At 29.8% G+C, this 72089-nt stretch overlaps 6 protein-coding genes across 6 annotated transcripts; all 6 read right to left on the bottom strand.

Moving 5' to 3' along the window:
- Nucleotides 1-257: 257 nt before the first annotated feature.
- On the bottom strand, nt 258-1217 carry LOC129959771 (uncharacterized). The gene has a single exon (XM_056072663.1). The coding sequence runs from the start codon at nt 1215-1217 to the stop codon at nt 258-260; it is 960 nt and encodes a 319-aa protein (XP_055928638.1).
- An 11063-nt stretch (nt 1218-12280) lies between these two features.
- Nucleotides 12281-13240, bottom strand: LOC129959770 (uncharacterized). Its single transcript, XM_056072662.1, has one exon. It carries the CDS (start codon nt 13238-13240, stop codon nt 12281-12283), a length of 960 nt encoding a protein of 319 aa, XP_055928637.1.
- An 11049-nt stretch (nt 13241-24289) lies between these two features.
- On the bottom strand, nt 24290-25249 carry LOC129959769 (uncharacterized). The gene has a single exon (XM_056072661.1). The coding sequence runs from the start codon at nt 25247-25249 to the stop codon at nt 24290-24292; it is 960 nt and encodes a 319-aa protein (XP_055928636.1).
- An 11062-nt stretch (nt 25250-36311) lies between these two features.
- LOC129959767 (uncharacterized) lies at nt 36312-37271 on the bottom strand. The gene has a single exon (XM_056072660.1). It carries the CDS (start codon nt 37269-37271, stop codon nt 36312-36314), a length of 960 nt encoding a protein of 319 aa, XP_055928635.1.
- Nucleotides 37272-48327: 11056 nt separating this feature from the next.
- Nucleotides 48328-49287, bottom strand: LOC129959766 (uncharacterized). The gene has a single exon (XM_056072659.1). The coding sequence runs from the start codon at nt 49285-49287 to the stop codon at nt 48328-48330; it is 960 nt and encodes a 319-aa protein (XP_055928634.1).
- An 11053-nt stretch (nt 49288-60340) lies between these two features.
- Nucleotides 60341-61300, bottom strand: LOC129959765 (uncharacterized). The gene has a single exon (XM_056072658.1). It carries the CDS (start codon nt 61298-61300, stop codon nt 60341-60343), a length of 960 nt encoding a protein of 319 aa, XP_055928633.1.
- Between the last annotated feature and the right edge of the window lie 10789 nt (nt 61301-72089).

Genomic DNA, 72089 nt, shown 5'->3' with positions numbered 1-72089 from the left:
AATATTTTTGGAATTAAAGTTATGGGGGCAGTAATTCCAATAGGGTCAAATATTTTGTGACATTTTGAGAGAATATATCTCTTTGTTACTTTCACAGATTCACTCTGCGTGTCACTTCTGACATCAATTTTTAACGTGTCCCTTTCAATGTTCCAAAGAAAACCAAGAACTGGAACGTCTTGTAAGGTAAGAGAAGCATCTTGAGATTCATTACAATTGTCTTTTAAGGACTCAAAAGAATTGTATTGCCAGCCACGTCAATCAAATTTTCCGAGAGCCATGACTTTTGTGGATTCATTTATAAACTTTGTCAAGTCAGCTTCGCTTTTAACACTAGCCACACAATTGTCAACATACATAGATTTCTGTAGGTGTTGAGCTGTCATCTTGTAGCAATCAGAAGCTCCATCTAATAGGTGATTCAATGTCGCCCCTAAAAGGAATGGACTTGATTTGATCCCAAACACTACGCGGCAATGTCTGTAGATTTTGACATTATTTGATTGGTGGCAAGAATTATTTTGCCACCAAAGAAATCGCAGATAATCCTTGTCACTGTCATTCAGCTGAATCTGTAGAAAAGCTTTGCGTATATCGGCGATCACACCATACTTTCCAATACGAAACCTATTTATTAGGGATGGAATAAGTTCCACAAGGTTTGAACCTGTTATTAGGCAGTCATTTAAGGATGGACTTAATTTCGATTTTGCAGAACCATCGAAGACAGGTCTCATCCTTGTTGTTGAATTATCTTTTATGACAGGTCGATGAGGAAGATAGTGACACTTAGAGTCCTTGAGATCTTCACTATTTAACTCTTCAACAATACCTTCTTTCTTCCAGTCTTCAAAAACATTTTCATAGTCCTGTAGAATACCAAGATTTTTGATTCTATCAACTGTATTTTTCAATCTTTTCTCAGCAAGAGTTTTGTTCGAAGGTAGAACAGGGTGATCTTCTAACCATGGTAGTGAAACAACATATCTACCATCTCCATCTTGTTTAACAGAATTCAAGAACAGGTTTTCGGTTTCTTTCTCAATTTCCATTTGACTTTGTTTATTTGCAGGATCCAATATTCCAAGAGTGTCCAAACTCCAAAGATCACTAATGCTTTTATTGTTCACGTGTAAAGACAGTACTGTCATGTAGCTGTCATTTTTCACTTCATTTTCTAATTTTCCCATAAGAGTCCATCCAAGTAGCGTTTCCATTGCTACTAATCCGCAACTTTTCCAGTAAAAAGTTGACCGGCTATATCAGCACCTATCAACAAATGCACTGAAGACATTGAATCATAGAGACAGACTTCTTTGTCACTAAGAAATATTCCTTTTTCTTCAATCTCTTTGTTCCAAGGTCCAGAAGTCGCTGTTGGTATATCAATACATATTGTCTCTTGATCATAAGCTTCGAAAGAACACTGATAGTCCTTTTAAAAACTGTTTGCATACACTTTGTATAAATGATGTTTCTGCTTACTCTCTATACCACCAAAAAGATTGTGGATCATCTTCAGCTCTAATTGGTTCATAACTCAATTTAGAAGCGGTTGCTTTAGTTATGGAAGATTTTTGGTTGACTGTGTCAATTAACGCTCTCACAGGAAAATTGCCGTCATTACCATAAAGATATACTACTAAAGTTTGCAGAAGAACATCAGCTGAACAAGTTGGATTCGCCAAGGTATTGTATTTTTCCTTTGAATTTGCCACAGCCTTGTTGACTATTTTATCGGAACCAGTGGATTCAAAATGCTTCATTTCAGGACACATAACATTATAATGTTTTCTTTGACACTGGGAACATTTAATTTCATTTGTACACTGCCTTACCATATGTCCAATCCTGAAACATCGATAACAGCATTTCTTCTTTGCCAGCAAAGTTGTTTTTTCCTGTAAATCTAAATTCAAAGCAAGTTTGCAATTTTCACTTTCATGATTCTTTTCGTTGCAAAAAACACAATTAGTAGAGCTTTGACTTCCAGCAAAAAGCCCGGCAGCAGTGTGCATTGGTTTTTTTCAATGAGTAAATCTTAGGAACAGAAAACCCTTTCATGGCCAGACTAATTCGTTCTTCTCCGTTTTTCAAAAACAGCATTAGTTTTTCCAATCGGGATTCTTCTTTTTTATCACTGTAACTATTATTCCTTTGCTAAGCTCTGAGAACTTCCTCGGATAAACAAGATTCAACTAAAGGAAAGTGCATAGCTGCATATTTTTCAGTGGTTACTCCAAAACTTTCTAAAGCTCTAAGCTGTGTCTCAATCCAATCGTACAAAATAGGACGTTTTAACCTTTGATCCCTAGAATTCATAGAAATTGTTAACTTCAAAAGTTCCCGAACATAGAATTCGACAAGTAAGTCATCTCGTCCAAATCGAGATTTTAACGAGTCTATTGCTTTGTGATAATTTTCCTTTGAAGGTGGAAAACTTTCAACTAACTCTCTAGCTCTAGTAGAAAGCAATGTAGCTTGTACCAAATATTGAAGTTTATCAGCCTCGTCAATATTTGGGTCACTATCAATTTTACTAAACTGACCCCAAATTGGCAACCAGTCTTTGATTTCACCACCAAACTTTAATTCCAGTAAAGGTAACTTAAATTTTCTTTTAGAAATACTCTGAACAGAACTAGAGTCATCACTTTCTTCATAGTTATTACTTTCCTTTTTAAAAATAATGTTGATTCGCTTAATTCATCTGCAGCTTATATTCATCTGCAGCAAAAGTTTCAGCATCCAAGTCATCTGGTTTCGTTTCTGTTTCAAGCAACATTAAATTCATAATTTCATCATTCAGTACACAAAGATCGTTATAATTTTCGCCAAGTAGCTCAAATTCGGCCAATAAATCAAAATCGTAAGTTAAATTGGCACCATCTTTAGAAATCACATCATTAATAGTTATATAAACGTGTAAATGCTGAACGTGCAACAGTTCTTTTCTTTTTAAAATTTTCCATTTTTATCTTAAACAAATTCAAAGTACAATAAATTACTTAAATTCAAAATTCACTTGCCCTTTTCTCACTTATTATCCACATCAAATTATACAAGTACTGTCGCGGACGCCATTAGTTACGTTGTACCAGCATTCAACAATACACAAACCGAAACTAACTTCAAATTACTAAAAAACGCTGGATCATCAGATTCTTTTGACATTAGCATGAATTATTATTGAAGTTAACAGTAAAGATTTATTCTAAAATGCTCTGTTTAGAAGAATGAAATTAAATATTTTGCGGATTCTTTGTCTGGATATGTTGCTGAATGCAACTCTCATAAGACATTTTTATACTAACCCTTTATTTATTGAGGGGGACTCTGAAAGCTCCTAATTTTTCTAAAGGCATATAGCATTGTGTTCTATATTTTGCGCAAAATTTAAGGTTTAATTTTTTATATCTTCCAAATTACGATTGAATTTTCAAATATTATTCTAATATTTGACATTTTAATGGTAAAAATAAAATATTTACATTATATCGGTCTTCATCGGGAATTCGTTTCAAATGTTGCAAGAGCAATTTATAATTAGTCAATGTTGATCTAATTTCTCATCAGAATGTTTGCTTCTATTTTACGCTGCTCTCTTACTGCTAACAGACGTATGTCTCTTTGCTCTAATTCTGCAATGGATCATGATGAATAACTTTAACAAAGGGAAAATGGTGATAAATAATTTAAGACAAAGAACAACAACAACAGCAAAAGAAAAACAAAAAATCAAGACGATTAAAAGTTCCAGACATTGCTTGTTTAAGTTAGAATTAACATTCACTTGAAGAAGCAGAGTCCGAATTTGTTAATTAACTTGTCTCTTTTTTTTTTCCCCTTCATTTTCTTAATTCATTATCAAATAATTTATTTGATTAAACACTTTGTGTAATATTGTTTATATATTTAAAGAAACATGTATAGTGGTACCTTACGTAATAAGCGAAATTCGTTCTAGAATCTTATTCGAAAAAATGCTACATCCTTGTTACGCACAAAAAAAAAAAAAAAAAAATCTATCCAGAGAAAACCATGTAAAACAGGACAGTCTGTCCCATTACACACACACACTGCATTTTAATGCATGCCTTTTTTTTACAAGAAAACTGTCTAAAGACATTTGTCTTTGGATACGCTTCGAAATTTAGCGAAAATGAAGAATAGCATTATTCGTAAATTAATTAGAATGTGTATAGCTACTACCTTATAAGGGTGATAAGACAGTAACTTTCAGTATCTCCCTTATTTCACTGGAAGGCTGCTGCTCTGTTGAAGTTGTGATTTTCTTTTTTCTAGATCAAATCTAATACTGCAACTTCTTGCTGCAGTACAGAACACACCTCCATAAAGTTTTCGGGAGTTCTTTCTATATTCTTCCGTCAGCTCAATGATGTCGTGCTATCCATCTTTGGCCACATAATCATGACTTCTATTTTTAGGAATTTTTTTTCACTATAATCCTGTTTCTTTGTTACATTTTGTCGATACCACAAAACAAAATTATGATATCACACATCATAACTAAATCTTTCAATTATTGTTCACTTGGTGTCAAATCGTGCTTGGTTTTTAATTTCGCTAAAATTCAACTTTATTTTACTGCAACATAAAGATATCTCTTTACAGAGATTATATATTCATTTGAACTTGAAATAAAAACTGATGTTCAATACACATTTTCATTTTTCAATTATTGAAAAAAATTACTACCTGCATTTTATTTACAAAAATGTTTAATAATTATGTGAAAATTTAAGAAATTATTTGCAAATTACTATCATTTCATTTTATTTATAGCATGATAATTCTAATTTTTATTATTTGGAGGCATTTTTTTTTCAATTGATAGGTGTTTACTTTTATTTGGTTTTGTTAAATGCTTAGAATGAACTGCTCTCTTTTTTTAATGGATTTGATTAATTGTCACATTTTATATGATACCAAGTATCCTAAATGATTTACATGAATATTAAATTGGACTTTATGCCACTGATAACTTAAACAATCTGATTGATTTTGCTCCTGGGTCAAAATATTGGCCTAATATTATAAAAATCTGTTTAATTTTGATTTACTAAGAATTTGGAATATTTAATTTTTTGCACAATAAGTTTCTTTTTTTGATACATTTCGACAGATACCCCATATCAAAGATAATTTACTTAATTATTATACAACACATTTTCAGTGAATGTCTCGTTAATTCTTCATTTAGTGTGAAATCACATTTTGTTTTTAATTTCACTAAAATTCAACTTCATTCCATTGCAATATAAAATTTCTCTCTATGCAGATTACATAATCATTTGATTTTAGAATAAAAAACTCATGCTGAACACACATTTTCATTTTCCAATTATTGATTTAAATTACATACTGCCATTTTATTCACAAAAGCAATTAATAATTGTATATTTAAGTAATCAGTTGCAAATGATTATCATTTCCTTTTGTTTATAGCACGAAAATTCTGGGTAGTTTCAAGTTGAGGAAAATGTTTTCCATAAAAGTTACGGTTTGTATATTTTTCTACTAAAAATATTCTCCATTTATAAATTTGATTATCTGTTATTTTTTGTAATTAGATACCAAGGATAAGATACAAGAATATTAAAATGGAATTCATACCATTAATAGCTTAATAATTTGATTTATTTTGCTCATAAGCCAACAAATTGAACTTATTATAAAAATATATTTAGTTTTGATTCAATAAATATTTGATTTTTTTTTTTTTTTTTTTTTTTTTGCTCAACAAGGGGTTTTTTTTATATATATATATATATACATATTGAATAATACAACATAACAAAACTAACTTGCATAGTTATTATTTCGCACATTCTTGATGACCTCATTTATTGTTCATATGGTGCCTAACCTTCATTCAGTTTTAAATTTCTGCTTTGAAAATGTAGCTTTATTCAATTGCAATATAAAGTGTTCTCACCATGTAGTTTACATATTCATTTGATCTTGGAATAAAAACTGATGTTCAACACACATTATCGTTTTCCAATTATTGATATAAATAGCATACTCCCACTGTATTCAAACAACAGTTTAGTAGTTGTATCAATATTGAAGAAATTATGTGCAAATTATTTTCATTTTATCTTATTTACAGCACATACGAGTCAACTTTTCAATTTTTAATTTGAATTTTCTCTTCAAATTCAACTCAAAATTTCTCTTCAAATTATTCACGTGTTTTATTTTATGTTGTTAAATATTTAGAAAAAAATTTCTTCTCTCTTTTAATGGATTTGACGACTTGTTATATTTTATTTTATACCAAGGATCATAAATGATTTACACCAATATTAAATTGGACTTTATATCATTGATATCTAAATAACTTGATTGACTTTGCATCTAGGTCAATAGATTGAACTAATATTTTAAAAATATATTTAGTTTTGATTTACTAAGTATTTAGAATATTGATTTTTTTGCACAATAAGCTTGTTTCTTTATTACATTTTGATTAATACAACAAAACAAAACTAACTTGCATAATTATAAAATAGAACATCCTTGATGACCTCATTTTTTGTTCATATGGTGTCAAAACTTCATTAATTTTTAATTTATGTTTTGAAAATTCAGTTTTATTTAATTACAAAATAAAGTTTTCTCTCTATGTAGATTACATATTCATTTGAAATTGTGTCACATGAAACGAGTTCCAGCAAAATTCACTTACTTGCTGGAATAAAAAACTCATATTCAAGACAGATTTCATATTTTTAATAATTGACGTTAATTACATTCTGCCTTTATATTTCAACATTTGTTTAAAAGTTCTATGAATATTTAAGAAATTATTATTATTTCCTTTTATTTTAGCATGATGAGTGATTTTAATAAGTGGAGACTTAGAAGTATTTTCTTTAATACAAACATTTCATGTGAACGGTAAAAGTAGAAGTAAAATATTAAAATGAGAATAATGAGATCTAATATTCTGTAGCAGAAGCAACAAGAATAAGGAATAACAATACATATAGAAAGTGATATGTAATTAGTAAATATTTATACATTTACAAAACAAAACATTTGTATGGGCTAAAGAAAAAGTATTTAAATGTTATTTTAATTGAATGATCTATAATTAATTATAATAGAAAATCTTTATAAAGCTGTGTTATGAAGTTTAATATCAATAGATAGATTCCTAAAAATTTATATTTTCATAAAAACCTCTTCTTTTTTAGCAGTTAGTGAATCACAAAATATTAGTTCTATCTTCCCTTTTCTGCTATAGTCTGTTTTGTTTGTTGCTTTTATTGATTGTTCTCCCATTTGTCTCACATGGGATGTATATAAAACTTTTTCTTTGAAAAACCTTGGTCATTGATCAAGGTAATTTTGTTTTAAAAATTAAATAAACATCTCAATATTTAAACCAATAAATATCATGGGAATGATAAAGGTTTCTATTTAAAAATAGTATAAAAATTTTTTGTTCAGTAGTTCCACCTTATGAAAATTTACTTAAATTTCACTTAATTTTTAAATGAAAATCTAATCCAAAAAAGCAGGTGGAGGCACTAATGCACAGATTCCTAACCTCCCAAATATATCTATTCTCAAATCTGGTCACTCTCAACAATTTGTTCTGTATATTGCTATTAGACACACAGATATTGAAACCTCCTTTCTCCTGGCTCATCTGTGGTAGACAATAAATCACTTTATTAATATTTTAATACATTAATTAAGATACTTTTAGATTTTAATATAAAAATTGACGTATAATATAAACTGAAATTTGTTATTTAATACACCATTTGTCCAAATATAATTAGAGACACACAATACTACTCTAAAATAATTTTCAACACTTTTCTGTTATATTGTGATATATTTAAAACCAATTACAATAAATAAATGGAAAAAGAAAGTAATAATGATATTTGTAATTCAAAGTAAGCGTAGGGACTCAGAAAGATGAAAAAAGCTAAGAGAAGTTATAATACAGTGACTCGCAATGATAAATTTAATCATTAAGAAGTATCCCTTAAATTAAGCAACAAGAAGAAAGGCCATTTTTTTTAAACTCAAGAGTTAAATGTTGAATGAAAAATCATCTATACTTTAATTACCCCTCAAGAGATTTAATGAGTGTTTTTCGAGATGATAATGCTAGACTCGTGTCTTCACTTATTTTGCATTTACATCACTTTATTTCTGCATTTACTTTGCGAGCATAAAATTAGTTACTCAGCTCATTTTCTTCAAATGCCTAGAATGTATCCGTTATTATATTAGAAATATTTTCCCACTATCAGCATTAAAATCTGATACTGTTTCATTGTATTTTGATGGCTATAACCCTTTTTGAAATGTTCAGAAGAGCCAGAACCTTTTCCACATAGGCTGGACTACGCTATCAGTAAAATTTTGCTCCCTATCCTAATGTGTTTCTTAGATAGAAATAAACAGGAATTCATTGTCAATATTTATGTTTCCAACTGTTCATCAAGAAACTAAAGACAAAAACCTGCAAGTAAACAGTATTTTCTTTAATACAAACATTTTAAGTGAAAGGTACAATCAGAAGAAATATTAAAATGAGAAAAATGAGATCGGACATTCTGTAGCAGCAACAGCAACAAGCACGAGAAATGAAAAATACATATAGAAAGTGGCAAGAAGAAAAAAAACATTGATTTTATACCGTAAGTTCATGATTTGTTGTATCATTTCTCGAATTCATGTACAAAGGTCCAAATTATAATTCATGTTACTTTTTTCTGATCCCTTTCATTAGAACACATTTAAATATTAAAGATAAGTGTTCATTAAATTTAAAAAAAACATTCAAAATATGAAAGAAAAACAAAAATATACACAACTGCTTCTTAATGTCTTAAGATTAGTTTCGCTCCTTCTTTGCATTTCAACCAAGTCCCTTTCATAACTTTTCATACTTATAAAAGGAAATGTGAAAAATGTTTATATTCAACTTGCAGTATTGCTAAAGAAATGCAAAACACATAAGGTCATAAAAAATTATTTTTAAAAATTCATACAATTAAATATTTACACACCAAATCCCAATCTCAGTTTTTTCGAAAGATAGATTAATTATTAAGTTCATCAGAGGGAAAGCAGATTTCATCCTGCATCGACATTAGTATGTAACACAGATATTAGATATAATTAAAATTCAAATCTAATAATAACTGAGTATACTTTTTGCGACATGCCAAAAAAAAAAAAAAAAAAAAAAAAAAAACCACTACATTTTAAAATACATTATATCTTAAAAAGCACTATTTTCAATTTTTAATCTTATAAAAAAGCTGAGAAAAGAATATACTGGAGTGAAAAACATAATCAGTCTTAATAACATACAGAAATGTTCGAATATTTCTAATGAAAAGAAAGTCTTAGATTTATTTTCTTTAATACAAACATTTTAAGTGAACAATACAATTAGAAGAAATATTAAAATGAGAATAATGAGATCGGACATTCTGTAGCAGCAGCAACAAGCACGAGAAATGAAAAATACATATAGAAAGTGGCAAGAAAAAAAACATTGATTTTATACCATAAGTTCATGATTTGTTGTATCATTTCTTGAATTCATGAACAAAGGTCCAATTTATAATTCATGTTACTTTTTTCGGATTCCTTACATTTGAACACATTTAATATGAACATAAAGTGTTGACTGAATAAAAAAAACTTGAAAATATGAAAGAAACACAAAAATATGCACACCTACCTCTGAATGTCCCAAGATTAGTTTAGCTCTGTAACGATTCGGTTATACCGAGGACTGAACAAGCATTGATTGGGTTTGTAGTCGAATAACATGACCACAAGACAGAAGTAATTACTTATGTCTCGTAGTTGTTAACTGGCTTATAAAACGTCACCACCCCTCGAGTGAGTCGGTGGTCAGACGAACGATATTTTGTCCTGTTTCTTGCTTTTGTTAGTGGGGTAATTGGCTGTTGCGTCTTACCCATTTTTATTGTCTGAATATTTATCAGCATTGTTTATTACCAGTTATATATTATTATTAATCATGATTTGGTGTATCATTTCTTGAATTCTGAACACAAAGTGGTAATGAAATAAAAAAAAAAAAACTTAAAAATATTACAGAAAAACAAAAATATACACACTTGCCTCTTTATGTCCTAAGATAAACTAAGCCCCTTTCATAACTTTTCATACCTATAAAAGGAAATGCAAAAAATGTTTATATTCAACATGCAGTATTGTTAAAGAAATGTAAAACACAAACACATTAGACCATAAATAATTATTTTTAAAAATTGATAAAATTAAATATTTACACAACAAATCCCAATCTCAGTCTATTCCAAGGCCCGCCAAGGTTAAAAAATTAAGTCCTAAGCGAACCGCACATGTATAAAGCGTCCACCCACACCTAAGAAACAGATATCCAAAACACCACCAAGAAAAAAACGAAGAACCAGGAAACCATCTAAAAAAGTTGCCAAAATCAAAAATACTGTAAAATTAATAAATCAAGCTGATAAATAATCAGCCAATAAATAAATCAAGCTGATAAATAATCAACCAAAAAATAAATAAATAAAGCTGATAAATATTCAGACAATAAAAATGAGTAAGGCGCAACAGCCAATATCACCATTAATACCAGCATTCAATAATACACAAACCAAAACTAACTTCAAATTACTAAAAAACGCTGGATAATCAGATTCTTTTGACTCGTAAAATAAGTTAGGATCTTTTATCACAAGTGGACACGTTTAAATTAAGGGTAAATAATATCTTAATTACTTCAAAGATACTTTTACTCTTTCAAATGAAAAACTCACATTTTGTATAACGAACACTCTATTCAAATTATTTACAAGAAGAAAGTAGAAGTTGTAGTTGTTCTCTTTTGACAAGAAACTCCGGGTTGAGTTGTATACAATTTCGCTCGCGTACGCAACACTCCTACCTTTTGAGTCTGAAATTTTAAAACTCAAAACTAAATTAAGATCAAAGATCAAGTCTCTTGACAGTTTTAATCCTGGAAATGTTAACCTGGTTTTCATTCTTAATAATCCATTTTGGTCAACAATATATTGGATATTTTTTAGACCTTCGTTCTTACCGGAAACGAATGATGTTTTTTTTACAATCAACACGATTTTTGTTTCTGCTTCCTTCAGTTTGTCAGGAGTCAGTATGTCTGTTACACGACAAGATTTTGCTAGTTTACTGTTTCTGCAAAACCTGATCATCCATGCATTAACTCGAACCAGCTTCTCAAATGACGAAAATCTTATTAAGAATTCTCTAATGTAAACTGACACAAACAGAGAAGTGACAACTGATTTTTTTTCTTTTCTGCATTGACGACATTCTTGTCAGGGGATAAATTAGACATGGGCCACAATTCTTCTTCCTCTGTTAACCAGGCTGGACCTTCCCACCATCTTCGAGCTATCAAAGTATTAACTGAACAGGCTCTCGAAGGTAAGTCAGCTGGGTTTATATTTCCTGGTACGTGATTCCATTAATGATATTCACTGACCGATTTAATTTCCTTTAATCGGTTCATTACAAACGTTGCCCATTGCTCATCATTTTTAATCCAATACAAACAGTTCATGGAATCTGACCAGTAATAAGCAGGTATGTCACCAAGTTCTTCTAAATCGGTGCAAATACTTTTAGCAAGCCTGAAGCCGATGCAACAACCCAATAGCTCTAATCTGGAAATGGAAATACTTTTTAGAGGTGCTATTCGTGATTTTGCTACTACTAAATGACAAGTAACTCCTTGTTGGTTCACAGATCTTAAAAAAATGCAAGTAGCATAGGCTTGTTGACTAGCGTCACAAAATACATGCAAACTATGTTTTGAGTTCTTATGCCCCTGAATCCATCTTGGTATTTCTAGTTTGTTTAACTGATGTAATTGTCTGTCCCATTTTTCAAATTTATGAACAATTTCTTCTGGAAGAATATAATCCCAATCAGCCTTAATTTTCCACGTTTCTTGGAGCAATATTTTTGGAATTAAAGTTATGGGGGCAGTAATTCCAATAGGGTCAAATATTTTGTGACATTTTGAGAGAATATATCTCTTTGTTACTTTCACAGATTCACTCTGCGTGTCACTTCTGACATCAATTTTTAACGTGTCCCTTTCAATGTTCCAAAGAAAACCAAGAACTGGAACGTCTTGTAAGGTAAGAGAAGCATCTTGAGATTCATTACAATTGTCTTTTAAGGACTCAAAAGAATTGTATTGCCAGCCACGTCAATCAAATTTTCCGAGAGCCATGACTTTTGTGGATTCATTTATAAACTTTGTCAAGTCAGCTTCGCTTTTAACACTAGCCACACAATTGTCAACATACATAGATTTCTGTAGGTGTTGAGCTGTCATCTTGTAGCAATCAGAAGCTCCATCTAATAGGTGATTCAATGTCGCCCCTAAAAGGAATGGACTTGATTTGATCCCAAACACTACGCGGCAATGTCTGTAGATTTTGACATTATTTGATTGGTGGCAAGAATTATTTTGCCACCAAAGAAATCGCAGATAATCCTTGTCACTGTCATTCAGCTGAATCTGTAGAAAAGCTTTGCGTATATCGGCGATCACACCATACTTTCCAATACGAAACCTATTTATTAGGGATGGAATAAGTTCCACAAGGTTTGAACCTGTTATTAGGCAGTCATTTAAGGATGGACTTAATTTCGATTTTGCAGAACCATCGAAGACAGGTCTCATCCTTGTTGTTGAATTATCTTTTATGACAGGTCGATGAGGAAGATAGTGACACTTAGAGTCCTTGAGATCTTCACTATTTAACTCTTCAACAATACCTTCTTTCTTCCAGTCTTCAAAAACATTTTCATAGTCCTGTAGAATACCAAGATTTTTGATTCTATCAACTGTATTTTTCAATCTTTTCTCAGCAAGAGTTTTGTTCGAAGGTAGAACAGGGTGATCTTCTAACCATGGTAGTGAAACAACATATCTACCATCTCCATCTTGTTTAACAGAATTCAAGAACAGGTTTTCGGTTTCTTTCTCAATTTCCATTTGACTTTGTTTATTTGCAGGATCCAATATTCCAAGAGTGTCCAAACTCCAAAGATCACTAATGCTTTTATTGTTCACGTGTAAAGACAGTACTGTCATGTAGCTGTCATTTTTCACTTCATTTTCTAATTTTCCCATAAGAGTCCATCCAAGTAGCGTTTCCATTGCTACTAATCCGCAACTTTTCCAGTAAAAAGTTGACCGGCTATATCAGCACCTATCAACAAATGCACTGAAGACATTGAATCATAGAGACAGACTTCTTTGTCACTAAGAAATATTCCTTTTTCTTCAATCTCTTTGTTCCAAGGTCCAGAAGTCGCTGTTGGTATATCAATACATATTGTCTCTTGATCATAAGCTTCGAAAGAACACTGATAGTCCTTTTAAAAACTGTTTGCATACACTTTGTATAAATGATGTTTCTGCTTACTCTCTATACCACCAAAAAGATTGTGGATCATCTTCAGCTCTAATTGGTTCATAACTCAATTTAGAAGCGGTTGCTTTAGTTATGGAAGATTTTTGGTTGACTGTGTCAATTAACGCTCTCACAGGAAAATTGCCGTCATTACCATAAAGATATACTACTAAAGTTTGCAGAAGAACATCAGCTGAACAAGTTGGATTCGCCAAGGTATTGTATTTTTCCTTTGAATTTGCCACAGCCTTGTTGACTATTTTATCGGAACCAGTGGATTCAAAATGCTTCATTTCAGGACACATAACATTATAATGTTTTCTTTGACACTGGGAACATTTAATTTCATTTGTACACTGCCTTACCATATGTCCAATCCTGAAACATCGATAACAGTATTTCTTCTTTGCCAGCAAAGTTGTTTTTTCCTGTAAATCTAAATTCAAAGCAAGTTTGCAATTTTCACTTTCATGATTCTTTTCGTTGCAAAAAACACAATTAGTAGAGCTTTGACTTCCAGCAAAAAGCCCGGCAGCAGTGTGCATTGGTTTTTTTCAATGAGTAAATCTTAGGAACAGAAAACCCTTTCATGGCCAGACTAATTCGTTCTTCTCCGTTTTTCAAAAACAGCATTAGTTTTTCCAGTCGGGATTCTTCTTTTTTATCACTGTAACTATTATTCCTTTGCTAAGCTCTGAGAACTTCCTCGGATAAACAAGATTCAACTAAAGGAAAGTGCATAGCTGCATATTTTTCAGTGGTTACTCCAAAACTTTCTAAAGCTCTAAGCTGTGTCTCAATCCAATCGTACAAAATAGGACGTTTTAACCTTTGATCCCTAGAATTCATAGAAATTGTTAACTTCAAAATTTCCCGAACATAGAATTCGACAAGTAAGTCATCTCGTCCAAATCGAGATTTTAACGAGTCTATTGCTTTGTGATAATTTTCCTTTGAAGGTGGAAAACTTTCAACTAACTCTCTAGCTCTAGTAGAAAGCAATGTAGCTTGTACCAAATATTGAAGTTTATCAGCCTCGTCAATATTTGGGTCACTATCAATTTTACTAAACTGACCCCAAATTGGCAACCAGTCTTTGATTTCACCACCAAACTTTAATTCCAGTAAAGGTAACTTAAATTTTCTTTTAGAAATACTCTGAACAGAACTAGAGTCATCACTTTCTTCATAGTTATTACTTTCGTTTTTAAAAATAATGTTGATTCGCTTAATTCATCTGCAGCTTATATTCATCTGCAGCAAAAGTTTCAGCATCCAATTCATCTGGTTTCGTTTCTGTTTCAAGCAACATTAAATTCATAATTTCATCATTCAGTACACAAAGATCGTTATAATTTTCGCCAAGTAGCTCAAATTCGGCCAATAAATCAAAATCGTCCGTTAAATTGGCACCATCTTTAGAAATCACATCATTAATAGTTATATAAACGTGTAAATGCTGAACGTGCAACAGTTCTTTTCTTTTTAAAATTTTCCATTTTTATCTTAAACAAATTCAAAGTACAATAAATTACTTAAATTCAAAATTCACTTGCCCTTTTCTCACTTATTATCCACATCAAATTATACAAGTACTGTCGCGGACGCCATTAGTTACGTTGTACCAGCATTCAATAATACACAAACCGAAACTAACTTCAAATTACTAAAAAACGCTGGATCATCAGATTCTTTTGACATTAGCATGAATTATTATTGAAGTTAACAGTAAAGATTTATTCTAAAATGCTCTGTTTAGAAGAATGAAATTAAATATTTTGCGGATTCTTTGTCTGGATATGTTGCTGAATGCAACTCTCATAAGACATTTTTATACTAACCCTTTATTTATTGAGGGGGACTCTGAAAGCTCCTAATTTTTCTAAAGGCATATAGCATTGTGTTCTATATTTTGCGCAAAATTTAAGGTTTAATTTTTTATATCTTCCAAATTACGATTGAATTTTCAAATATTATTCTAATATTTGACATTTTAATGGTAAAAATAAAATATTTACATTACATCGGTCTTCATCGGGAATTCGTTTCAAATGTTGCAAGAGCAATTTATAATTAGTCAATGTTGATCTAATTTCTCATCAGAATGTTTGCTTCTATTTTACGCTGCTCTCTTACTGCTAACAGACGTATGTCTCTTTGCTCTAATTCTGCAATGGATCATGATGAATAACTTTAACAAAGGGAAAATGGTGATAAATAATTTAAGACAAAGAACAACAACAACAGCAAAAGAAAAACAAAAAATCAAGACGATTAAAAGTTCCAGACATTGCTTGTTTAAGTTAGAATTAACATTCACTTGAAGAAGCAGAGTCCGAATTTGTTAATTAACTTGTCTCTTTTTTTTTTCCCCTTCATTTTCTTAATTCATTATCAAATAATTTATTTGATTAAACACTTTGTGTAATATTGTTTATATATTTAAAGAAACATGTATAGTGGTACCTTACGTAATAAGCGAAATTCGTTCTAGAATCTTATTCGAAAAAATGCTACATCCTTGTTACGCACAAAAAAAAAAAAAAAAAAAAATCTATCCAGAGAAAACCATGTAAAACAGGACAGTCTGTCCCATTACACACACACACTGCATTTTAATGCATGCCTTTTTTTTACAAGAAAACTGTCTAAAGACATTTGTCTTTGGATACGCTTCGAAATTTAGCGAAAATGAAGAATAGCATTATTCGTAAATTAATTAGAATGTGTATAGCTACTACCTTATAAGGGTGATAAGACAGTAACTTTCAGTATCTCCCTTATTTCACTGGAAGGCTGCTGCTCTGTTGAAGTTGTGATTTTCTTTTTTCTAGATCAAATCTAATACTGCAACTTCTTGCTGCAGTACAGAACACACCTCCATAAAGTTTTCGGGAGTTCTTTCTATATTCTTCCGTCAGCTCAATGATGTCGTGCTATCCATCTTTGGCCACATAATCATGACTTCTATTTTTAGGAATTTTTTTTCACTATAATCCTGTTTCTTTGTTACATTTTGTCGATACCACAAAACAAAATTATGATATCACACATCATAACTAAATCTTTCAATTATTGTTCACTTGGTGTCAAATCGTGCTTGGTTTTTAATTTCGCTAAAATTCAACTTTATTTTACTGCAACATAAAGATATCTCTTTACAGAGATTATATATTCATTTGAACTTGAAATAAAAACTGATGTTCAATACACATTTTCATTTTTCAATTATTGAAAAAAATTACTACCTGCATTTTATTTACAAAAATGTTTAATAATTATGTGAAAATTTAAGAAATTATTTGCAAATTACTATCATTTCATTTTATTTATAGCATGATAATTCTAATTTTTATTATTTGGAGGCATTTTTTTTTCAATTGATAGGTGTTTACTTTTATTTGGTTTTGTTAAATGCTTAGAATGAACTGCTCTCTTTTTTTAATGGATTTGATTAATTGTCACATTTTATATGATACCAAGTATCCTAAATGATTTACATGAATATTAAATTGGACTTTATGCCACTGATAACTTAAACAATCTGATTGATTTTGCTCCTGGGTCAAAATATTGGCCTAATATTATAAAAATCTGTTTAATTTTGATTTACTAAGAATTTGGAATATTTAATTTTTTGCACAATAAGTTTCTTTTTTTGATACATTTCGACAGATACCCCATATCAAAGATAATTTACTTAATTATTATACAACACATTTTCAGTGAATGTCTCGTTAATTCTTCATTTAGTGTGAAATCACATTTTGTTTTTAATTTCACTAAAATTCAACTTCATTCCATTGCAATATAAAATTTCTCTCTATGCAGATTACATAATCATTTGATTTTAGAATAAAAAACTCATGCTGAACACACATTTTCATTTTCCAATTATTGATTTAAATTACATACTGCCATTTTATTCACAAAAGCAATTAATAATTGTATATTTAAGTAATCAGTTGCAAATGATTATCATTTCCTTTTGTTTATAGCACGAAAATTCTGGGTAGTTTCAAGTTGAGGAAAATGTTTTCCATAAAAGTTACGGTTTGTATATTTTTCTACTAAAAATATTCTCCATTTATAAATTTGATTATCTGTTATTTTTTGTAATTAGATACCAAGGATAAGATACAAGAATATTAAAATGGAATTCATACCATTAATAGCTTAATAATTTGATTTATTTTGCTCATAAGCCAACAAATTGAACTTATTATAAAAATATATTTAGTTTTGATTCAATAAATATTTCTTTTTTTTTTTTTTTGCTCAACAAGGGTTTTTTTTTTATATATATATATATACATATTGAATAATACAACATAGCAAAACTAACTTGCATAGTTATTATTTCGCACATTCTTGATGACCTCATTTATTGTTCATATGGTGCCTAACCTTCATTCAGTTTTAAATTTCTGCTTTGAAAATGTAGCTTTATTCAATTGCAATATAAAGTGTTCTCACCATGTAGTTTACATATTCATTTGATCTTGGAATAAAAACTGATGTTCAACACACATTATCGTTTTCCAATTATTGATATAAATAGCATACTCCCACTGTATTCAAACAACAGTTTAGTAGTTGTATCAATATTGAAGAAATTATGTGCAAATTATTTTCATTTCATCTTATTTACAGCACATACGAGTCAACTTTTCAATTTTTAATTTGAATTTTCTCTTCAAATTCAACTCAAAATTTCTCTTCAAATTATTCACGTGTTTTATTTTATGTTGTTAAATATTTAGAAAAAAATTTCTTCTCTCTTTTAATGGATTTGACGACTTGTTATATTTTATTTTATACCAAGGATCATAAATGATTTACACCAATATTAAATTGGACTTTATATCATTGATATCTAAATAACTTGATTGACTTTGCATCTAGGTCAATAGATTGAACTAATATTTTAAAAATATATTTAGTTTTGATTTACTAAGTATTTAGAATATTGATTTTTTTGCACAATAAGCTTGTTTCTTTATTACATTTTGATTAATACAACAAAACAAAACTAACTTGCATAATTATAAAATAGAACATCCTTGATGACCTCATTTTTTGTTCATATGGTGTCAAAACTTCATTAATTTTTAATTTATGTTTTGAAAATTCAGTTTTATTTAATTACAAAATAAAGTTTTCTCTCTATGTAGATTACATATTCATTTGAAATTGTGTCACATGAAACGAGTTCCAGCAAAATTCACTTACTTGCTGGAATAAAAAACTCATATTCAAGACAGATTTCATATTTTTAATAATTGACGTTAATTACATTCTGCCTTTATATTTCAACATTTGTTTAAAAGTTCTATGAATATTTAAGAAATTATTATTATTTCCTTTTATTTTAGCATGATGAGTGATTTTAATAAGTGGAGACTTAGAAGTATTTTCTTTAATACAAACATTTCATGTGAACGGTAAAAGTAGAAGTAAAATATTAAAATGAGAATAATGAGATCTAATATTCTGTAGCAGAAGCAACAAGAATAAGGAATAACAATACATATAGAAAGTGATATGTAATTAGTAAATATTTATACATTTACAAAACAAAACATTTGTATGGGCTAAAGAAAAAGTATTTAAATGTTATTTTAATTGAATGATCTATAATTAATTATAATAGAAAATCTTTATAAAGCTGTGTTATGAAGTTTAATATCAATAGATAGATTCCTAAAAATTTATATTTTCATAAAAACCTCTTCTTTTTTAGCAGTTAGTGAATCACAAAATATTAGTTCTATCTTCCCTTTTCTGCTATAGTCTGTTTTGTTTGTTGCTTTTATTGATTGTTCTCCCATTTGTCTCACATGGGATGTATATAAAACTTTTTCTTTGAAAAACCTTGGTCATTGATCAAGGTAATTTTGTTTTAAAAATTAAATAAACATCTCAATATTTAAACCAATAAATATCATGGGAATGATAAAGGTTTCTATTTAAAAATAGTATAAAAATTTTTTGTTCAGTAGTTCCACCTTATGAAAATTTACTTAAATTTCACTTAATTTTTAAATGAAAATCTAATCCAAAAAAGCAGGTGGAGGCACTAATGCACAGATTCCTAACCTCCCAAATATATCTATTCTCAAATCTGGTCACTCTCAACAATTTGTTCTGTATATTGCTATTAGACACACAGATATTGAAACCTCCTTTCTCCTGGCTCATCTGTGGTAGACAATAAATCACTTTATTAATATTTTAATACATTAATTAAGATACTTTTAGATTTTAATATAAAAATTGACGTATAATATAAACTGAAATTTGTTATTTAATACACCATTTGTCCAAATATAATTAGAGACACACAATACTACTCTAAAATAATTTTCAACACTTTTCTGTTATATTGTGATATATTTAAAACCAATTACAATAAATAAATGGAAAAAGAAAGTAATAATGATATTTGTAATTCAAAGTAAGCGTAGGGACTCAGAAAGATGAAAAAAGCTAAGAGAAGTTATAATACAGTGACTCGCAATGATAAATTTAATCATTAAGAAGTATCCCTTAAATTAAGCAACAAGAAGAAAGGCCATTTTTTTTAAACTCAAGAGTTAAATGTTGAATGAAAAATCATCTATACTTTAATTACCCCTCAAGAGATTTAATGAGTGTTTTTCGAGATGATAATGCTAGACTCGTGTCTTCACTTATTTTGCATTTACATCACTTTATTTCTGCATTTACTTTGCGAGCATAAAATTAGTTACTCAGCTCATTTTCTTCAAATGCCTAGAATGTATCCGTTATTATATTAGAAATATTTTCCCACTATCAGCATTAAAATCTGATACTGTTTCATTGTATTTTGATGGCTATAACCCTTTTTGAAATGTTCAGAAGAGCCAGAACCTTTTCCACATAGGCTGGACTACGCTATCAGTAAAATTTTGCTCCCTATCCTAATGTGTTTCTTAGATAGAAATAAACAGGAATTCATTGTCAATATTTATGTTTCCAACTGTTCATCAAGAAACTAAAGACAAAAACCTGCAAGTAAACAGTATTTTCTTTAATACAAACATTTTAAGTGAAAGGTACAATCAGAAGAAATATTAAAATGAGAAAAATGAGATCGGACATTCTGTAGCAGCAACAGCAACAAGCACGAGAAATGAAAAATACATATAGAAAGTGGCAAGAAGAAAAAAAACATTGATTTTATACCGTAAGTTCATGATTTGTTGTATCATTTCTCGAATTCATGTACAAAGGTCCAAATTATAATTCATGTTACTTTTTTCTGATCCCTTTCATTAGAACACATTTAAATATTAAAGATAAGTGTTCATTAAATTTAAAAAAAACATTCAAAATATGAAAGAAAAACAAAAATATACACAACTGCTTCTTAATGTCTTAAGATTAGTTTCGCTCCTTCTTTGCATTTCAACCAAGTCCCTTTCATAACTTTTCATACTTATAAAAGGAAATGTGAAAAATGTTTATATTCAACTTGCAGTATTGCTAAAGAAATGCAAAACACATAAGGTCATAAAAAATTATTTTTAAAAATTCATACAATTAAATATTTACACACCAAATCCCAATCTCAGTTTTTTCGAAAGATAGATTAATTATTAAGTTCATCAGAGGGAAAGCAGATTTCATCCTGCATCGACATTAGTATGTAACACAGATATTAGATATAATTAAAATTCAAATCTAATAATAACTGAGTATACTTTTTGCGACATGCCAAAAAAAAAAAAAAAAAAAAAAACCACTACATTTTAAAATACATTATATCTTAAAAAGCACTATTTTCAATTTTTAATCTTATAAAAAAGCTGAGAAAAGAATATACTGGAGTGAAAAACATAATCAGTCTTAATAACATACAGAAATGTTCGAATATTTCTAATGAAAAGAAAGTCTTAGATTTATTTTCTTTAATACAAACATTTTAAGTGAACAATACAATTAGAAGAAATATTAAAATGAGAATAATGAGATCGGACATTCTGTAGCAGCAGCAACAAGCACGAGAAATGAAAAATACATATAGAAAGTGGCAAGAAAAAAAACATTGATTTTATACCATAAGTTCATGATTTGTTGTATCATTTCTTGAATTCATGAACAAAGGTCCAATTTATAATTCATGTTACTTTTTTCGGATTCCTTACATTTGAACACATTTAATATGAACATAAAGTGTTGACTGAATAAAAAAAACTTGAAAATATGAAAGAAACACAAAAATATGCACACCTACCTCTGAATGTCCCAAGATTAGTTTAGCTCTGTAACGATTCGGTTATACCGAGGACTGAACAAGCATTGATTGGGTTTGTAGTCGAATAACATGACCACAAGACAGAAGTAATTACTTATGTCTCGTAGTTGTTAACTGGCTTATAAAACGTCACCACCCCTCGAGTGAGTCGGTGGTCAGACGAACGATATTTTGTCCTGTTTCTTGCTTTTGTTAGTGGGGTAATTGGCTGTTGCGTCTTACCCATTTTTATTGTCTGAATATTTATCAGCATTGTTTATTACCAGTTATATATTATTATTAATCATGATTTGGTGTATCATTTCTTGAATTCTGAACACAAAGTGGTAATGAAATAATAAAAAAAAAAACTTAAAAATATTACAGAAAAACAAAAATATACACACTTGCCTCTTTATGTCCTAAGATAAACTAAGCCCCTTTCATAACTTTTCATACCTATAAAAGGAAATGCAAAAAATGTTTATATTCAACATGCAGTATTGTTAAAGAAATGTAAAACACAAACACATTAGACCATAAATAATTATTTTTAAAAATTGATAAAATTAAATATTTACACAACAAATCCCAATCTCAGTCTATTCCAAGGCCCGCCAAGGTTAAAAAATTAAGTCCTAAGCGAACCGCACATGTATAAAGCGTCCACCCACACCTAAGAAACAGATATCCAAAACACCACCAAGAAAAAAACGAAGAACCAGGAAACCATCTAAAAAAGTTGCCAAAATCAAAAATACTGTAAAATTAATAAATCAAGCTGATAAATAATCAGCCAATAAATAAATCAAGCTGATAAATAATCAACCAAAAAATAAATAAATAAAGCTGATAAATATTCAGACAATAAAAATGAGTAAGGCGCAACAGCCAATATCACCATTAATACCAGCATTCAATAATACACAAACCAAAACTAACTTCAAATTACTAAAAAACGCTGGATAATCAGATTCTTTTGACTCGTAAAATAAGTTAGGATCTTTTATCACAAGTGGACACGTTTAAATTAAGGGTAAATAATATCTTAATTACTTCAAAGATACTTTTACTCTTTCAAATGAAAAACTCACATTTTGTATAACGAACACTCTATTCAAATTATTTACAAGAAGAAAGTAGAAGTTGTAGTTGTTCTCTTTTGACAAGAAACTCCGGGTTGAGTTGTATACAATTTCGCTCGCGTACGCAACACTCCTACCTTTTGAGTCTGAAATTTTAAAACTCAAAACTAAATTAAGATCAAAGATCAAGTCTCTTGACAGTTTTAATCCTGGAAATGTTAACCTGGTTTTCATTCTTAATAATCCATTTTGGTCAACAATATATTGGATATTTTTTAGACCTTCGTTCTTACCGGAAACGAATGATGTTTTTTTTACAATCAACACGATTTTTGTTTCTGCTTCCTTCAGTTTGTCAGGAGTCAGTATGTCTGTTACACGACAAGATTTTGCTAGTTTACTGTTTCTGCAAAACCTGATCATCCATGCATTAACTCGAACCAGCTTCTCAAATGACGAAAATCTTATTAAGAATTCTCTAATGTAAACTGACACAAACAGAGAAGTGACAACTGATTTTTTTTCTTTTCTGCATTGACGACATTCTTGTCAGGGGATAAATTAGACATGGGCCACAATTCTTCTTCCTCTGTTAACCAGGCTGGACCTTCCCACCATCTTCGAGCTATCAAAGTATTAACTGAACAGGCTCTCGAAGGTAAGTCAGCTGGGTTTATATTTCCTGGTACGTGATTCCATTAATGATATTCACTGACCGATTTAATTTCCTTTAATCGGTTCATTACAAACGTTGCCCATTGCTCATCATTTTTAATCCAATACAAACAGTTCATGGAATCTGACCAGTAATAAGCAGGTATGTCACCAAGTTCTTCTAAATCGGTGCAAATACTTTTAGCAAGCCTGAAGCCGATGCAACAACCCAATAGCTCTAATCTGGAAATGGAAATACTTTTTAGAGGTGCTATTCGTGATTTTGCTACTACTAAATGACAAGTAACTCCTTGTTGGTTCACAGATCTTAAAAAAATGCAAGTAGCATAGGCTTGTTGACTAGCGTCACAAAATACATGCAAACTATGTTTTGAGTTCTTATGCCCCTGAATCCATCTTGGTATTTCTAGTTTGTTTAACTGATGTAATTGTCTGTCCCATTTTTCAAATTTATGAACAATTTCTTCTGGAAGAATATAATCCCAATCAGCCTTAATTTTCCACGTTTCTTGGAGCAATATTTTTGGAATTAAAGTTATGGGGGCAGTAATTCCAATAGGGTCAAATATTTTGTGACATTTTGAGAGAATATATCTCTTTGTTACTTTCACAGATTCACTCTGCGTGTCACTTCTGACATCAATTTTTAACGTGTCCCTTTCAATGTTCCAAAGAAAACCAAGAACTGGAACGTCTTGTAAGGTAAGAGAAGCATCTTGAGATTCATTACAATTGTCTTTTAAGGACTCAAAAGAATTGTATTGCCAGCCACGTCAATCAAATTTTCCGAGAGCCATGACTTTTGTGGATTCATTTATAAACTTTGTCAAGTCAGCTTCGCTTTTAACACTAGCCACACAATTGTCAACATACATAGATTTCTGTAGGTGTTGAGCTGTCATCTTGTAGCAATCAGAAGCTCCATCTAATAGGTGATTCAATGTCGCCCCTAAAAGGAATGGACTTGATTTGATCCCAAACACTACGCGGCAATGTCTGTAGATTTTGACATTATTTGATTGGTGGCAAGAATTATTTTGCCACCAAAGAAATCGCAGATAATCCTTGTCACTGTCATTCAGCTGAATCTGTAGAAAAGCTTTGCGTATATCGGCGATCACACCATACTTTCCAATACGAAACCTATTTATTAGGGATGGAATAAGTTCCACAAGGTTTGAACCTGTTATTAGGCAGTCATTTAAGGATGGACTTAATTTCGATTTTGCAGAACCATCGAAGACAGGTCTCATCCTTGTTGTTGAATTATCTTTTATGACAGGTCGATGAGGAAGATAGTGACACTTAGAGTCCTTGAGATCTTCACTATTTAACTCTTCAACAATACCTTCTTTCTTCCAGTCTTCAAAAACATTTTCATAGTCCTGTAGAATACCAAGATTTTTGATTCTATCAACTGTATTTTTCAATCTTTTCTCAGCAAGAGTTTTGTTCGAAGGTAGAACAGGGTGATCTTCTAACCATGGTAGTGAAACAACATATCTACCATCTCCATCTTGTTTAACAGAATTCAAGAACAGGTTTTCGGTTTCTTTCTCAATTTCCATTTGACTTTGTTTATTTGCAGGATCCAATATTCCAAGAGTGTCCAAACTCCAAAGATCACTAATGCTTTTATTGTTCACGTGTAAAGACAGTACTGTCATGTAGCTGTCATTTTTCACTTCATTTTCTAATTTTCCCATAAGAGTCCATCCAAGTAGCGTTTCCATTGCTACTAATCCGCAACTTTTCCAGTAAAAAGTTGACCGGCTATATCAGCACCTATCAACAAATGCACTGAAGACATTGAATCATAGAGACAGACTTCTTTGTCACTAAGAAATATTCCTTTTTCTTCAATCTCTTTGTTCCAAGGTCCAGAAGTCGCTGTTGGTATATCAATACATATTGTCTCTTGATCATAAGCTTCGAAAGAACACTGATAGTCCTTTTAAAAACTGTTTGCATACACTTTGTATAAATGATGTTTCTGCTTACTCTCTATACCACCAAAAAGATTGTGGATCATCTTCAGCTCTAATTGGTTCATAACTCAATTTAGAAGCGGTTGCTTTAGTTATGGAAGATTTTTGGTTGACTGTGTCAATTAACGCTCTCACAGGAAAATTGCCGTCATTACCATAAAGATATACTACTAAAGTTTGCAGAAGAACATCAGCTGAACAAGTTGGATTCGCCAAGGTATTGTATTTTTCCTTTGAATTTGCCACAGCCTTGTTGACTATTTTATCGGAACCAGTGGATTCAAAATGCTTCATTTCAGGACACATAACATTATAATGTTTTCTTTGACACTGGGAACATTTAATTTCATTTGTACACTGCCTTACCATATGTCCAATCCTGAAACATCGATAACAGCATTTCTTCTTTGCCAGCAAAGTTGTTTTTTCCTGTAAATCTAAATTCAAAGCAAGTTTGCAATTTTCACTTTCATGATTCTTTTCGTTGCAAAAAACACAATTAGTAGAGCTTTGACTTCCAGCAAAAAGCCCGGCAGCAGTGTGCATTGGTTTTTTTCAATGAGTAAATCTTAGGAACAGAAAACCCTTTCATGGCCAGACTAATTCGTTCTTCTCCGTTTTTCAAAAACAGCATTAGTTTTTCCAATCGGGATTCTTCTTTTTTATCACTGTAACTATTATTCCTTTGCTAAGCTCTGAGAACTTCCTCGGATAAACAAGATTCAACTAAAGGAAAGTGCATAGCTGCATATTTTTCAGTGGTTACTCCAAAACTTTCTAAAGCTCTAAGCTGTGTCTCAATCCAATCGTACAAAATAGGACGTTTTAACCTTTGATCCCTAGAATTCATAGAAATTGTTAACTTCAAAAGTTCCCGAACATAGAATTCGACAAGTAAGTCATCTCGTCCAAATCGAGATTTTAACGAGTCTATTGCTTTGTGATAATTTTCCTTTGAAGGTGGAAAACTTTCAACTAACTCTCTAGCTCTAGTAGAAAGCAATGTAGCTTGTACCAAATATTGAAGTTTATCAGCCTCGTCAATATTTGGGTCACTATCAATTTTACTAAACTGACCCCAAATTGGCAACCAGTCTTTGATTTCACCACCAAACTTTAATTCCAGTAAAGGTAACTTAAATTTTCTTTTAGAAATACTCTGAACAGAACTAGAGTCATCACTTTCTTCATAGTTATTACTTTCCTTTTTAAAAATAATGTTGATTCGCTTAATTCATCTGCAGCTTATATTCATCTGCAGCAAAAGTTTCAGCATCCAAGTCATCTGGTTTCGTTTCTGTTTCAAGCAACATTAAATTCATAATTTCATCATTCAGTACACAAAGATCGTTATAATTTTCGCCAAGTAGCTCAAATTCGGCCAATAAATCAAAATCGTAAGTTAAATTGGCACCATCTTTAGAAATCACATCATTAATAGTTATATAAACGTGTAAATGCTGAACGTGCAACAGTTCTTTTCTTTTTAAAATTTTCCATTTTTATCTTAAACAAATTCAAAGTACAATAAATTACTTAAATTCAAAATTCACTTGCCCTTTTCTCACTTATTATCCACATCAAATTATACAAGTACTGTCGCGGACGCCATTAGTTACGTTGTACCAGCATTCAACAATACACAAACCGAAACTAACTTCAAATTACTAAAAAACGCTGGATCATCAGATTCTTTTGACATTAGCATGAATTATTATTGAAGTTAACAGTAAAGATTTATTCTAAAATGCTCTGTTTAGAAGAATGAAATTAAATATTTTGCGGATTCTTTGTCTGGATATGTTGCTGAATGCAACTCTCATAAGACATTTTTATACTAACCCTTTATTTATTGAGGGGGACTCTGAAAGCTCCTAATTTTTCTAAAGGCATATAGCATTGTGTTCTATATTTTGCGCAAAATTTAAGGTTTAATTTTTTATATCTTCCAAATTACGATTGAATTTTCAAATATTATTCTAATATTTGACATTTTAATGGTAAAAATAAAATATTTACATTATATCGGTCTTCATCGGGAATTCGTTTCAAATGTTGCAAGAGCAATTTATAATTAGTCAATGTTGATCTAATTTCTCATCAGAATGTTTGCTTCTATTTTACGCTGCTCTCTTACTGCTAACAGACGTATGTCTCTTTGCTCTAATTCTGCAATGGATCATGATGAATAACTTTAACAAAGGGAAAATGGTGATAAATAATTTAAGACAAAGAACAACAACAACAGCAAAAGAAAAACAAAAAATCAAGACGATTAAAAGTTCCAGACATTGCTTGTTTAAGTTAGAATTAACATTCACTTGAAGAAGCAGAGTCCGAATTTGTTAATTAACTTGTCTCTTTTTTTTTTCCCCTTCATTTTCTTAATTCATTATCAAATAATTTATTTGATTAAACACTTTGTGTAATATTGTTTATATATTTAAAGAAACATGTATAGTGGTACCTTACGTAATAAGCGAAATTCGTTCTAGAATCTTATTCGAAAAAATGCTACATCCTTGTTACGCACAAAAAAAAAAAAAAAAAATCTATCCAGAGAAAACCATGTAAAACAGGACAGTCTGTCCCATTACACACACACACTGCATTTTAATGCATGCCTTTTTTTTACAAGAAAACTGTCTAAAGACATTTGTCTTTGGATACGCTTCGAAATTTAGCGAAAATGAAGAATAGCATTATTCGTAAATTAATTAGAATGTGTATAGCTACTACCTTATAAGGGTGATAAGACAGTAACTTTCAGTATCTCCCTTATTTCACTGGAAGGCTGCTGCTCTGTTGAAGTTGTGATTTTCTTTTTTCTAGATCAAATCTAATACTGCAACTTCTTGCTGCAGTACAGAACACACCTCCATAAAGTTTTCGGGAGTTCTTTCTATATTCTTCCGTCAGCTCAATGATGTCGTGCTATCCATCTTTGGCCACATAATCATGACTTCTATTTTTAGGAATTTTTTTTCACTATAATCCTGTTTCTTTGTTACATTTTGTCGATACCACAAAACAAAATTATGATATCACACATCATAACTAAATCTTTCAATTATTGTTCACTTGGTGTCAAATCGTGCTTGGTTTTTAATTTCGCTAAAATTCAACTTTATTTTACTGCAACATAAAGATATCTCTTTACAGAGATTATATATTCATTTGAACTTGAAATAAAAACTGATGTTCAATACACATTTTCATTTTTCAATTATTGAAAAAAATTACTACCTGCATTTTATTTACAAAAATGTTTAATAATTATGTGAAAATTTAAGAAATTATTTGCAAATTACTATCATTTCATTTTATTTATAGCATGATAATTCTAATTTTTATTATTTGGAGGCATTTTTTTTTCAATTGATAGGTGTTTACTTTTATTTGGTTTTGTTAAATGCTTAGAATGAACTGCTCTCTTTTTTTAATGGATTTGATTAATTGTCACATTTTATATGATACCAAGTATCCTAAATGATTTACATGAATATTAAATTGGACTTTATGCCACTGATAACTTAAACAATCTGATTGATTTTGCTCCTGGGTCAAAATATTGGCCTAATATTATAAAAATCTGTTTAATTTTGATTTACTAAGAATTTGGAATATTTAATTTTTTGCACAATAAGTTTCTTTTTTTGATACATTTCGACAGATACCCCATATCAAAGATAATTTACTTAATTATTATACAACACATTTTCAGTGAATGTCTCGTTAATTCTTCATTTAGTGTGAAATCACATTTTGTTTTTAATTTCACTAAAATTCAACTTCATTCCATTGCAATATAAAATTTCTCTCTATGCAGATTACATAATCATTTGATTTTAGAATAAAAAACTCATGCTGAACACACATTTTCATTTTCCAATTATTGATTTAAATTACATACTGCCATTTTATTCACAAAAGCAATTAATAATTGTATATTTAAGTAATCAGTTGCAAATGATTATCATTTCCTTTTGTTTATAGCACGAAAATTCTGGGTAGTTTCAAGTTGAGGAAAATGTTTTCCATAAAAGTTACGGTTTGTATATTTTTCTACTAAAAATATTCTCCATTTATAAATTTGATTATCTGTTATTTTTTGTAATTAGATACCAAGGATAAGATACAAGAATATTAAAATGGAATTCATACCATTAATAGCTTAATAATTTGATTTATTTTGCTCATAAGCCAACAAATTGAACTTATTATAAAAATATATTTAGTTTTGATTCAATAAATATTTGATTTTTTTTTTTTTTTTTTTTTTTTTGCTCAACAAGGGTTTTTTTTTATATATATATATATATACATATTGAATAATACAACATAACAAAACTAACTTGCATAGTTATTATTTCGCACATTCTTGATGACCTCATTTATTGTTCATATGGTGCCTAACCTTCATTCAGTTTTAAATTTCTGCTTTGAAAATGTAGCTTTATTCAATTGCAATATAAAGTGTTCTCACCATGTAGTTTACATATTCATTTGATCTTGGAATAAAAACTGATGTTCAACACACATTATCGTTTTCCAATTATTGATATAAATAGCATACTCCCACTGTATTCAAACAACAGTTTAGTAGTTGTATCAATATTGAAGAAATTATGTGCAAATTATTTTCATTTTATCTTATTTACAGCACATACGAGTCAACTTTTCAATTTTTAATTTGAATTTTCTCTTCAAATTCAACTCAAAATTTCTCTTCAAATTATTCACGTGTTTTATTTTATGTTGTTAAATATTTAGAAAAAAATTTCTTCTCTCTTTTAATGGATTTGACGACTTGTTATATTTTATTTTATACCAAGGATCATAAATGATTTACACCAATATTAAATTGGACTTTATATCATTGATATCTAAATAACTTGATTGACTTTGCATCTAGGTCAATAGATTGAACTAATATTTTAAAAATATATTTAGTTTTGATTTACTAAGTATTTAGAATATTGATTTTTTTGCACAATAAGCTTGTTTCTTTATTACATTTTGATTAATACAACAAAACAAAACTAACTTGCATAATTATAAAATAGAACATCCTTGATGACCTCATTTTTTGTTCATATGGTGTCAAAACTTCATTAATTTTTAATTTATGTTTTGAAAATTCAGTTTTATTTAATTACAAAATAAAGTTTTCTCTCTATGTAGATTACATATTCATTTGAAATTGTGTCACATGAAACGAGTTCCAGCAAAATTCACTTACTTGCTGGAATAAAAAACTCATATTCAAGACAGATTTCATATTTTTAATAATTGACGTTAATTACATTCTGCCTTTATATTTCAACATTTGTTTAAAAGTTCTATGAATATTTAAGAAATTATTATTATTTCCTTTTATTTTAGCATGATGAGTGATTTTAATAAGTGGAGACTTAGAAGTATTTTCTTTAATACAAACATTTCATGTGAACGGTAAAAGTAGAAGTAAAATATTAAAATGAGAATAATGAGATCTAATATTCTGTAGCAGAAGCAACAAGAATAAGGAATAACAATACATATAGAAAGTGATATGTAATTAGTAAATATTTATACATTTACAAAACAAAACATTTGTATGGGCTAAAGAAAAAGTATTTAAATGTTATTTTAATTGAATGATCTATAATTAATTATAATAGAAAATCTTTATAAAGCTGTGTTATGAAGTTTAATATCAATAGATAGATTCCTAAAAATTTATATTTTCATAAAAACCTCTTCTTTTTTAGCAGTTAGTGAATCACAAAATATTAGTTCTATCTTCCCTTTTCTGCTATAGTCTGTTTTGTTTGTTGCTTTTATTGATTGTTCTCCCATTTGTCTCACATGGGATGTATATAAAACTTTTTCTTTGAAAAACCTTGGTCATTGATCAAGGTAATTTTGTTTTAAAAATTAAATAAACATCTCAATATTTAAACCAATAAATATCATGGGAATGATAAAGGTTTCTATTTAAAAATAGTATAAAAATTTTTTGTTCAGTAGTTCCACCTTATGAAAATTTACTTAAATTTCACTTAATTTTTAAATGAAAATCTAATCCAAAAAAGCAGGTGGAGGCACTAATGCACAGATTCCTAACCTCCCAAATATATCTATTCTCAAATCTGGTCACTCTCAACAATTTGTTCTGTATATTGCTATTAGACACACAGATATTGAAACCTCCTTTCTCCTGGCTCATCTGTGGTAGACAATAAATCACTTTATTAATATTTTAATACATTAATTAAGATACTTTTAGATTTTAATATAAAAATTGACGTATAATATAAACTGAAATTTGTTATTTAATACACCATTTGTCCAAATATAATTAGAGACACACAATACTACTCTAAAATAATTTTCAACACTTTTCTGTTATATTGTGATATATTTAAAACCAATTACAATAAATAAATGGAAAAAGAAAGTAATAATGATATTTGTAATTCAAAGTAAGCGTAGGGACTCAGAAAGATGAAAAAAGCTAAGAGAAGTTATAATACAGTGACTCGCAATGATAAATTTAATCATTAAGAAGTATCCCTTAAATTAAGCAACAAGAAGAAAGGCCATTTTTTTTAAACTCAAGAGTTAAATGTTGAATGAAAAATCATCTATACTTTAATTACCCCTCAAGAGATTTAATGAGTGTTTTTCGAGATGATAATGCTAGACTCGTGTCTTCACTTATTTTGCATTTACATCACTTTATTTCTGCATTTACTTTGCGAGCATAAAATTAGTTACTCAGCTCATTTTCTTCAAATGCCTAGAATGTATCCGTTATTATATTAGAAATATTTTCCCACTATCAGCATTAAAATCTGATACTGTTTCATTGTATTTTGATGGCTATAACCCTTTTTGAAATGTTCAGAAGAGCCAGAACCTTTTCCACATAGGCTGGACTACGCTATCAGTAAAATTTTGCTCCCTATCCTAATGTGTTTCTTAGATAGAAATAAACAGGAATTCATTGTCAATATTTATGTTTCCAACTGTTCATCAAGAAACTAAAGACAAAAACCTGCAAGTAAACAGTATTTTCTTTAATACAAACATTTTAAGTGAAAGGTACAATCAGAAGAAATATTAAAATGAGAAAAATGAGATCGGACATTCTGTAGCAGCAACAGCAACAAGCACGAGAAATGAAAAATACATATAGAAAGTGGCAAGAAGAAAAAAAACATTGATTTTATACCGTAAGTTCATGATTTGTTGTATCATTTCTCGAATTCATGTACAAAGGTCCAAATTATAATTCATGTTACTTTTTTCTGATCCCTTTCATTAGAACACATTTAAATATTAAAGATAAGTGTTCATTAAATTTAAAAAAAACATTCAAAATATGAAAGAAAAACAAAAATATACACAACTGCTTCTTAATGTCTTAAGATTAGTTTCGCTCCTTCTTTGCATTTCAACCAAGTCCCTTTCATAACTTTTCATACTTATAAAAGGAAATGTGAAAAATGTTTATATTCAACTTGCAGTATTGCTAAAGAAATGCAAAACACATAAGGTCATAAAAAATTATTTTTAAAAATTCATACAATTAAATATTTACACACCAAATCCCAATCTCAGTTTTTTCGAAAGATAGATTAATTATTAAGTTCATCAGAGGGAAAGCAGATTTCATCCTGCATCGACATTAGTATGTAACACAGATATTAGATATAATTAAAATTCAAATCTAATAATAACTGAGTATACTTTTTGCGACATGCCAAAAAAAAAAAAAAAAAAAAAAAAAAAACCACTACATTTTAAAATACATTATATCTTAAAAAGCACTATTTTCAATTTTTAATCTTATAAAAAAGCTGAGAAAAGAATATACTGGAGTGAAAAACATAATCAGTCTTAATAACATACAGAAATGTTCGAATATTTCTAATGAAAAGAAAGTCTTAGATTTATTTTCTTTAATACAAACATTTTAAGTGAACAATACAATTAGAAGAAATATTAAAATGAGAATAATGAGATCGGACATTCTGTAGCAGCAGCAACAAGCACGAGAAATGAAAAATACATATAGAAAGTGGCAAGAAAAAAAACATTGATTTTATACCATAAGTTCATGATTTGTTGTATCATTTCTTGAATTCATGAACAAAGGTCCAATTTATAATTCATGTTACTTTTTTCGGATTCCTTACATTTGAACACATTTAATATGAACATAAAGTGTTGACTGAATAAAAAAAACTTGAAAATATGAAAGAAACACAAAAATATGCACACCTACCTCTGAATGTCCCAAGATTAGTTTAGCTCTGTAACGATTCGGTTATACCGAGGACTGAACAAGCATTGATTGGGTTTGTAGTCGAATAACATGACCACAAGACAGAAGTAATTACTTATGTCTCGTAGTTGTTAACTGGCTTATAAAACGTCACCACCCCTCGAGTGAGTCGGTGGTCAGACGAACGATATTTTGTCCTGTTTCTTGCTTTTGTTAGTGGGGTAATTGGCTGTTGCGTCTTACCCATTTTTATTGTCTGAATATTTATCAGCATTGTTTATTACCAGTTATATATTATTATTAATCATGATTTGGTGTATCATTTCTTGAATTCTGAACACAAAGTGGTAATGAAATAAAAAAAAAAAAACTTAAAAATATTACAGAAAAACAAAAATATACACACTTGCCTCTTTATGTCCTAAGATAAACTAAGCCCCTTTCATAACTTTTCATACCTATAAAAGGAAATGCAAAAAATGTTTATATTCAACATGCAGTATTGTTAAAGAAATGTAAAACACAAACACATTAGACCATAAATAATTATTTTTAAAAATTGATAAAATTAAATATTTACACAACAAATCCCAATCTCAGTCTATTCCAAGGCCCGCCAAGGTTAAAAAATTAAGTCCTAAGCGAACCGCACATGTATAAAGCGTCCACCCACACCTAAGAAACAGATATCCAAAACACCACCAAGAAAAAAACGAAGAACCAGGAAACCATCTAAAAAAGTTGCCAAAATCAAAAATACTGTAAAATTAATAAATCAAGCTGATAAATAATCAGCCAATAAATAAATCAAGCTGATAAATAATCAACCAAAAAATAAATAAATAAAGCTGATAAATATTCAGACAATAAAAATGAGTAAGGCGCAACAGCCAATATCACCATTAATACCAGCATTCAATAATACACAAACCAAAACTAACTTCAAATTACTAAAAAACGCTGGATAATCAGATTCTTTTGACTCGTAAAATAAGTTAGGATCTTTTATCACAAGTGGACACGTTTAAATTAAGGGTAAATAATATCTTAATTACTTCAAAGATACTTTTACTCTTTCAAATGAAAAACTCACATTTTGTATAACGAACACTCTATTCAAATTATTTACAAGAAGAAAGTAGAAGTTGTAGTTGTTCTCTTTTGACAAGAAACTCCGGGTTGAGTTGTATACAATTTCGCTCGCGTACGCAACACTCCTACCTTTTGAGTCTGAAATTTTAAAACTCAAAACTAAATTAAGATCAAAGATCAAGTCTCTTGACAGTTTTAATCCTGGAAATGTTAACCTGGTTTTCATTCTTAATAATCCATTTTGGTCAACAATATATTGGATATTTTTTAGACCTTCGTTCTTACCGGAAACGAATGATGTTTTTTTTACAATCAACACGATTTTTGTTTCTGCTTCCTTCAGTTTGTCAGGAGTCAGTATGTCTGTTACACGACAAGATTTTGCTAGTTTACTGTTTCTGCAAAACCTGATCATCCATGCATTAACTCGAACCAGCTTCTCAAATGACGAAAATCTTATTAAGAATTCTCTAATGTAAACTGACACAAACAGAGAAGTGACAACTGATTTTTTTTCTTTTCTGCATTGACGACATTCTTGTCAGGGGATAAATTAGACATGGGCCACAATTCTTCTTCCTCTGTTAACCAGGCTGGACCTTCCCACCATCTTCGAGCTATCAAAGTATTAACTGAACAGGCTCTCGAAGGTAAGTCAGCTGGGTTTATATTTCCTGGTACGTGATTCCATTAATGATATTCACTGACCGATTTAATTTCCTTTAATCGGTTCATTACAAACGTTGCCCATTGCTCATCATTTTTAATCCAATACAAACAGTTCATGGAATCTGACCAGTAATAAGCAGGTATGTCACCAAGTTCTTCTAAATCGGTGCAAATACTTTTAGCAAGCCTGAAGCCGATGCAACAACCCAATAGCTCTAATCTGGAAATGGAAATACTTTTTAGAGGTGCTATTCGTGATTTTGCTACTACTAAATGACAAGTAACTCCTTATTGGTTCACAGATCTTAAAAAAATGCAAGTAGCATAGGCTTGTTGACTAGCGTCACAAAATACATGCAAACTATGTTTTGAGTTCTTATGCCCCTGAATCCATCTTGGTATTTCTAGTTTGTTTAACTGATGTAATTGTCTGTCCCATTTTTCAAATTTATGAACAATTTCTTCTGGAAGAATATAATCCCAATCAGCCTTAATTTTCCACGTTTCTTGGAGCAATATTTTTGGAATTAAAGTTATGGGGGCAGTAATTCCAATAGGGTCAAATATTTTGTGACATTTTGAGAGAATATATCTCTTTGTTACTTTCACAGATTCACTCTGCGTGTCACTTCTGACATCAATTTTTAACGTGTCCCTTTCAATGTTCCAAAGAAAACCAAGAACTGGAACGTCTTGTAAGGTAAGAGAAGCATCTTGAGATTCATTACAATTGTCTTTTAAGGACTCAAAAGAATTGTATTGCCAGCCACGTCAATCAAATTTTCCGAGAGCCATGACTTTTGTGGATTCATTTATAAACTTTGTCAAGTCAGCTTCGCTTTTAACACTAGCCACACAATTGTCAACATACATAGATTTCTGTAGGTGTTGAGCTGTCATCTTGTAGCAATCAGAAGCTCCATCTAATAGGTGATTCAATGTCGCCCCTAAAAGGAATGGACTTGATTTGATCCCAAACACTACGCGGCAATGTCTGTAGATTTTGACATTATTTGATTGGTGGCAAGAATTATTTTGCCACCAAAGAAATCGCAGATAATCCTTGTCACTGTCATTCAGCTGAATCTGTAGAAAAGCTTTGCGTATATCGGCGATCACACCATACTTTCCAATACGAAACCTATTTATTAGGGATGGAATAAGTTCCACAAGGTTTGAACCTGTTATTAGGCAGTCATTTAAGGATGGACTTAATTTCGATTTTGCAGAACCATCGAAGACAGGTCTCATCCTTGTTGTTGAATTATCTTTTATGACAGGTCGATGAGGAAGATAGTGACACTTAGAGTCCTTGAGATCTTCACTATTTAACTCTTCAACAATACCTTCTTTCTTCCAGTCTTCAAAAACATTTTCATAGTCCTGTAGAATACCAAGATTTTTGATTCTATCAACTGTATTTTTCAATCTTTTCTCAGCAAGAGTTTTGTTCGAAGGTAGAACAGGGTGATCTTCTAACCATGGTAGTGAAACAACATATCTACCATCTCCATCTTGTTTAACAGAATTCAAGAACAGGTTTTCGGTTTCTTTCTCAATTTCCATTTGACTTTGTTTATTTGCAGGATCCAATATTCCAAGAGTGTCCAAACTCCAAAGATCACTAATGCTTTTATTGTTCACGTGTAAAGACAGTACTGTCATGTAGCTGTCATTTTTCACTTCATTTTCTAATTTTCCCATAAGAGTCCATCCAAGTAGCGTTTCCATTGCTACTAATCCGCAACTTTTCCAGTAAAAAGTTGACCGGCTATATCAGCACCTATCAACAAATGCACTGAAGACATTGAATCATAGAGACAGACTTCTTTGTCACTAAGAAATATTCCTTTTTCTTCAATCTCTTTGTTCCAAGGTCCAGAAGTCGCTGTTGGTATATCAATACATATTGTCTCTTGATCATAAGCTTCGAAAGAACACTGATAGTCCTTTTAAAAACTGTTTGCATACACTTTGTATAAATGATGTTTCTGCTTACTCTCTATACCACCAAAAAGATTGTGGATCATCTTCAGCTCTAATTGGTTCATAACTCAATTTAGAAGCGGTTGCTTTAGTTATGGAAGATTTTTGGTTGACTGTGTCAATTAACGCTCTCACAGGAAAATTGCCGTCATTACCATAAAGATATACTACTAAAGTTTGCAGAAGAACATCAGCTGAACAAGTTGGATTCGCCAAGGTATTGTATTTTTCCTTTGAATTTGCCACAGCCTTGTTGACTATTTTATCGGAACCAGTGGATTCAAAATGCTTCATTTCAGGACACATAACATTATAATGTTTTCTTTGACACTGGGAACATTTAATTTCATTTGTACACTGCCTTACCATATGTCCAATCCTGAAACATCGATAACAGCATTTCTTCTTTGCCAGCAAAGTTGTTTTTTCCTGTAAATCTAAATTCAAAGCAAGTTTGCAATTTTCACTTTCATGATTCTTTTCGTTGCAAAAAACACAATTAGTAGAGCTTTGACTTCCAGCAAAAAGCCCGGCAGCAGTGTGCATTGGTTTTTTTCAATGAGTAAATCTTAGGAACAGAAAACCCTTTCATGGCCAGACTAATTCGTTCTTCTCCGTTTTTCAAAAACAGCATTAGTTTTTCCAATCGGGATTCTTCTTTTTTATCACTGTAACTATTATTCCTTTGCTAAGCTCTGAGAACTTCCTCGGATAAACAAGATTCAACTAAAGGAAAGTGCATAGCTGCATATTTTTCAGTGGTTACTCCAAAACTTTCTAAAGCTCTAAGCTGTGTCTCAATCCAATCGTACAAAATAGGACGTTTTAACCTTTGATCCCTAGAATTCATAGAAATTGTTAACTTCAAAAGTTCCCGAACATAGAATTCGACAAGTAAGTCATCTCGTCCAAATCGAGATTTTAACGAGTCTATTGCTTTGTGATAATTTTCCTTTGAAGGTGGAAAACTTTCAACTAACTCTCTAGCTCTAGTAGAAAGCAATGTAGCTTGTACCAAATATTGAAGTTTATCAGCCTCGTCAATATTTGGGTCACTATCAATTTTACTAAACTGACCCCAAATTGGCAACCAGTCTTTGATTTCACCACCAAACTTTAATTCCAGTAAAGGTAACTTAAATTTTCTTTTAGAAATACTCTGAACAGAACTAGAGTCATCACTTTCTTCATAGTTATTACTTTCCTTTTTAAAAATAATGTTGATTCGCTTAATTCATCTGCAGCTTATATTCATCTGCAGCAAAAGTTTCAGCATCCAAGTCATCTGGTTTCGTTTCTGTTTCAAGCAACATTAAATTCATAATTTCATCATTCAGTACACAAAGATCGTTATAATTTTCGCCAAGTAGCTCAAATTCGGCCAATAAATCAAAATCGTCCGTTAAATTGGCACCATCTTTAGAAATCACATCATTAATAGTTATATAAACGTGTAAATGCTGAACGTGCAACAGTTCTTTTCTTTTTAAAATTTTCCATTTTTATCTTAAACAAATTCAAAGTACAATAAATTACTTAAATTCAAAATTCACTTGCCCTTTTCTCACTTATTATCCACATCAAATTATACAAGTACTGTCGCGGACGCCATTAGTTACGTTGTACCAGCATTCAACAATACACAAACCGAAACTAACTTCAAATTACTAAAAAACGCTGGATCATCAGATTCTTTTGACATTAGCATGAATTATTATTGAAGTTAACAGTAAAGATTTATTCTAAAATGCTCTGTTTAGAAGAATGAAATTAAATATTTTGCGGATTCATTGTCTGGATATGTTGCTGAATGCAACTCTCATAAGACATTTTTATACTAACCCTTTATTTATTGAGGGGGACTCTGAAAGCTCCTAATTTTTCTAAAGGCATATAGCATTGTGTTCTATATTTTGCGCAAAATTTAAGGTTTAATTTTTTATATCTTCCAAATTACGATTGAATTTTCAAATATTATTCTAATATTTGACATTTTAATGGTAAAAATAAAATATTTACATTACATCGGTCTTCATCGGGAATTCGTTTCAAATGTTGCAAGAGCAATTTATAATTAGTCAATGTTGATCTAATTTCTCATCAGAATGTTTGCTTCTATTTTACGCTGCTCTCTTACTGCTAACAGACGTATGTCTCTTTGCTCTAATTCTGCAATGGATCATGATGAATAACTTTAACAAAGGGAAAATGGTGATAAATAATTTAAGACAAAGAACAACAACAACAGCAAAAGAAAAACAAAAAATCAAGACGATTAAAAGTTCCAGACATTGCTTGTTTAAGTTAGAATTAACATTCACTTGAAGAAGCAGAGTCCGAATTTGTTAATTAACTTGTCTCTTTTTTTTTTCCCCTTCATTTTCTTAATTCATTATCAAATAATTTATTTGATTAAACACTTTGTGTAATATTGTTTATATATTTAAAGAAACATGTATAGTGGTACCTTACGTAATAAGCGAAATTCGTTCTAGAATCTTATTCGAAAAAATGCTACATCCTTGTTACGCACAAAAAAAAAAAAAAAAAAAAAATCTATCCAGAGAAAACCATGTAAAACAGGACAGTCTGTCCCATTACACACACACACTGCATTTTAATGCATGCCTTTTTTTTACAAGAAAACTGTCTAAAGACATTTGTCTTTGGATACGCTTCGAAATTTAGCGAAAATGAAGAATAGCATTATTCGTAAATTAATTAGAATGTGTATAGCTACTACCTTATAAGGGTGATAAGACAGTAACTTTCAGTATCTCCCTTATTTCACTGGAAGGCTGCTGCTCTGTTGAAGTTGTGATTTTCTTTTTTCTAGATCAAATCTAATACTGCAACTTCTTGCTGCAGTACAGAACACACCTCCATAAAGTTTTCGGGAGTTCTTTCTATATTCTTCCGTCAGCTCAATGATGTCGTGCTATCCATCTTTGGCCACATAATCATGACTTCTATTTTTAGGAATTTTTTTTCACTATAATCCTGTTTCTTTGTTACATTTTGTCGATACCACAAAACAAAATTATGATATCACACATCATAACTAAATCTTTCAATTATTGTTCACTTGGTGTCAAATCGTGCTTGGTTTTTAATTTCGCTAAAATTCAACTTTATTTTACTGCAACATAAAGATATCTCTTTACAGAGATTATATATTCATTTGAACTTGAAATAAAAACTGATGTTCAATACACATTTTCATTTTTCAATTATTGAAAAAAATTACTACCTGCATTTTATTTACAAAAATGTTTAATAATTATGTGAAAATTTAAGAAATTATTTGCAAATTACTATCATTTCATTTTATTTATAGCATGATAATTCTAATTTTTATTATTTGGAGGCATTTTTTTTTCAATTGATAGGTGTTTACTTTTATTTGGTTTTGTTAAATGCTTAGAATGAACTGCTCTCTTTTTTTAATGGATTTGATTAATTGTCACATTTTATATGATACCAAGTATCCTAAATGATTTACATGAATATTAAATTGGACTTTATGCCACTGATAACTTAAACAATCTGATTGATTTTGCTCCTGGGTCAAAATATTGGCCTAATATTATAAAAATCTGTTTAATTTTGATTTACTAAGAATTTGGAATATTTAATTTTTTGCACAATAAGTTTCTTTTTTTGATACATTTCGACAGATACCCCATATCAAAGATAATTTACTTAATTATTATACAACACATTTTCAGTGAATGTCTCGTTAATTCTTCATTTAGTGTGAAATCACATTTTGTTTTTAATTTCACTAAAATTCAACTTCATTCCATTGCAATATAAAATTTCTCTCTATGCAGATTACATAATCATTTGATTTTAGAATAAAAAACTCATGCTGAACACACATTTTCATTTTCCAATTATTGATTTAAATTACATACTGCCATTTTATTCACAAAAGCAATTAATAATTGTATATTTAAGTAATCAGTTGCAAATGATTATCATTTCCTTTTGTTTATAGCACGAAAATTCTGGGTAGTTTCAAGTTGAGGAAAATGTTTTCCATAAAAGTTACGGTTTGTATATTTTTCTACTAAAAATATTCTCCATTTATAAATTTGATTATCTGTTATTTTTTGTAATTAGATACCAAGGATAAGATACAAGAATATTAAAATGGAATTCATACCATTAATAGCTTAATAATTTGATTTATTTTGCTCATAAGCCAACAAATTGAACTTATTATAAAAATATATTTAGTTTTGATTCAATAAATATTTGATTTTTTTTTTTTTTTTTTTTTTTTTGCTCAACAAGGGTTTTTTTTTATATATATATATATATACATATTGAATAATACAACATAACAAAACTAACTTGCATAGTTATTATTTCGCACATTCTTGATGACCTCATTTATTGTTCATATGGTGCCTAACCTTCATTCAGTTTTAAATTTCTGCTTTGAAAATGTAGCTTTATTCAATTGCAATATAAAGTGTTCTCACCATGTAGTTTACATATTCATTTGATCTTGGAATAAAAACTGATGTTCAACACACATTATCGTTTTCCAATTATTGATATAAATAGCATACTCCCACTGTATTCAAACAACAGTTTAGTAGTTGTATCAATATTGAAGAAATTATGTGCAAATTATTTTCATTTTATCTTATTTACAGCACATACGAGTCAACTTTTCAATTTTTAATTTGAATTTTCTCTTCAAATTCAACTCAAAATTTCTCTTCAAATTATTCACGTGTTTTATTTTATGTTGTTAAATATTTAGAAAAAAATTTCTTCTCTCTTTTAATGGATTTGACGACTTGTTATATTTTATTTTATACCAAGGATCATAAATGATTTACACCAATATTAAATTGGACTTTATATCATTGATATCTAAATAACTTGATTGACTTTGCATCTAGGTCAATAGATTGAACTAATATTTTAAAAATATATTTAGTTTTGATTTACTAAGTATTTAGAATATTGATTTTTTTGCACAATAAGCTTGTTTCTTTATTACATTTTGATTAATACAACAAAACAAAACTAACTTGCATAATTATAAAATAGAACATCCTTGATGACCTCATTTTTTGTTCATATGGTGTCAAAACTTCATTAATTTTTAATTTATGTTTTGAAAATTCAGTTTTATTTAATTACAAAATAAAGTTTTCTCTCTATGTAGATTACATATTCATTTGAAATTGTGTCACATGAAACGAGTTCCAGCAAAATTCACTTACTTGCTGGAATAAAAAACTCATATTCAAGACAGATTTCATATTTTTAATAATTGACGTTAATTACATTCTGCCTTTATATTTCAACATTTGTTTAAAAGTTCTATGAATATTTAAGAAATTATTATTATTTCCTTTTATTTTAGCATGATGAGTGATTTTAATAAGTGGAGACTTAGAAGTATTTTCTTTAATACAAACATTTCATGTGAACGGTAAAAGTAGAAGTAAAATATTAAAATGAGAATAATGAGATCTAATATTCTGTAGCAGAAGCAACAAGAATAAGGAATAACAATACATATAGAAAGTGATATGTAATTAGTAAATATTTATACATTTACAAAACAAAACATTTGTATGGGCTAAAGAAAAAGTATTTAAATGTTATTTTAATTGAATGATCTATAATTAATTATAATAGAAAATCTTTATAAAGCTGTGTTATGAAGTTTAATATCAATAGATAGATTCCTAAAAATTTATATTTTCATAAAAACCTCTTCTTTTTTAGCAGTTAGTGAATCACAAAATATTAGTTCTATCTTCCCTTTTCTGCTATAGTCTGTTTTGTTTGTTGCTTTTATTGATTGTTCTCCCATTTGTCTCACATGGGATGTATATAAAACTTTTTCTTTGAAAAACCTTGGTCATTGATCAAGGTAATTTTGTTTTAAAAATTAAATAAACATCTCAATATTTAAACCAATAAATATCATGGGAATGATAAAGGTTTCTATTTAAAAATAGTATAAAAATTTTTTGTTCAGTAGTTCCACCTTATGAAAATTTACTTAAATTTCACTTAATTTTTAAATGAAAATCTAATCCAAAAAAGCAGGTGGAGGCACTAATGCACAGATTCCTAACCTCCCAAATATATCTATTCTCAAATCTGGTCACTCTCAACAATTTGTTCTGTATATTGCTATTAGACACACAGATATTGAAACCTCCTTTCTCCTGGCTCATCTGTGGTAGACAATAAATCACTTTATTAATATTTTAATACATTAATTAAGATACTTTTAGATTTTAATATAAAAATTGACGTATAATATAAACTGAAATTTGTTATTTAATACACCATTTGTCCAAATATAATTAGAGACACACAATACTACTCTAAAATAATTTTCAACACTTTTCTGTTATATTGTGATATATTTAAAACCAATTACAATAAATAAATGGAAAAAGAAAGTAATAATGATATTTGTAATTCAAAGTAAGCGTAGGGACTCAGAAGGATGAAAAAAGCTAAGAGAAGTTATAATACAGTGACTCGCAATGATAAATTTAATCATTAAGAAGTATCCCTTAAATTAAGCAACAAGAAGAAAGGCCATTTTTTTTAAACTCAAGAGTTAAATGTTGAATGAAAAATCATCTATACTTTAATTACCCCTCAAGAGATTTAATGAGTGTTTTTCGAGATGATAATGCTAGACTCGTGTCTTCACTTATTTTGCATTTACATCACTTTATTTCTGCATTTACTTTGCGAGCATAAAATTAGTTACTCAGCTCATTTTCTTCAAATGCCTAGAATGTATCCGTTATTATATTAGAAATATTTTCCCACTATCAGCATTAAAATCTGATACTGTTTCATTGTATTTTGATGGCTATAACCCTTTTTGAAATGTTCAGAAGAGCCAGAACCTTTTCCACATAGGCTGGACTACGCTATCAGTAAAATTTTGCTCCCTATCCTAATGTGTTTCTTAGATAGAAATAAACAGGAATTCATTGTCAATATTTATGTTTCCAACTGTTCATCAAGAAACTAAAGACAAAAACCTGCAAGTAAACAGTATTTTCTTTAATACAAACATTTTAAGTGAAAGGTACAATCAGAAGAAATATTAAAATGAGAAAAATGAGATCGGACATTCTGTAGCAGCAACAGCAACAAGCACGAGAAATGAAAAATACATATAGAAAGTGGCAAGAAGAAAAAAAACATTGATTTTATACCGTAAGTTCATGATTTGTTGTATCATTTCTCGAATTCATGTACAAAGGTCCAAATTATAATTCATGTTACTTTTTTCTGATCCCTTTCATTAGAACACATTTAAATATTAAAGATAAGTGTTCATTAAATTTAAAAAAAACATTCAAAATATGAAAGAAAAACAAAAATATACACAACTGCTTCTTAATGTCTTAAGATTAGTTTCGCTCCTTCTTTGCATTTCAACCAAGTCCCTTTCATAACTTTTCATACTTATAAAAGGAAATGTGAAAAATGTTTATATTCAACTTGCAGTATTGCTAAAGAAATGCAAAACACATAAGGTCATAAAAAATTATTTTTAAAAATTCATACAATTAAATATTTACACACCAAATCCCAATCTCAGTTTTTTCGAAAGATAGATTAATTATTAAGTTCATCAGAGGGAAAGCAGATTTCATCCTGCATCGACATTAGTATGTAACACAGATATTAGATATAATTAAAATTCAAATCTAATAATAACTGAGTATACTTTTTGCGACATGCCAAAAAAAAAAAAAAAACCACTACATTTTAAAATACATTATATCTTAAAAAGCACTATTTTCAATCTTTAATCTTATAAAAAAGCTGAGAAAAGAATATACTGGAGTGAAAAACATAATCAGTCTTAATAACATACAGAAATGTTCGAATATTTCTAATGAAAAGAAAGTCTTAGATTTATTTTCTTTAATACAAACATTTTAAGTGAACAATACAATTAGAAGAAATATTAAAATGAGAATAATGAGATCGGACATTCTGTAGCAGCAGCAACAAGCACGAGAAATGAAAAATACATATAGAAAGTGGCAAGAAAAAAAACATTGATTTTATACCATAAGTTCATGATTTGTTGTATCATTTCTTGAATTCATGAACAAAGGTCCAATTTATAATTCATGTTACTTTTTTCGGATTCCTTACATTTGAACACATTTAATATGAACATAAAGTGTTGACTGAATAAAAAAAACTTGAAAATATGAAAGAAACACAAAAATATGCACACCTACCTCTGAATGTCCCAAGATTAGTTTAGCTCTGTAACGATTCGGTTATACCGAGGACTGAACAAGCATTGATTGGGTTTGTAGTCGAATAACATGACCACAAGACAGAAGTAATTACTTATGTCTCGTAGTTGTTAACTGGCTTATAAAACGTCACCACCCCTCGAGTGAGTCGGTGGTCAGACGAACGATATTTTGTCCTGTTTCTTGCTTTTGTTAGTGGGGTAATTGGCTGTTGCGTCTTACCCATTTTTATTGTCTGAATATTTATCAGCATTGTTTATTACCAGTTATATATTATTATTAATCATGATTTGGTGTATCATTTCTTGAATTCTGAACACAAAGTGGTAATGAAATAAAAAAAAAAAAAAACTTAAAAATATTACAGAAAAACAAAAATATACACACTTGCCTCTTTATGTCCTAAGATAAACTAAGCCCCTTTCATAACTTTTCATACCTATAAAAGGAAATGCAAAAAATGTTTATATTCAACATGCAGTATTGTTAAAGAAATGTAAAACACAAACACATTAGACCATAAATAATTATTTTTAAAAATTGATAAAATTAAATATTTACACAACAAATCCCAATCTCAGTCTATTCCAAGGCCCGCCAAGGTTAAAAAATTAAGTCCTAAGCGAACCGCACATGTATAAAGCGTCCACCCACACCTAAGAAACAGATATCCAAAACACCACCAAGAAAAAAACGAAGAACCAGGAAACCATCTAAAAAAGTTGCCAAAATCAAAAATACTGTAAAATTAATAAATCAAGCTGATAAATAATCAGCCAATAAATAAATCAAGCTGATAAATAATCAACCAAAAAATAAATAAATAAAGCTGATAAATATTCAGACAATAAAAATGAGTAAGGCGCAACAGCCAATATCACCATTAATACCAGCATTCAATAATACACAAACCAAAACTAACTTCAAATTACTAAAAAACGCTGGATAATCAGATTCTTTTGACTCGTAAAATAAGTTAGGATCTTTTATCACAAGTGGACACGTTTAAATTAAGGGTAAATAATATCTTAATTACTTCAAAGATACTTTTACTCTTTCAAATGAAAAACTCACATTTTGTATAACGAACACTCTATTCAAATTATTTACAAGAAGAAAGTAGAAGTTGTAGTTGTTCTCTTTTGACAAGAAACTCCGGGTTGAGTTGTATACAATTTCGCTCGCGTACGCAACACTCCTACCTTTTGAGTCTGAAATTTTAAAACTCAAAACTAAATTAAGATCAAAGATCAAGTCTCTTGACAGTTTTAATCCTGGAAATGTTAACCTGGTTTTCATTCTTAATAATCCATTTTGGTCAACAATATATTGGATATTTTTTAGACCTTCGTTCTTACCGGAAACGAATGATGTTTTTTTTACAATCAACACGATTTTTGTTTCTGCTTCCTTCAGTTTGTCAGGAGTCAGTATGTCTGTTACACGACAAGATTTTGCTAGTTTACTGTTTCTGCAAAACCTGATCATCCATGCATTAACTCGAACCAGCTTCTCAAATGACGAAAATCTTATTAAGAATTCTCTAATGTAAACTGACACAAACAGAGAAGTGACAACTGATTTTTTTTCTTTTCTGCATTGACGACATTCTTGTCAGGGGATAAATTAGACATGGGCCACAATTCTTCTTCCTCTGTTAACCAGGCTGGACCTTCCCACCATCTTCGAGCTATCAAAGTATTAACTGAACAGGCTCTCGAAGGTAAGTCAGCTGGGTTTATATTTCCTGGTACGTGATTCCATTAATGATATTCACTGACCGATTTAATTTCCTTTAATCGGTTCATTACAAACGTTGCCCATTGCTCATCATTTTTAATCCAATACAAACAGTTCATGGAATCTGACCAGTAATAAGCAGGTATGTCACCAAGTTCTTCTAAATCGGTGCAAATACTTTTAGCAAGCCTGAAGCCGATGCAACAACCCAATAGCTCTAATCTGGAAATGGAAATACTTTTTAGAGGTGCTATTCGTGATTTTGCTACTACTAAATGACAAGTAACTCCTTATTGGTTCACAGATCTTAAAAAAATGCAAGTAGCATAGGCTTGTTGACTAGCGTCACAAAATACATGCAAACTATGTTTTGAGTTCTTATGCCCCTGAATCCATCTTGGTATTTCTAGTTTGTTTAACTGATGTAATTGTCTGTCCCATTTTTCAAATTTATGAACAATTTCTTCTGGAAGAATATAATCCCAATCAGCCTTAATTTTCCACGTTTCTTGGAGCAATATTTTTGGAATTAAAGTTATGGGGGCAGTAATTCCAATAGGGTCAAATATTTTGTGACATTTTGAGAGAATATATCTCTTTGTTACTTTCACAGATTCACTCTGCGTGTCACTTCTGACATCAATTTTTAACGTGTCCCTTTCAATGTTCCAAAGAAAACCAAGAACTGGAACGTCTTGTAAGGTAAGAGAAGCATCTTGAGATTCATTACAATTGTCTTTTAAGGACTCAAAAGAATTGTATTGCCAGCCACGTCAATCAAATTTTCCGAGAGCCATGACTTTTGTGGATTCATTTATAAACTTTGTCAAGTCAGCTTCGCTTTTAACACTAGCCACACAATTGTCAACATACATAGATTTCTGTAGGTGTTGAGCTGTCATCTTGTAGCAATCAGAAGCTCCATCTAATAGGTGATTCAATGTCGCCCCTAAAAGGAATGGACTTGATTTGATCCCAAACACTACGCGGCAATGTCTGTAGATTTTGACATTATTTGATTGGTGGCAAGAATTATTTTGCCACCAAAGAAATCGCAGATAATCCTTGTCACTGTCATTCAGCTGAATCTGTAGAAAAGCTTTGCGTATATCGGCGATCACACCATACTTTCCAATACGAAACCTATTTATTAGGGATGGAATAAGTTCCACAAGGTTTGAACCTGTTATTAGGCAGTCATTTAAGGATGGACTTAATTTCGATTTTGCAGAACCATCGAAGACAGGTCTCATCCTTGTTGTTGAATTATCTTTTATGACAGGTCGATGAGGAAGATAGTGACACTTAGAGTCCTTGAGATCTTCACTATTTAACTCTTCAACAATACCTTCTTTCTTCCAGTCTTCAAAAACATTTTCATAGTCCTGTAGAATACCAAGATTTTTGATTCTATCAACTGTATTTTTCAATCTTTTCTCAGCAAGAGTTTTGTTCGAAGGTAGAACAGGGTGATCTTCTAACCATGGTAGTGAAACAACATATCTACCATCTCCATCTTGTTTAACAGAATTCAAGAACAGGTTTTCGGTTTCTTTCTCAATTTCCATTTGACTTTGTTTATTTGCAGGATCCAATATTCCAAGAGTGTCCAAACTCCAAAGATCACTAATGCTTTTATTGTTCACGTGTAAAGACAGTACTGTCATGTAGCTGTCATTTTTCACTTCATTTTCTAATTTTCCCATAAGAGTCCATCCAAGTAGCGTTTCCATTGCTACTAATCCGCAACTTTTCCAGTAAAAAGTTGACCGGCTATATCAGCACCTATCAACAAATGCACTGAAGACATTGAATCATAGAGACAGACTTCTTTGTCACTAAGAAATATTCCTTTTTCTTCAATCTCTTTGTTCCAAGGTCCAGAAGTCGCTGTTGGTATATCAATACATATTGTCTCTTGATCATAAGCTTCGAAAGAACACTGATAGTCCTTTTAAAAACTGTTTGCATACACTTTGTATAAATGATGTTTCTGCTTACTCTCTATACCACCAAAAAGATTGTGGATCATCTTCAGCTCTAATTGGTTCATAACTCAATTTAGAAGCGGTTGCTTTAGTTATGGAAGATTTTTGGTTGACTGTGTCAATTAACGCTCTCACAGGAAAATTGCCGTCATTACCATAAAGATATACTACTAAAGTTTGCAGAAGAACATCAGCTGAACAAGTTGGATTCGCCAAGGTATTGTATTTTTCCTTTGAATTTGCCACAGCCTTGTTGACTATTTTATCGGAACCAGTGGATTCAAAATGCTTCATTTCAGGACACATAACATTATAATGTTTTCTTTGACACTGGGAACATTTAATTTCATTTGTACACTGCCTTACCATATGTCCAATCCTGAAACATCGATAACAGCATTTCTTCTTTGCCAGCAAAGTTGTTTTTTCCTGTAAATCTAAATTCAAAGCAAGTTTGCAATTTTCACTTTCATGATTCTTTTCGTTGCAAAAAACACAATTAGTAGAGCTTTGACTTCCAGCAAAAAGCCCGGCAGCAGTGTGCATTGGTTTTTTTCAATGAGTAAATCTTAGGAACAGAAAACCCTTTCATGGCCAGACTAATTCGTTCTTCTCCGTTTTTCAAAAACAGCATTAGTTTTTCCAATCGGGATTCTTCTTTTTTATCACTGTAACTATTATTCCTTTGCTAAGCTCTGAGAACTTCCTCGGATAAACAAGATTCAACTAAAGGAAAGTGCATAGCTGCATATTTTTCAGTGGTTACTCCAAAACTTTCTAAAGCTCTAAGCTGTGTCTCAATCCAATCGTACAAAATAGGACGTTTTAACCTTTGATCCCTAGAATTCATAGAAATTGTTAACTTCAAAAGTTCCCGAACATAGAATTCGACAAGTAAGTCATCTCGTCCAAATCGAGATTTTAACGAGTCTATTGCTTTGTGATAATTTTCCTTTGAAGGTGGAAAACTTTCAACTAACTCTCTAGCTCTAGTAGAAAGCAATGTAGCTTGTACCAAATATTGAAGTTTATCAGCCTCGTCAATATTTGGGTCACTATCAATTTTACTAAACTGACCCCAAATTGGCAACCAGTCTTTGATTTCACCACCAAACTTTAATTCCAGTAAAGGTAACTTAAATTTTCTTTTAGAAATACTCTGAACAGAACTAGAGTCATCACTTTCTTCATAGTTATTACTTTCCTTTTTAAAAATAATGTTGATTCGCTTAATTCATCTGCAGCTTATATTCATCTGCAGCAAAAGTTTCAGCATCCAAGTCATCTGGTTTCGTTTCTGTTTCAAGCAACATTAAATTCATAATTTCATCATTCAGTACACAAAGATCGTTATAATTTTCGCCAAGTAGCTCAAATTCGGCCAATAAATCAAAATCGTCCGTTAAATTGGCACCATCTTTAGAAATCACATCATTAATAGTTATATAAACGTGTAAATGCTGAACGTGCAACAGTTCTTTTCTTTTTAAAATTTTCCATTTTTATCTTAAACAAATTCAAAGTACAATAAATTACTTAAATTCAAAATTCACTTGCCCTTTTCTCACTTATTATCCACATCAAATTATACAAGTACTGTCGCGGACGCCATTAGTTACGTTGTACCAGCATTCAACAATACACAAACCGAAACTAACTTCAAATTACTAAAAAACGCTGGATCATCAGATTCTTTTGACATTAGCATGAATTATTATTGAAGTTAACAGTAAAGATTTATTCTAAAATGCTCTGTTTAGAAGAATGAAATTAAATATTTTGCGGATTCATTGTCTGGATATGTTGCTGAATGCAACTCTCATAAGACATTTTTATACTAACCCTTTATTTATTGAGGGGGACTCTGAAAGCTCCTAATTTTTCTAAAGGCATATAGCATTGTGTTCTATATTTTGCGCAAAATTTAAGGTTTAATTTTTTATATCTTCCAAATTACGATTGAATTTTCAAATATTATTCTAATATTTGACATTTTAATGGTAAAAATAAAATATTTACATTACATCGGTCTTCATCGGGAATTCGTTTCAAATGTTGCAAGAGCAATTTATAATTAGTCAATGTTGATCTAATTTCTCATCAGAATGTTTGCTTCTATTTTACGCTGCTCTCTTACTGCTAACAGACGTATGTCTCTTTGCTCTAATTCTGCAATGGATCATGATGAATAACTTTAACAAAGGGAAAATGGTGATAAATAATTTAAGACAAAGAACAACAACAACAGCAAAAGAAAAACAAAAAATCAAGACGATTAAAAGTTCCAGACATTGCTTGTTTAAGTTAGAATTAACATTCACTTGAAGAAGCAGAGTCCGAATTTGTTAATTAACTTGTCTCTTTTTTTTTTCCCCTTCATTTTCTTAATTCATTATCAAATAATTTATTTGATTAAACACTTTGTGTAATATTGTTTATATATTTAAAGAAACATGTATAGTGGTACCTTACGTAATAAGCGAAATTCGTTCTAGAATCTTATTCGAAAAAATGCTACATCCTTGTTACGCACAAAAAAAAAAAAAAAATCTATCCAGAGAAAACCATGTAAAACAGGACAGTCTGTCCCATTACACACACACACTGCATTTTAATGCATGCCTTTTTTTTACAAGAAAACTGTCTAAAGACATTTGTCTTTGGATACGCTTCGAAATTTAGCGAAAATGAAGAATAGCATTATTCGTAAATTAATTAGAATGTGTATAGCTACTACCTTATAAGGGTGATAAGACAGTAACTTTCAGTATCTCCCTTATTTCACTGGAAGGCTGCTGCTCTGTTGAAGTTGTGATTTTCTTTTTTCTAGATCAAATCTAATACTGCAACTTCTTGCTGCAGTACAGAACACACCTCCATAAAGTTTTCGGGAGTTCTTTCTATATTCTTCCGTCAGCTCAATGATGTCGTGCTATCCATCTTTGGCCACATAATCATGACTTCTATTTTTAGGAATTTTTTTTCACTATAATCCTGTTTCTTTGTTACATTTTGTCGATACCACAAAACAAAATTATGATATCACACATCATAACTAAATCTTTCAATTATTGTTCACTTGGTGTCAAATCGTGCTTGGTTTTTAATTTCGCTAAAATTCAACTTTATTTTACTGCAACATAAAGATATCTCTTTACAGAGATTATATATTCATTTGAACTTGAAATAAAAACTGATGTTCAATACACATTTTCATTTTTCAATTATTGAAAAAAATTACTACCTGCATTTTATTTACAAAAATGTTTAATAATTATGTGAAAATTTAAGAAATTATTTGCAAATTACTATCATTTCATTTTATTTATAGCATGATAATTCTAATTTTTATTATTTGGAGGCATTTTTTTTTCAATTGATAGGTGTTTACTTTTATTTGGTTTTGTTAAATGCTTAGAATGAACTGCTCTCTTTTTTTAATGGATTTGATTAATTGTCACATTTTATATGATACCAAGTATCCTAAATGATTTACATGAATATTAAATTGGACTTTATGCCACTGATAACTTAAACAATCTGATTGATTTTGCTCCTGGGTCAAAATATTGGCCTAATATTATAAAAATCTGTTTAATTTTGATTTACTAAGAATTTGGAATATTTAATTTTTTGCACAATAAGGTTCTTTTTTTGATACATTTCGACAGATACCCCATATCAAAGATAATTTACTTAATTATTATACAACACATTTTCAGTGAATGTCTCGTTAATTCTTCATTTAGTGTGAAATCACATTTTGTTTTTAATTTCACTAAAATTCAACTTCATTCCATTGCAATATAAAATTTCTCTCTATGCAGATTACATAATCATTTGATTTTAGAATAAAAAACTCATGCTGAACACACATTTTCATTTTCCAATTATTGATTTAAATTACATACTGCCATTTTATTCACAAAAGCAATTAATAATTGTATATTTAAGTAATCAGTTGCAAATGATTATCATTTCCTTTTGTTTATAGCACGAAAATTCTGGGTAGTTTCAAGTTGAGGAAAATGTTTTCCATAAAAGTTACGGTTTGTATATTTTTCTACTAAAAATATTCTCCATTTATAAATTTGATTATCTGTTATTTTTTGTAATTAGATACCAAGGATAAGATACAAGAATATTAAAATGGAATTCATACCATTAATAGCTTAATAATTTGATTTATTTTGCTCATAAGCCAACAAATTGAACTTATTATAAAAATATATTTAGTTTTGATTCAATAAATATTTGATTTTTTTTTTTTTTTTTTTTTTTTTGCTCAACAAGGGGTTTTTTTTATATATATATATATATATATACATATTGAATAATACAACATAACAAAACTAACTTGCATAGTTATTATTTCGCACATTCTTGATGACCTCATTTATTGTTCATATGGTGCCTAACCTTCATTCAGTTTTAAATTTCTGCTTTGAAAATGTAGCTTTATTCAATTGCAATATAAAGTGTTCTCACCATGTAGTTTACATATTCATTTGATCTTGGAATAAAAACTGATGTTCAACACACATTATCGTTTTCCAATTATTGATATAAATAGCATACTCCCACTGTATTCAAACAACAGTTTAGTAGTTGTATCAATATTGAAGAAATTATGTGCAAATTATTTTCATTTCATCTTATTTACAGCACATACGAGTCAACTTTTCAATTTTTAATTTGAATTTTCTCTTCAAATTCAACTCAAAATTTCTCTTCAAATTATTCACGTGTTTTATTTTATGTTGTTAAATATTTAGAAAAAAATTTCTTCTCTCTTTTAATGGATTTGACGACTTGTTATATTTTATTTTATACCAAGGATCATAAATGATTTACACCAATATTAAATTGGACTTTATATCATTGATATCTAAATAACTTGATTGACTTTGCATCTAGGTCAATAGATTGAACTAATATTTTAAAAATATATTTAGTTTTGATTTACTAAGTATTTAGAATATTGATTTTTTTGCACAATAAGCTTGTTTCTTTATTACATTTTGATTAATACAACAAAACAAAACTAACTTGCATAATTATAAAATAGAACATCCTTGATGACCTCATTTTTTGTTCATATGGTGTCAAAACTTCATTAATTTTTAATTTATGTTTTGAAAATTCAGTTTTATTTAATTACAAAATAAAGTTTTCTCTCTATGTAGATTACATATTCATTTGAAATTGTGTCACATGAAACGAGTTCCAGCAAAATTCACTTACTTGCTGGAATAAAAAACTCATATTCAAGACAGATTTCATATTTTTAATAATTGACGTTAATTACATTCTGCCTTTATATTTCAACATTTGTTTAAAAGTTCTATGAATATTTAAGAAATTATTATTATTTCCTTTTATTTTAGCATGATGAGTGATTTTAATAAGTGGAGACTTAGAAGTATTTTCTTTAATACAAACATTTCATGTGAACGGTAAAAGTAGAAGTAAAATATTAAAATGAGAATAATGAGATCTAATATTCTGTAGCAGAAGCAACAAGAATAAGGAATAACAATACATATAGAAAGTGATATGTAATTAGTAAATATTTATACATTTACAAAACAAAACATTTGTATGGGCTAAAGAAAAAGTATTTAAATGTTATTTTAATTGAATGATCTATAATTAATTATAATAGAAAATCTTTATAAAGCTGTGTTATGAAGTTTAATATCAATAGATAGATTCCTAAAAATTTATATTTTCATAAAAACCTCTTCTTTTTTAGCAGTTAGTGAATCACAAAATATTAGTTCTATCTTCCCTTTTCTGCTATAGTCTGTTTTGTTTGTTGCTTTTATTGATTGTTCTCCCATTTGTCTCACATGGGATGTATATAAAACTTTTTCTTTGAAAAACCTTGGTCATTGATCAAGGTAATTTTGTTTTAAAAATTAAATAAACATCTCAATATTTAAACCAATAAATATCATGGGAATGATAAAGGTTTCTATTTAAAAATAGTATAAAAATTTTTTGTTCAGTAGTTCCACCTTATGAAAATTTACTTAAATTTCACTTAATTTTTAAATGAAAATCTAATCCAAAAAAGCAGGTGGAGGCACTAATGCACAGATTCCTAACCTCCCAAATATATCTATTCTCAAATCTGGTCACTCTCAACAATTTGTTCTGTATATTGCTATTAGACACACAGATATTGAAACCTCCTTTCTCCTGGCTCATCTGTGGTAGACAATAAATCACTTTATTAATATTTTAATACATTAATTAAGATACTTTTAGATTTTAATATAAAAATTGACGTATAATATAAACTGAAATTTGTTATTTAATACACCATTTGTCCAAATATAATTAGAGACACACAATACTACTCTAAAATAATTTTCAACACTTTTCTGTTATATTGTGATATATTTAAAACCAATTACAATAAATAAATGGAAAAAGAAAGTAATAATGATATTTGTAATTCAAAGTAAGCGTAGGGACTCAGAAGGATGAAAAAAGCTAAGAGAAGTTATAATACAGTGACTCGCAATGATAAATTTAATCATTAAGAAGTATCCCTTAAATTAAGCAACAAGAAGAAAGGCCATTTTTTTTAAACTCAAGAGTTAAATGTTGAATGAAAAATCATCTATACTTTAATTACCCCTCAAGAGATTTAATGAGTGTTTTTCGAGATGATAATGCTAGACTCGTGTCTTCACTTATTTTGCATTTACATCACTTTATTTCTGCATTTACTTTGCGAGCATAAAATTAGTTACTCAGCTCATTTTCTTCAAATGCCTAGAATGTATCCGTTATTATATTAGAAATATTTTCCCACTATCAGCATTAAAATCTGATACTGTTTCATTGTATTTTGATGGCTATAACCCTTTTTGAAATGTTCAGAAGAGCCAGAACCTTTTCCACATAGGCTGGACTACGCTATCAGTAAAATTTTGCTCCCTATCCTAATGTGTTTCTTAGATAGAAATAAACAGGAATTCATTGTCAATATTTATGTTTCCAACTGTTCATCAAGAAACTAAAGACAAAAACCTGCAAGTAAACAGTATTTTCTTTAATACAAACATTTTAAGTGAAAGGTACAATCAGAAGAAATATTAAAATGAGAAAAATGAGATCGGACATTCTGTAGCAGCAACAGCAACAAGCACGAGAAATGAAAAATACATATAGAAAGTGGCAAGAAGAAAAAAAACATTGATTTTATACCGTAAGTTCATGATTTGTTGTATCATTTCTCGAATTCATGTACAAAGGTCCAAATTATAATTCATGTTACTTTTTTCTGATCCCTTTCATTAGAACACATTTAAATATTAAAGATAAGTGTTCATTAAATTTAAAAAAAACATTCAAAATATGAAAGAAAAACAAAAATATACACAACTGCTTCTTAATGTCTTAAGATTAGTTTCGCTCCTTCTTTGCATTTCAACCAAGTCCCTTTCATAACTTTTCATACTTATAAAAGGAAATGTGAAAAATGTTTATATTCAACTTGCAGTATTGCTAAAGAAATGCAAAACACATAAGGTCATAAAAAATTATTTTTAAAAATTCATACAATTAAATATTTACACACCAAATCCCAATCTCAGTTTTTTCGAAAGATAGATTAATTATTAAGTTCATCAGAGGGAAAGCAGATTTCATCCTGCATCGACATTAGTATGTAACACAGATATTAGATATAATTAAAATTCAAATCTAATAATAACTGAGTATACTTTTTGCGACATGCCAAAAAAAAAAAAAAAACCACTACATTTTAAAATACATTATATCTTAAAAAGCACTATTTTCAATCTTTAATCTTATAAAAAAGCTGAGAAAAGAATATACTGGAGTGAAAAACATAATCAGTCTTAATAACATACAGAAATGTTCGAATATTTCTAATGAAAAGAAAGTCTTAGATTTATTTTCTTTAATACAAACATTTTAAGTGAACAATACAATTAGAAGAAATATTAAAATGAGAATAATGAGATCGGACATTCTGTAGCAGCAGCAACAAGCACGAGAAATGAAAAATACATATAGAAAGTGGCAAGAAAAAAAACATTGATTTTATACCATAAGTTCATGATTTGTTGTATCATTTCTTGAATTCATGAACAAAGGTCCAATTTATAATTCATGTTACTTTTTTCGGATTCCTTACATTTGAACACATTTAATATGAACATAAAGTGTTGACTGAATAAAAAAAACTTGAAAATATGAAAGAAACACAAAAATATGCACACCTACCTCTGAATGTCCCAAGATTAGTTTAGCTCTGTAACGATTCGGTTATACCGAGGACTGAACAAGCATTGATTGGGTTTGTAGTCGAATAACATGACCACAAGACAGAAGTAATTACTTATGTCTCGTAGTTGTTAACTGGCTTATAAAACGTCACCACCCCTCGAGTGAGTCGGTGGTCAGACGAACGATATTTTGTCCTGTTTCTTGCTTTTGTTAGTGGGGTAATTGGCTGTTGCGTCTTACCCATTTTTATTGTCTGAATATTTATCAGCATTGTTTATTACCAGTTATATATTATTATTAATCATGATTTGGTGTATCATTTCTTGAATTCTGAACACAAAGTGGTAATGAAATAAAAAAAAAAAAAACTTAAAAATATTACAGAAAAACAAAAATATACACACTTGCCTCTTTATGTCCTAAGATAAACTAAGCCCCTTTCATAACTTTTCATACCTATAAAAGGAAATGCAAAAAATGTTTATATTCAACATGCAGTATTGTTAAAGAAATGTAAAACACAAACACATTAGACCATAAATAATTATTTTTAAAAATTGATAAAATTAAATATTTACACAACAAATCCCAATCTCAGTCTATTCCAAGGCCCGCCAAGGTTAAAAAATTAAGTCCTAAGCGAACCGCACATGTATAAAGCGTCCACCCACACCTAAGAAACAGATATCCAAAACACCACCAAGAAAAAAACGAAGAACCAGGAAACCATCTAAAAAAGTTGCCAAAATCAAAAATACTGTAAAATTAATAAATCAAGCTGATAAATAATCAGCCAATAAATAAATCAAGCTGATAAATAATCAACCAAAAAATAAATAAATAAAGCTGATAAATATTCAGACAATAAAAATGAGTAAGGCGCAACAGCCAATATCACCATTAATACCAGCATTCAATAATACACAAACCAAAACTAACTTCAAATTACTAAAAAACGCTGGATAATCAGATTCTTTTGACTCGTAAAATAAGTTAGGATCTTTTATCACAAGTGGACACGTTTAAATTAAGGGTAAATAATATCTTAATTACTTCAAAGATACTTTTACTCTTTCAAATGAAAAACTCACATTTTGTATAACGAACACTCTATTCAAATTATTTACAAGAAGAAAGTAGAAGTTGTAGTTGTTCTCTTTTGACAAGAAACTCCGGGTTGAGTTGTATACAATTTCGCTCGCGTACGCAACACTCCTACCTTTTGAGTCTGAAATTTTAAAACTCAAAACTAAATTAAGATCAAAGATCAAGTCTCTTGACAGTTTTAATCCTGGAAATGTTAACCTGGTTTTCATTCTTAATAATCCATTTTGGTCAACAATATATTGGATATTTTTTAGACCTTCGTTCTTACCGGAAACGAATGATGTTTTTTTTACAATCAACACGATTTTTGTTTCTGCTTCCTTCAGTTTGTCAGGAGTCAGTATGTCTGTTACACGACAAGATTTTGCTAGTTTACTGTTTCTGCAAAACCTGATCATCCATGCATTAACTCGAACCAGCTTCTCAAATGACGAAAATCTTATTAAGAATTCTCTAATGTAATCTGACACAAACAGAGAAGTGACAACTGATTTTTTTTCTTTTCTGCATTGACGACATTCTTGTCAGGGGATAAATTAGACATGGGCCACAATTCTTCTTCCTCTGTTAACCAGGCTGGACCTTCCCACCATCTTCGAGCTATCAAAGTATTAACTGAACAGGCTCTCGAAGGTAAGTCAGCTGGGTTTATATTTCCTGGTACGTGATTCCATTAATGATATTCACTGACCGATTTAATTTCCTTTAATCGGTTCATTACAAACGTTGCCCATTGCTCATCATTTTTAATCCAATACAAACAGTTCATGGAATCTGACCAGTAATAAGCAGGTATGTCACCAAGTTCTTCTAAATCGGTGCAAATACTTTTAGCAAGCCTGAAGCCGATGCAACAACCCAATAGCTCTAATCTGGAAATGGAAATACTTTTTAGAGGTGCTATTCGTGATTTTGCTACTACTAAATGACAAGTAACTCCTTGTTGGTTCACAGATCTTAAAAAAATGCAAGTAGCATAGGCTTGTTGACTAGCGTCACAAAATACATGCAAACTATGTTTTGAGTTCTTATGCCCCTGAATCCATCTTGGTATTTCTAGTTTGTTTAACTGATGTAATTGTCTGTCCCATTTTTCAAATTTATGAACAATTTCTTCTGGAAGAATATAATCCCAATCAGCCTTAATTTTCCACGTTTCTTGGAGCAATATTTTTGGAATTAAAGTTATGGGGGCAGTAATTCCAATAGGGTCAAATATTTTGTGACATTTTGAGAGAATATATCTCTTTGTTACTTTCACAGATTCACTCTGCGTGTCACTTCTGACATCAATTTTTAACGTGTCCCTTTCAATGTTCCAAAGAAAACCAAGAACTGGAACGTCTTGTAAGGTAAGAGAAGCATCTTGAGATTCATTACAATTGTCTTTTAAGGACTCAAAAGAATTGTATTGCCAGCCACGTCAATCAAATTTTCCGAGAGCCATGACTTTTGTGGATTCATTTATAAACTTTGTCAAGTCAGCTTCGCTTTTAACACTAGCCACACAATTGTCAACATACATAGATTTCTGTAGGTGTTGAGCTGTCATCTTGTAGCAATCAGAAACTCCATCTAATAGGTGATTCAATGTCGCCCCTAAAAGGAATGGACTTGATTTGATCCCAAACACTACGCGGCAATGTCTGTAGATTTTGACATTATTTGATTGGTGGCAAGAATTATTTTGCCACCAAAGAAATCGCAGATAATCCTTGTCACTGTCATTCAGCTGAATCTGTAGAAAAGCTTTGCGTATATCGGCGATCACACCATACTTTCCAATACGAAACCTATTTATTAGGGATGGAATAAGTTCCACAAGGTTTGAACCTGTTATTAGGCAGTCATTTAAGGATGGACTTAATTTCGATTTTGCAGAACCATCGAAGACAGGTCTCATCCTTGTTGTTGAATTATCTTTTATGACAGGTCGATGAGGAAGATAGTGACACTTAGAGTCCTTGAGATCTTCACTATTTAACTCTTCAACAATACCTTCTTTCTTCCAGTCTTCAAAAACATTTTCATAGTCCTGTAGAATACCAAGATTTTTGATTCTATCAACTGTATTTTTCAATCTTTTCTCAGCAAGAGTTTTGTTCGAAGGTAGAACAGGGTGATCTTCTAACCATGGTAGTGAAACAACATATCTACCATCTCCATCTTGTTTAACAGAATTCAAGAACAGGTTTTCGGTTTCTTTCTCAATTTCCATTTGACTTTGTTTATTTGCAGGATCCAATATTCCAAGAGTGTCCAAACTCCAAAGATCACTAATGCTTTTATTGTTCACGTGTAAAGACAGTACTGTCATGTAGCTGTCATTTTTCACTTCATTTTCTAATTTTCCCATAAGAGTCCATCCAAGTAGCGTTTCCATTGCTACTAATCCGCAACTTTTCCAGTAAAAAGTTGACCGGCTATATCAGCACCTATCAACAAATGCACTGAAGACATTGAATCATAGAGACAGACTTCTTTGTCACTAAGAAATATTCCTTTTTCTTCAATCTCTTTGTTCCAAGGTCCAGAAGTCGCTGTTGGTATATCAATACATATTGTCTCTTGATCATAAGCTTCGAAAGAACACTGATAGTCCTTTTAAAAACTGTTTGCATACACTTTGTATAAATGATGTTTCTGCTTACTCTCTATACCACCAAAAAGATTGTGGATCATCTTCAGCTCTAATTGGTTCATAACTCAATTTAGAAGCGGTTGCTTTAGTTATGGAAGATTTTTGGTTGACTGTGTCAATTAACGCTCTCACAGGAAAATTGCCGTCATTACCATAAAGATATACTACTAAAGTTTGCAGAAGAACATCAGCTGAACAAGTTGGATTCGCCAAGGTATTGTATTTTTCCTTTGAATTTGCCACAGCCTTGTTGACTATTTTATCGGAACCAGTGGATTCAAAATGCTTCATTTCAGGACACATAACATTATAATGTTTTCTTTGACACTGGGAACATTTAATTTCATTTGTACATTGCCTACCATATGTCCAATCCTGAAACATCGATAACAGCATTTCTTCTTTGCCAGCAAAGTTGTTTTTTCCTGTAAATCTAAATTCAAAGCAAGTTTGCAATTTTCACTTTCATGATTCTTTTCGTTGCAAAAAACACAATTAGTAGAGCTTTGACTTCCAGCAAAAAGCCCGGCAGCAGTGTGCATTGGTTTTTTTCAATGAGTAAATCTTAGGAACAGAAAACCCTTTCATGGCCAGACTAATTCGTTCTTCTCCGTTTTTCAAAAACAGCATTAGTTTTTCCAATCGGGATTCTTCTTTTTTATCACTGTAACTATTATTCCTTTGCTAAGCTCTGAGAACTTCCTCGGATAAACAAGATTCAACTAAAGGAAAGTGCATAGCTGCATATTTTTCAGTGGTTACTCCAAAACTTTCTAAAGCTCTAAGCTGTGTCTCAATCCAATCGTACAAAATAGGACGTTTTAACCTTTGATCCCTAGAATTCATAGAAATTGTTAACTTCAAAAGTTCCCGAACATAGAATTCGACAAGTAAGTCATCTCGTCCAAATCGAGATTTTAACGAGTCTATTGCTTTGTGATAATTTTCCTTTGAAGGTGGAAAACTTTCAACTAACTCTCTAGCTCTAGTAGAAAGCAATGTAGCTTGTACCAAATACTGAAGTTTATCAGCCTCGTCAATATTTGGGTCACTATCAATTTTACTAAACTGACCCCAAATTGGCAACCAGTCTTTGATTTCACCACCAAACTTTAATTCCAGTAAAGGTAACTTAAATTTTCTTTTAGAAATACTCTGAACAGAACTAGAGTCATCACTTTCTTCACAGTTATTACTTTCGTTTTTAAAAATAATGTTGATTCGCTTAATTCATCTGCAGCAAAAGTTTCAGCATCCAAGTCATCTGGTTTCGTTTCTGTTTCAAGCAACATTAAATTCATAATTTCATCATTCAGTACACAAAGATCGTTATAATTTTCGCCAAGTAGCTCAAATTCGGCCAATAAATCAAAATCGTCCGTTAAATTGGCACCATCTTTAGAAATCACATCATTAATAGTTATATAAACGTGTAAATGCTGAACGTGCAACAGTTCTTTTCTTTTTAAAATTTTCCATTTTTATCTTAAACAAATTCAAAGTACAATAAATTACTTAAATTCAAAATTCACTTGCCCTTTTCTCACTTATTATCCACATCAAATTATACAAGTACTGTCGCGGACGCCATTAGTTACGTTGTACCAGCATTCAATAATACACAAACCGAAACTAACTTCAAATTACTAAAAAACGCTGGATCATCAGATTCTTTTGACATTAGCATGAATTATTATTGAAGTTAACAGTAAAGATTTATTCTAAAATGCTCTGTTTAGAAGAATGAAATTAAATATTTTGCGGATTCTTTGTCTGGATATGTTGCTGAATGCAACTCTCATAAGACATTTTTATACTAACCCTTTATTTATTGAGGGGGACTCTGAAAGCTCCTAATTTTTCTAAAGGCATATAGCATTGTGTTCTATATTTTGCGCAAAATTTAAGGTTTAATTTTTTATATCTTCCAAATTACGATTGAATTTTCAAATATTATTCTAATATTTGACATTTCAATGGTAAAAATAAAATATTTACATTACATCGGTCTTCATCGGGAATTCGTTTCAAATGTTGCAAGAGCAATTTATAATTAGTCAATGTTGATCTAATTTCTCATCAGAATGTTTGCTTCTATTTTACGCTGCTCTCTTACTGCTAACAGACGTATGTCTCTTTGCTCTAATTCTGCAATGGATCATGATGAATAACTTTAACAAAGGGAAAATGGTGATAAATAATTTAAGACAAAGAACAACAACAACAGCAAAAGAAAAACAAAAAATCAAGACGATTAAAAGTTCCAGACATTGCTTGTTTAAGTTAGAATTAACATTCACTTGAAGAAGCAGAGTCCGAATTTGTTAATTAACTTGTCTCTTTTTTTTTTCCCTTCATTTTCTTAATTCATTATCAAATAATTTATTTGATTAAACACTTTGTGTAATATTGTTTATATATTTAAAGAAACATGTATAGTGGTACCTTACGTAATAAGCGAAATTCGTTCTAGAATCTTATTCGAAAAAATGCTACATCCTTGTTACGCACAAAAAAAAAAAAAAAAAAATCTATCCAGAGAAAACCATGTAAAACAGGACAGTCTGTCCCATTACACACACACACTGCATTTTAATGCATGCCTTTTTTTTACAAGAAAACTGTCTAAAGACATTTGTCTTTGGATACGCTTCGAAATTTAGCGAAAATGAAGAATAGCATTATTCGTAAATTAATTAGAATGTGTATAGCTACTACCTTATAAGGATGATAAGACAGTAACTTTCAGTATCTCCCTTATTTCACTGGAAGGCTGCTGCTCTGTTGAAGTTGTGATTTTCTTTTTTCTAGATCAAATCTAATACTGCAACTTCTTGCTGCAGTACAGAACACACCTCCATAAAGTTTTCGGGAGTTCTTTCTATATTCTTCCGTCAGCTCAATGATGTCGTGCTATCCATCTTTGGCCACATAATCATGACTTCTATTTTTAGGAATTTTTTTTCACTATAATCCTGTTTCTTTGTTACATTTTGTCGATACCACAAAACAAAATTATGATATCACACATCATAACTAAATCTTTCAATTATTGTTCACTTGGTGTCAAATCGTGCTTGGTTTTTAATTTCGCTAAAATTCAACTTTATTTTACTGCAACATAAAGATATCTCTTTACAGAGATTATATATTCATTTGAACTTGAAATAAAAACTGATGTTCAATACACATTTTCATTTTTCAATTATTGAAAAAAATTACTACCTGCATTTTATTTACAAAAATGTTTAATAATTATGTGAAAATTTAAGAAATTATTTGCAAATTACTATCATTTCATTTTATTTATAGCATGATAATTCTAATTTTTATTATTTGGAGGCATTTTTTTTTCAATTGATAGGTGTTTACTTTTATTTGGTTTTGTTAAATGCTTAGAATGAACTGCTCTCTTTTTTTAATGGATTTGATTAATTGTCACATTTTATATGATACCAAGTATCCTAAATGATTTACATGAATATTAAATTGGACTTTATGCCACTGATAACTTAAACAATCTGATTGATTTTGCTCCTGGGTCAAAATATTGGCCTAATATTATAAAAATCTGTTTAATTTTGATTTACTAAGAATTTGGAATATTTAATTTTTTGCACAATAAGTTTCTTTTTTTGATGCATTTCGACAGATACCCCATATCAAAGATAATTTACTTAATTATTATACAACACATTTTCAGTGAATGTCTCGTTAATTCTTCATTTAGTGTGAAATCCCATTTTGTTTTTAATTTCACTAAAATTCAACTTCATTCCATTGCAATATAAAATTTCTCTCTATGCAGATTACATAATCATTTGATTTTAGAATAAAAAACTCATGCTGAACACACATTTTCATTTTCCAATTATTGATTTAAATTACATACTGCCATTTTATTCACAAAAGCAATTAATAATTGTATATTTAAGTAATCAGTTGCAAATGATTATCATTTCCTTTTGTTTATAGCACGAAAATTCTGGGTAGTTTCAAGTTGAGGAAAATGTTTTCCATAAAAGTTACGGTTTGTATATTTTTCTACTAAAAATATTCTCCATTTATAAATTTGATTATCTGTTATTTTTTGTAATTAGATACCAAGGATAAGATACAAGAATATTAAAATGGAATTCATACCATTAATAGCTTAATAATTTGATTTATTTTGCTCATAAGCCAACAAATTGAACTTATTATAAAAATATATTTAGTTTTGATTCAATAAATATTTGATTTTTTTTTTTTTTTTTTTTTGCTCAACAAGGGTTTTTTTTATATATATATACATATTGAATAATACAACATAACAAAACTAACTTGCATAGTTATTATTTCGCACATTCTTGATGACCTCATTTATTGTTCATATGGTGCCTAACCTTCATTCAGTTTTAAATTTCTGCTTTGAAAATGTAGCTTTATTCAATTGCAATATAAAGTGTTCTCACCATGTAGTTTACATATTCATTTGATCTTGGAATAAAAACTGATGTTCAACACACATTATCGTTTTCCAATTATTGATACAAATAGCATACTCCCACTGTATTCAAACAACAGTTTAGTAGTTGTATCAATATTGAAGAAATTATGTGCAAATTATTTTCATTTCATCTTATTTACAGCACATACGAGTCAACTTTTCAATTTTTAATTTGAATTTTCTCTTCAAATTCAACTCAAAATTTCTCTTCAAATTATTCACGTGTTTTATTTTATGTTGTTAAATATTTAGAAAAAAATTTCTTCTCTCTTTTAATGGATTTGACGACTTGTTATATTTTATTTTATACCAAGGATCATAAATGATTTACACCAATATTAAATTGGACTTTATATCATTGATATCTAAATAACTTGATTGACTTTGCATCTAGGTCAATAGATTGAACTAATATTTTAAAAATATATTTAGTTTTGATTTACTAAGTATTTAGAATATTGATTTTTTTGCACAATAAGCTTGTTTCTTTATTACATTTTGATTAATACAACAAAACAAAACTAACTTGCATAATTATAAAATAGAACATCCTTGATGACCTCATTTTTTGTTCATATGGTGTCAAAACTTCATTAATTTTTAATTTATGTTTTGAAAATTCAGTTTTATTTAATTACAAAATAAAGTTTTCTCTCTATGTAGATTACATATTCATTTGAAATTGTGTCACATGAAACGAGTTCCAGCAAAATTCACTTACTTGCTGGAATAAAAAACTCATATTCAAGACAGATTTCATATTTTTAATAATTGACGTTAATTACATTCTGCCTTTATATTTCAACATTTGTTTAAAAGTTCTATGAATATTTAAGAAATTATTATTATTTCCTTTTATTTTAGCATGATGAGTGATTTTAATAAGTGGAGACTTAGAAGTATTTTCTTTAATACAAACATTTCATGTGAACGGTAAAAGTAGAAGTAAAATATTAAAATGAGAATAATGAGATCTAATATTCTGTAGCAGAAGCAACAAGAATAAGGAATAACAATACATATAGAAAGTGATATGTAATTAGTAAATATTTATACATTTACAAAACAAAACATTTGTATGGGCTAAAGAAAAAGTATTTAAATGTTATTTTAATTGAATGATCTATAATTAATTATAATAGAAAATCTTTATAAAGCTGTGTTATGAAGTTTAATATCAATAGATAGATTCCTAAAAATTTATATTTTCATAAAAACCTCTTCTTTTTTAGCAGTTAGTGAATCACAAAATATTAGTTCTATCTTCCCTTTTCTGCTATAGTCTGTTTTGTTTGTTGCTTTTATTGATTGTTCTCCCATTTGTCTCACATGGGATGTATATAAAACTTTTTCTTTGAAAAACCTTGGTCATTGATCAAGGTAATTTTGTTTTAAAAATTAAATAAACATCTCAATATTTAAACCAATAAATATCATGGGAATGATAAAGGTTTCTATTTAAAAATAGTATAAAAATTTTTTGTTCAGTAGTTCCACCTTATGAAAATTTACTTAAATTTCACTTAATTTTTAAATGAAAATCTAATCCAAAAAAGCAGGTGGAGGCACTAATGCACAGATTCCTAACCTCCCAAATATATCTATTCTCAAATCTGGTCACTCTCAACAATTTGTTCTGTATATTGCTATTAGACACACAGATATTGAAACCTCCTTTCTCCTGGCTCATCTGTGGTAGACAATAAATCACTTTATTAATATTTTAATACATTAATTAAGATACTTTTAGATTTTAATATAAAAATTGACGTATAATATAAACTGAAATTTGTTATTTAATACACCATTTGTCCAAATATAATTAGAGACACACAATACTACTCTAAAATAATTTTCAACACTTTTCTGTTATATTGTGATATATTTAAAACCAATTACAATAAATAAATGGAAAAAGAAAGTAATAATGATATTTGTAATTCAAAGTAAGCGTAGGGACTCAGAAAGATGAAAAAAGCTAAGAGAAGTTATAATACAGTGACTCGCAATGATAAATTTAATCATTAAGAAGTATCCCTTAAATTAAGCAACAAGAAGAAAGGCCATTTTTTTTAAACTCAAGAGTTAAATGTTGAATGAAAAATCATCTATACTTTAATTACCCCTCAAGAGATTTAATGAGTGTTTTTCGAGATGATAATGCTAGACTCGTGTCTTCACTTATTTTGCATTTACATCACTTTATTTCTGCATTTACTTTGCGAGCATAAAATTAGTTACTCAGCTCATTTTCTTCAAATGCCTAGAATGTATCCGTTATTATATTAGAAATATTTTCCCACTATCAGCATTAAAATCTGATACTGTTTCATTGTATTTTGATGGCTATAACCCTTTTTGAAATGTTCAGAAGAGCCAGAACCTTTTCCACATAGGCTGGACTACGCTATCAGTAAAATTTTGCTCCCTATCCTAATGTGTTTCTTAGATAGAAATAAACAGGAATTCATTGTCAATATTTATGTTTCCAACTGTTCATCAAGAAACTAAAGACAAAAACCTGCAAGTAAACAGTATTTTCTTTAATACAAACATTTTAAGTGAAAGGTACAATCAGAAGAAATATTAAAATGAGAAAAATGAGATCGGACATTCTGTAGCAGCAACAGCAACAAGCACGAGAAATGAAAAATACATATAGAAAGTGGCAAGAAGAAAAAAAACATTGATTTTATACCGTAAGTTCATGATTTGTTGTATCATTTCTCGAATTCATGTACAAAGGTCCAAATTATAATTCATGTTACTTTTTTCTGATCCCTTTCATTAGAACACATTTAAATATTAAAGATAAGTGTTCATTAAATTTAAAAAAAACATTCAAAATATGAAAGAAAAACAAAAATATACACAACTGCTTCTTAATGTCTTAAGATTAGTTTTGCTCCTTCTTTGCATTTCAACCAAGTCCCTTTCATAACTTTTCATACTTATAAAAGGAAATGTGAAAAATGTTTATATTCAACTTGCAGTATTGCTAAAGAAATGCAAAACACATAAGGTCATAAAAAATTATTTTTAAAAATTCATACAATTAAATATTTACACACCAAATCCCAATCTCAGTTTTTTCGAAAGATAGATTAATTATTAAGTTCATCAGAGGGAAAGCAGATTTCATCCTGCATCGACATTAGTATGTAACACAGATATTAGATATAATTAAAATTCAAATCTAATAATAACTGAGTATACTTTTTGCGACATGCCAAAAAAAAAAAAAAAAAAAAAAAAACACTACATTTTAAAATACATTATATCTTAAAAAGCACTATTTTCAATCTTTAATCTTATAAAAAAGCTGAGAAAAGAATATACTGGAGTGAAAAACATAATCAGTCTTAATAACATACAGAAATGTTCGAATATTTCTAATGAAAAGAAAGTCTTAGATTTATTTTCTTTAATACAAACATTTTAAGTGAACAATACAATTAGAAGAAATATTAAAATGAGAATAATGAGATCGGACATTCTGTAGCAGCAGCAACAAGCACGAGAAATGAAAAATACATATAGAAAGTGGCAAGAAAAAAAACATTGATTTTATACCATAAGTTCATGATTTGTTGTATCATTTCTTGAATTCATGAACAAAGGTCCAATTTATAATTCATGTTACTTTTTTCGGATTCCTTACATTTGAACACATTTAATATGAACATAAAGTGTTGACTGAATAAAAAAAACTTGAAAATATGAAAGAAACACAAAAATATGCACACCTACCTCTGAATGTCCCAAGATTAGTTTAGCTCTGTAACGATTCGGTTATACCGAGGACTGAACAAGCATTGATTGGGTTTGTAGTCGAATAACATGACCACAAGACAGAAGTAATTACTTATGTCTCGTAGTTGTTAACTGGCTTATAAAACGTCACCACCCCTCGAGTGAGTCGGTGGTCAGATGAACGATATTTTGTCCTGTTTCTTGCTTTTGTTAGTGGGGTAATTGGCTGTTGCGTCTTACCCATTTTTATTGTCTGAATATTTATCAGCATTGTTTATTACCAGTTATATATTATTATTAATCATGATTTGGTGTATCATTTCTTGAATTCTGAACACAAAGTGGTAATGAAATAAAAAAAAAAAAAACTTAAAAATATTACAGAAAAACAAAAATATACACACTTGCCTCTTTATGTCCTAAGATAAACTAAGCCCCTTTCATAACTTTTCATACCTATAAAAGGAAATGCAAAAAATGTTTATATTCAACATGCAGTATTGTTAAAGAAATGTAAAACACAAACACATTAGACCATAAATAATTATTTTTAAAAATTGATAAAATTAAATATTTACACAACAAATCCCAATCTCAGTCTATTCCAAGGCCCGCCAAGGTTAAAAAATTAAGTCCTAAGCGAACCGCACATGTATAAAGCGTCCACCCACACCTAAGAAACAGATATCCAAAACACCACCAAGAAAAAAACGAAGAACCAGGAAACCATCTAAAAAAGTTGCCAAAATCAAAAATACTGTAAAATTAATAAATCAAGCTGATAAATAATCAGCCAATAAATAAATCAAGCTGATAAATAATCAACCAAAAAATAAATAAATAAAGCTGATAAATATTCAGACAATAAAAATGAGTAAGGCGCAACAGCCAATATCACCATTAATACCAGCATTCAATAATACACAAACCAAAACTAACTTCAAATTACTAAAAAACGCTGGATAATCAGATTCTTTTGACTCGTAAAATAAGTTAGGATCTTTTATCACAAGTGGACACGTTTAAATTAAGGGTAAATAATATCTTAATTACTTCAAAGATACTTTTACTCTTTCAAATGAAAAACTCACATTTTGTATAACGAACACTCTATTCAAATTATTTACAAGAAGAAAGTAGAAGTTGTAGTTGTTCTCTTTTGACAAGAAACTCCGGGTTGAGTTGTATACAATTTCGCTCGCGTACGCAACACTCCTACCTTTTGAGTCTGAAATTTTAAAACTCAAAACTAAATTAAGATCAAAGATCAAGTCTCTTGACAGTTTTAATCCTGGAAATGTTAACCTGGTTTTCATTCTTAATAATCCATTTTGGTCAACAATATATTGGATATTTTTTAGACCTTCGTTCTTACCGGAAACGAATGATGTTTTTTTTACAATCAACACGATTTTTGTTTCTGCTTCCTTCAGTTTGTCAGGAGTCAGTATGTCTGTTACACGACAAGATTTTGCTAGTTTACTGTTTCTGCAAAACCTGATCATCCATGCATTAACTCGAACCAGCTTCTCAAATGACGAAAATCTTATTAAGAATTCTCTAATGTAATCTGACACAAACAGAGAAGTGACAACTGATTTTTTTTCTTTTCTGCATTGACGACATTCTTGTCAGGGGATAAATTAGACATGGGCCACAATTCTTCTTCCTCTGTTAACCAGGCTGGACCTTCCCACCATCTTCGAGCTATCAAAGTATTAACTGAACAGGCTCTCGAAGGTAAGTCAGCTGGGTTTATATTTCCTGGTACGTGATTCCATTAATGATATTCACTGACCGATTTAATTTCCTTTAATCGGTTCATTACAAACGGTGCCCATTGCTCATCATTTTTAATCCAATACAAACAGTTCATGGAATCTGACCAGTAATAAGCAGGTATGTCACCAAGTTCTTCTAAATCGGTGCAAATACTTTTAGCAAGCCTGAAGCCGATGCAACAACCCAATAGCTCTAATCTGGAAATGGAAATACTTTTTAGAGGTGCTATTCGTGATTTTGCTACTACTAAATGACAAGTAACTCCTTGTTGGTTCACAGATCTTAAAAAAATGCAAGTAGCATAGGCTTGTTGACTAGCGTCACAAAATACATGCAAACTATGTTTTGAGTTCTTATGCCCCTGAATCCATCTTGGTATTTCTAGTTTGTTTAACTGATGTAATTGTCTGTCCCATTTTTCAAATTTATGAACAATTTCTTCTGGAAGAATATAATCCCAATCAGCCTTAATTTTCCACGTTTCTTGGAGCAATATTTTTGGAATTA

Source organism: Argiope bruennichi, chromosome X2, assembly GCF_947563725.1.
Source record: "Argiope bruennichi chromosome X2, qqArgBrue1.1, whole genome shotgun sequence".
Lineage (NCBI taxonomy): Eukaryota > Metazoa > Arthropoda > Arachnida > Araneae > Araneidae > Argiope > Argiope bruennichi.
This window is presented reverse-complemented; position numbering and strand designations above follow the sequence as displayed.

Bases quoted from the DNA above. Each gene is read 5' to 3' on its own strand.
- LOC129959765 (XM_056072658.1), bottom strand. From the start codon at position 61,300: ATGGAAACGCTACTTGGATGGACTCTTATGGGAAAATTAGAAAATGAA.
- LOC129959770 (XM_056072662.1), bottom strand. From the start codon at position 13,240: ATGGAAACGCTACTTGGATGGACTCTTATGGGAAAATTAGAAAATGAA.
- LOC129959769 (XM_056072661.1), bottom strand. From the start codon at position 25,249: ATGGAAACGCTACTTGGATGGACTCTTATGGGAAAATTAGAAAATGAA.
- LOC129959771 (XM_056072663.1), bottom strand. From the start codon at position 1,217: ATGGAAACGCTACTTGGATGGACTCTTATGGGAAAATTAGAAAATGAA.
- LOC129959767 (XM_056072660.1), bottom strand. From the start codon at position 37,271: ATGGAAACGCTACTTGGATGGACTCTTATGGGAAAATTAGAAAATGAA.
- LOC129959766 (XM_056072659.1), bottom strand. From the start codon at position 49,287: ATGGAAACGCTACTTGGATGGACTCTTATGGGAAAATTAGAAAATGAA.